This window comes from Rosa chinensis, chromosome 7, assembly GCF_002994745.2.
Source record: "Rosa chinensis cultivar Old Blush chromosome 7, RchiOBHm-V2, whole genome shotgun sequence".
NCBI lineage: Eukaryota > Viridiplantae > Streptophyta > Magnoliopsida > Rosales > Rosaceae > Rosa > Rosa chinensis.
In genome coordinates this window covers 36,677,266-36,749,354 of record NC_037094.1, presented here as the reverse complement: position 1 = coordinate 36,749,354, position 72,089 = coordinate 36,677,266, and the positions used below count along the sequence as shown (strand labels likewise).

The window sequence follows — 72,089 nt, the reverse complement described above, 5'->3', positions numbered from 1 at the left end:
GACACTTTGAAGAGCTTGATTGTCAGGAGAAACGTTACCAAAGCTTGGTTTAATTAACTTGATAAGCATTAAGGGGTTTTACTGCCAATCATCAGTTATAAGGCCTGATTGATTGCTCATGAAAGAATCAATCATTGATAACGTCAAAAATATCACAAACGTAAATACTTTTCTATTTGTAATCAATGCGGTCTTAGCTGTAAAGGCTGAGATTGCTGCTTTTCCTTCATTCAGTAGTTTAGCTTCACTATAAAAAGGATCTTAGGATTCATTGTTAGAGGTCCTCGACCAAACGCTCTACGCGATTACTCAAATTTTATCTCAATACATTTAAGCTTTTCTACAACACTTATCAATCTTTACGTGTTTATCTTATCGCTCTCTTTACCGGTATTTATCTTTCCTGCACTTTAGATTGTCGTTCTTTACATTCATGTAATTTATCTTTTTGCTGTTTACTTTGTCTGCACTTTATTTCCCGCAGATTACATTCTTGTTCTTTATCTTCCTGCATTTTATTTGCTTCATTTTTACATTCTTGCGCTTTCGTTTATGGGGAGCTTCTATTCATACTTCCAAATTTGGCATTTGGACCTCCTTACTTAATAGACCTCCAACTTACTTTTACAAATAACCAATTTGTTATCTACACCTCTCTAATTTTCCTATAATGCCCATCATCCAATAAAATCAATAACATACCTTCTTTTAAAAAAAAAAAAAAAATCTATTCATACTTTCAAAATCAGTTTTTGAAGATTTGGAAGGCAATTTTTTTTTTTTGGAAGTTCATCCTCCATATACTAGTAACAGAGGTGCTAGCACTTTTTCAATGAATTGTCCACTTTTGGTTAGAGTAGGCAACAATACCATGTTTGCTCATCATCTCGTACAATTAAATATGTTTTTCAAGTATTATTTTCATTGCATTTAGGTGTCATTGTCCCAAACTAATTCTCTCCTACTTGTTTCTATAGCAACTTGAAATGAACATGCATGGTCCTTTTGTTTTAGATATGTATAGGATAGTGGAGGAAATTACAATAATCAACCATGGGACTAGTGCATTCTCCATAGATTTATATTAGAGGGTCAAATTTTTCATCATATCTATAGAATAGTTCCACATAAAATTGCTCTGCACTGATGATGTGCGGGAAGATCTTGTGGCTAACTACCCATTTCTGCGTTTGTCATAGAAACGTGTTGGAGTACTATTGCTTTTTGTCGCCGCTCGTTCACATGTTTGATTACATTCAAAATGAGTAGGGCTTCATCAACTGAGGTGTCATTGTATTTCCCATTTTCTCTCCTTTTATTTTATATTTTTTTTTATAGCGCAGTGATAGATCTTGTAAATTGTCAATTGTGTGAGCAAGGAAGTCTATCACTTTACGAGGACAAAGTCAAATTCAGAAAATTTTGACTTCAACGTTAAATATCGTTTGGCGATATATATTTTAGGGTTTACATTTGTTCGCTCAAAAATCGTCTCGGCCGTGTGTCACTGGGCCAAGAGCTTCTTTGGCTTACACGTGTCCTTCTGGAGTGGTGACGTGTGCGCGAGCGTGCCAACTCGCGGCCAGGAGGCAAAGCGAGGTTTTGTTCTAGATTGTATATCTTGCGCCGATCTGACTTCTGATCAGTTGATTGTGGGCCGAGAAAGGATCAATCTCGGCCGCGGGGTTCTCTTTGCCTTGAATGCAAGGACTTTAGCACGGATCGGCCTAACCTAGCCGAAATGTTCGTGCTATGCAACTCCGTGAGTGAAAGTGAAAGTGCGAGTGACAACTGATAAATCTATGGGATGCAGATACTCACAAGTCACGGTAAAAACAAAATCAAAGTATAAAGTGTTACCCTGATGCCTTGATTCAATGCGGGCTTGTGGTTAAGTCTCAATTTGAATTTGATCCTCGTTATTAGCAGTCGTGCGTTGAGTCGCATGCATGATCTGTAAATCTTCTGCGGGAATCCATACTTGGGAGTTGTGGAGACAGGTATGTGTCCCAAGTCAGTCCTTCAGTATTGAGATTGTAGGTTTGCCCTTGCGCAGAAGTGAAGGATAGCCTTCCTCCCTCCAAACTATTTATAACAAAAAATAAAAAGTCATTTAGGGTCGAGATTGTAGGTCTGCCCTAACGCGGAGGTGTAGGATATATTCTTCCTCTCTCCAAACACTTTATAACAAAAAATAAAAAGTCAGTCATACATGATCAAGATTGTAGGCGCAGAGGTGTAGGATATAGTCTTCCTCTCTCCAAACTTTTAATAACAAAAAATAAATAAATAACCAAAAAAAATAAAAATAAAAATAAAAATGTAGAAGTGGAGATGCGGGGTATCGATCCCCGTACCTCTCGCATGCTAAGCGAGCGCTCTACCATCTGAGCTACATCCCCACACACTACTCTCTTCTCTCTTCTGGATTTGAAAACTGAATGCTCTTAAATAAGGAAGGAATAAAATTGGATAGGGTTGGAAATTTATACGACACGAATAGTTTGATCATGAAAATTAAAGGGAAAATTCTCAAGTACGTTATCCTAAAACAAATGTTTAGGACATGTCCAAGGACAAACATGCTTGTTCAACCCCACTTGTGATTGATTCTTAACAAAAGAACTCCAGTTGTGATTAGTGAATCGACATGCACTTGATAGTTTTATGATGGAAACCGTTCATATTTAATTAATTCCTTTGCAGGCAACATACATGAGCACTGATCCTGACTACCTCAGTTGCAAGAAGAAGGAATGCAAAATTTATCAGAATGGTACTAGTCAATGTGCTATCTCCACCTGCAGTGGTTCGTTAACATTTCATGTTATTAACATCAGAACCGACATTGAATTAGTCTTGTTTTCTGGTGAATTTGAGGTCCCTTGCATTTTGAAGAAAGCAAACCCTCTTAAATTTGCCAATCCAAACAAGCCACTGTATGGACATCTCTCGAGCATAGAACATCGGTAAATAAATAGACATTTACCAATTCGATCAATCGTGTTTAGAGTATTGTCATATTCAAGTTGTGTCAAGCAATGGTCGAAACCCAAGTTGACATAGTGACACTGTTGTAAGTTTGTAACTATGAACTTGGGATAGCATTTAGCTAGTTCTAAAAGAATGAAACATGAGTTATGGTGCAGATGAAATTAACATGGGTCAGTGGAGATGAGAAACCTCAGCAAGTACAATATGGAGATGGAAAATCACAGAGTTCAGTAGTTACCACATTTTCACAAGATGACATGTAGAGTGAGTCTCATCATTGTAAATATATATATATATATATATATATATATATATTGTAAGTATATTGGACTATTACCATTCAATGCATGATTTCCCATTATCACAAGGAAACCGGAGCATCAAGGAATCAAAGAGGAAGATACGATCAAGCAAACGTGTCTCACTGATCTTGAGTTTAATATATATTCATTCTAAATCATGTTGTATAATTTAAGTTGATTTACATTGATTTGGTGCATTTTGCATTAAAGACTTTTTGCATGCATAACAAATAAACAAGAAACATTAATGATTTCAGTTTTTGATATCTTTCCATATTGAACTTATTTGTTGATTAAAGAAAAGATTTGTTTGAGGGGGAGTTTTCCTCCTGTATAAAAGGTTTCGAAACTAATACAAAGTTTAGGGTTTTTATTATCGTTTTTGATAAACATTGTTCACTCTTGAACCAATAGTTTTTGTTAAAACCTTTTTCTGAAAACTCTCATTATTTGGTCTGTGTTTCTCATGTATTGTCTATTGCTTTCATAATTCATTCTCAAAGATCTGTGAGACGTCGAGATCAAGGAAGATCAGTTGATTTATTAGAGTTGATAGATTGATAATCAAGTAAATGTTAGATCAGTTGTAAATCAAGTTAGCATTTGTTGCTAAGTGAATGTGTTTGTTATGAACAACACAACTTGTATACTGTAAACTCATTTGATTCATATTGGATTGATCTTTCGTGTTGGCTATGTTAAAAGCCACGCAGTGAAGTTTCCTCAGTGGAAAGGTTTACATTGCGTTAGCAATTTCTGTGTCCTTCTTGATATAGTGATTTCATAGTTAAGTTGTTCTATTGATTATAGCACAATATCATTCAAGTCAATAGGCCACTAGCTCGGCCAATAGGCCACTAGTTGGCACGCCCGCACTATTTCAGAAGGACGATTCAACCGCAAGTCCCTCGGCCCTCATTTCGGCTGAGACGATTTTGAGGCAAACATCTTTTGGCACGCCCAGTGGGACCGAAACGGGGCTAGAAGCGAAGAAACAAAAGCACAATTGGCTGTAATGAAAGCACAAGTGGCCGAATTCTCAACCAAGCTTGAAACTGCTTTTGGTGCTTCTGTGGACAAACTTCAAAGCTCTGTGATATGTTGGCTGGCGAAGAACAAAGAACCACAAAGAAAGTGTATACTAGTACCACATTACAGCTCAGGTATGCCACCGGCCATCAACGAGTTGCTAGAAAACTCATTGGTGGACACATCTTGCTTGACCGGCGGAGCTAGCTGGTCTAGTTGGAACACAAATTCCAAACAGCCAGGGAGTTGGCCGAAATTGACACCCGAGTAGAAGAAATGGGTGCCACGGATGGAGCACTTTTTCGACCACTCATGGAAAGAGTTTGGTATTTATGATAGCATTAAAATGTCCGAGCAAGAAATCTACATGGACCGGCCTCTTCTTGTAGCTGCCTTGTGTTTTTGGTCATCTGCTACTAACACCATGAACCTGCCACTTGGGCCAATGAGTCCAACCTTTCTAGATATGGCCGCAATATTTAGTTTTCGGCCGAATGGAGAGGAGATATGTGCCTTAGCTAACCTTCCTTTCTCTCTTCATGCTAGCCTGAAACCCAAAGTGAACAAGGATGACAAGAAAGCAAAACACAAATCTGATGTCAAAACAATGAAGCTGCTTAACTATAGCACTTTCTACGCCGAACATGCAATTGACGAGGATGTGTCCACGGTTGAGAGGCACAACCCAAAACAGCATGTTCGGCATAGAGTTATAGTTAAGCAACTTCCTTGCTTTGACATCGGCTTTGTGTTTTGCTTTCTTGTCATCCTTGTTCACTTTGGGTTTCAGACTAGCATGAAAAGAGGAAGGAATGTCAGCTAAGGTACATATCTCCTCTCCATTGGGCTGAAAACCAAATATTGCGACCATATCTAGCAAGGTTTGACTCATTGGCCCAAGTGGCAGGTTCATGATGTTAGTAGCAGATGACCAAAAACACAAGGCAGCCACTAGAAGAGGCCGGTTCATGTAGATTTCTTGCTCGGACATTTTAATGCTATCATAAATACCAAACTCTTTCCATGAGTGGCCAAAAAAGTGCTACATCCGTGGCACCCATTTCTTCCACTCGGGTGTCAATTTCGGCCAACTCTCTGGCTGTTTGGAATTTGTGTTCCAACTAGACCAGCTAGCTCCGCCGGTCAAGCAAGATGTGTCCACCAATGAGTTTTCCAGCACCTCGTTGATAGCCGGCGGCATACTCGAGCTGTAATGTGGTCCTATTATACACTTTCTTTGCGGCTATTTGTTCTTCGCCAGTCGACATATCACAAAGCTTTGAAGTTTGTCCATAGAAGCACCAAAAGTAGTTTCAAGCTTGGTTGAGAATTCGGCCAATTATGCTTTCATTATAGCCAATTGTGCTTTTGTTGCTTTGCTGTCCTCTAGTCCCGTTTCGGTTTATGACATATCATCGCCCATAGAGTACGTTTTAGCAAACGAAACTTTTCTCCAAAAAAACCTGCCAATAAATCACAGAATTAGTGCATGACAGATTTCGATCTATGTTCGACACAGAAACCAAAAATCTGCAAGTTTGTTCAAATTTCAAATTTTGAAATTTGGAGTTCACTCCTTCAGGCCCAGGACCATTGGCCAGTCAATTCAAATTAAGACTCAAGGATCTATGCTTCTGTCCTATCATCAGAATGCACTAATATGATGGGTGTAGATTTTTATTGTCAACAAAAAAGCAGAAGCAATGCAAAAATGCAAGAGGTAATTGGTAAGTTCAATTAAGGGCTACGCCTTCAGTGATATATCAACACAACAATCAACTTTTTAAATAACAATGTTCAAAGCTTAGAAGTCACCTGCAAGTGCTCACCATAATTAAAAGAATGTTGACTTTTCAAACTCTTGATTAATAAAGGATGGGCCATAATCTGGGAGTTAAATGCTAGGTTCAGGGGTGAATTACTCATCAAATGCAAGCAGTTATGTCAATCTCCAAGATTTCATCAAGGCAAAGTAAGCAAGAGTTGTGGTTCACCCAGAATTGTGGGGGAAACATGAAGCAAGGAAGCAATAGATACATTTTAAATCACTAGAGGCTGCAAATGTGCCAGTACGTACTCAGCAATTAGTCACACACAATTAAGAGTGGAAAAAGATCGATAAAGGCAACTTACTTCCCTAAAGAGTTCTAGTTCACCACAGCTTTTCCTTGCTCAATCAACCCGGTTAGTCGCTCTTGAGATCGCTGGAGAAGTCAAACTCAAGCCACAACCACCTTACAGCTCGCCAGCATCGAAACCGGACTACGGCGACCCGCCTTGCAGCTCACCGCCGTGGTATCCAGGCCGCCGCAACCCATTATGCAGCTCGCTAACCCCAAATTCGGACCAGTGACCCACCTCGAAGCTCGCCGGTGTCAGATCGGTCATCTGCAATCCCAGTTTGAGCCCTCCACGGTTTGCCGGCGTCAAACACAAATTTCGGGTTAGGTACCCAGATCGGAAGGAGTCATGAATCTCCACAAAGGTTTCAAAGAGTCTAGACTGCGAAAGTATGGATGAGAGAATTTTTTGGTTTCGGGTCTGGGCGTTCCATTTTTCGAGAAAGGCTTTGCATAGGAGCACGACCACACAGTTCAGTTTATTCATTTGCACATATACTATTATTATTATAATATAATTATATTATTATAGTATAATTATACATAGTCCACGTGATCATGCTCATGATTACACATAAATAATTATATAATTGTTTTTGCACGGCCAAGCTCATGGTTTCGACTAACTGTGACCAGGATTTTAATATTTGGCTGACCTTGGCCGAGTTATCACTTTTTACAATTAGACATCCCAGCCCATTATGAATGTCACGGCCAAAGTTTCGGTGTTGGTCTTCACGATCAAGCTCACAAGTTGTGGACGACCTGACCAAGTTTTCGCTGATAAAAATGTTTGACTGAGTTTCACATTATTAGGTTCGTGACATCTCAGCCGAATTTTGGAATATCATGGGTGTTGGAATTTGTGGGACTTCCCACATGGAAGAAAGGTTAAAGGGTGAGAGCCTTAATAAGGCCATATCCTTGCAATGAATTAAATGGATGACAAGTCTTGATATGGGCTTTGGTGGGCTTTTCCTATTGGGTTTCCCATAGGAATAGCATATATATAAAAGTCAAAGATATGGGCCTTGGGCCTTGGGGCTCTCTTGACTAAATCTGATTTGTAAAAGTAAAATGGGAATTGGAATTAGTCTACTCATTTCATTTCATAGTCCCTTTATATAGGGATAGAATTACAACGAAAATATTAATTACATTAAATACATTGAATACTGATTGATCTATAATTGTGTTGATTGATGGTAATCACTGATTCCTTGATTCCCTCTCCGTCAGTTGCTTTGACGAAGGCACACAATATGTTTTTCCTTTAACACTTCCCCTTGTGCCAAGTCAACGACGAAATGGTGCATGAGTTGTTGCCTCACTAAAAACCTTGCCAAGTAACAATAAAAACCCTGTGGGACAAAAATACACCTTGGTCGAAGGAAAAGAGCACAACACACCTTCTACATTTGAGGCTGACATGTGTGTGTTAGACTCCCCCTGACGTCTACATCTCCCCCTGATACTTACATTAATCAAGGGAGTTTGGAAAGACTTCGCATTCCTATGTTTTTCACATGTTTCTCAAATGTGGCTTTGGGCAATAATTTGGTGAACAAATCTGCCACATTCTCCTCAAACCTTACTTGATTCACTTGAATCTTGAGGAGAGCCTGTTGTTGCTGATTGTAGAACAACTTTGGCGATATGTGTTTTTGTGTTATCACCCTTAATATAACCTAGCTTCATCTGTTCGATGCAAGCTGCATTGTGTTCATAAATGCAAGTAGGCTCTTCAGTGGTAGAACTCAAACCACTAATCCCTCGAATATATGCAATGATAGTTCTTAACCATACACACTCACGAACCGCCTCATGTATAGCAATGATCTCTGAGTGGTTCGAGGAGGTAGTCACAAGGGTTTGCTTGGTTGATCTCCAAGATATCGCCGTGTTCCCATTGGTAAATACATAACTAGTTTGGGAACGATCGTTATGTGGGTCAAAGACGTACCCAGTATCAGCAAAACCGACCAAAACGTCATTTGGCATTTTAGTGTAGGGAGTGGCGCTTTCGCCATCAACATTTCCTTTAGGGATTGCAGTTCCATATGCAGTCCCTCTTGTCTCTCTGTAGGGAAAGAACAGTCCCAAGTCAATGGTTCCTTTTAGGTATCGAAGTTCTTGATACCATTCTAGTGACGCTGCGTTGGCGCTGAGCTAAATCTAGCTAACAAGTTCACTGAGAATGCAATGTCTGGTCGAGTAAATTGGGCTACGTACAATAATGCGTCTATTGCACTTAGATAGGGAATTTCAGCTCCCAACACCTTTTCGTCATCTTCCTTTGGACGAAATGGATCTTTCCTTGCATCCAAACTTCGACCGATCATGGGAGTGCTAGCAGGATGTGCTTTGTCCATGTTATATCGCTTGACTTTTGGACATATGCAGACTGGTAGATTAATATTCCACAAACTCGGTGTTCTAGTTCAAGGCCTAGACAGAATCGAGTTTTCCCAAGGTCCTTCATCTCAAATTCAGATTTCAAGTACCTCGCGGTTTCTCTTATTTCATCAAGAGTACCTGTTATGTTCATATGATCGACATATACTGCTACAATTGCAAATCCGGAACTTGTTTTCTTTATGAATACGCAGGGGCATAATTCATCATTCTTATATCCCTTCCCAATCAAGTAGTCACTTAGACGGGTATACCACGTCCTCCTGGATTGTTTTAATCCGTAAAGTGAGCGTTTCAACCTAGCTGCAAACGCACTCCGTGGTTTAGAGTCACTTGACTTGGGTAATGTAAGGCCATCAGGCACTTTCATATATATCTCTGAATCTAGGTCCCCATAGAGATATCTAGTAACCACATCCATGAGCTGCATTTCCAGTCCTTCGGAAATTACCAAGCTAACTAAGTAGCGGAACGTTATAACGTCCATTACGGGAGAGTATGTCTCCTCGAAGTCAATTCCAAGGCGTTGTGAGAAACCTTGCGCCACAAGGCGAGCCTTGTACCTCAGGACTTCATTCTTCTCATTACGCTTTTTGACAAAGACTCATTTATGTCCTACAGGCTTTACACTTGGTGGGGTTAGCACTACCAGACCAAATACCTGTCTCTTTGTCAGAGAATCTAATTCTGCCTGGATTGTTTTATTCCATTTAGGCCAATCTGCTCTTTGTTGACATTTTTTAACAGAGCATGGTTCGATATCATCGTGCTCTATGATTCCTTGAGCAACAGTATATATCATCAATGTGTATGGAAGATCTTTCTATCAACTCATACACACTCTCATAATCTTCTGAGATTTCTTTGTTCTCTGGAATCATTTTTAACATCGGAGCGTCCTCCAGTATTGATTCATGGACATAACTATAATCACAGACAATCTCATGAGAGGGATTCTATACATTGATGATTGGTTTGTGCCTTACTCACCCTCTTCTTCCTTGGGTGAGTGTCAATCGAACCAAGTGGCCTCCCCCTCTTCCTTGGGGAGCCACGGCCTCAACCACACCTCCACTAAGTGCAGTTGCAGTGCCTCTATCTACAGCACCGTGCCCCTTGTTGAGGACTTCTAACCTTGCAGGCACATTTGCAGCTGGTATATGTGATCTCGTCACTTTTGCGATATTAGTAAACGCATCAGGCATCAAATCTGCTACGTTTTGAAGATCGATTATTCTTTTCACTTCACTTTCACTTTGTGAAGTGCGGGGATCAAAATGAGACAGAGTGGGGACAAACCACGACAATTCATGTCGTTCCCTTGGAAAATCTTTTTTCCTATCTCCCCCTAACGACGGGAAGACTGTCTCATCTAAGTGACGGGAAGACTGTCTCATCTAAGTGACAGTCCGCAAATTTTGCAGTAAAGAGATCGCCTGTCAAGGTTTCCAAATAGCGGATAATTGTTGGGGATTCGTATCCAACATAAATACTTAATCGTTTCTGAGGACCCATTTTGGTGCGCTGTGGAGGCGCAATAGGCACATATACTGCTCAACCAAATATGCGTAAGTGTGAAATGTCAGGCTCATATCCAGTTACCAACTGGTACGCAGGAAATGGTTGGCTAGCAATGGGTCTGAAACGAATAAGTAAAGTTACGTGCAATATTGCATAACCCCTGGCAGATATAGGTAGGTTGGTGCGCATAACCAATGCCCTAGCCACCATCTGTAGCCTTTCGATGGTGGCTTCTGCGAGACCATTTTGTGTATGCACATGGGGTATCGGATGCTCCACATCGATCCAATAGACATGCAATAATCATCAAATGCTATGTAAACTCTCCAGCGTTATCAAGTCTTATAGACTTGATAGGGTGATCAGGGTGGTGAGCCCTTAAATGTATAATCTGTGCTAGGAGTATTGCAGCATTTCTTGTGGACAATAAAATGACATGTGACCAGATTGTCGAAGTATCCACCAGAACCATAAAGTACTTGAATGGTCTGCATTCTGGATGGATAGGTCCATAGACATTTCTTTGTATCCTTTGTAAGAATGGAATATTTTGTTTTGTATCTTTAGCATAGGAAGGTCTCGATCCTATTTTTGCTAAAGAGCAGGCTTTGCAAAACGAGTGATGTGCCTTTGAAATAGTCAATGAGGCATAATGGGAGGGAGGTAGTGCTTCTGGTACTTCAGAAGGCAATGACTGCATTTGAGCAATACTAGATCCGACACCTTGCAGTGTGGCGGATTTTTCTCCCATTTTTCACTCAAAAGAAGGGATGTCCGTGTGAGTCCTTTAAAAATACGGATCATCATGTCACGACCTTGGTGCCATAGGCGGTCATGAAAAAGCCTGTATGAGTCAATGTCCCACAATTCATTGTTGGTGACAGTATAGGATTCAATGATCCGAATCGTAGTGAGGTACAGTCCACTAGATTGACTCATAAGTTTTTCTAAGATGCGTTTCCTTCCACAGTTATTAGATGTAATATCAAGGTATTCAGTTTCATTCTCACGGTGTGTTTTTACATGATAACCGTTGGCACAAATAGCTTTGAAACTTTAACAAGGTTCGATTAGCTCTTTGGTGTATATAGAGCGTCTGTGACTTTAAATATATCTCAGATTCTTTAGAGTATTTCTATTATAGTAGAATGATAATCTTTCCATTCTAATAATAATTTTTCTCTAGATGTATTGCTCTACATCTTTATATTTCAATTTCGAACCATGTAAATATGTGTAGTAAATAAATTTGAATAAATTCAGTGCTTGAGAATAAAATTCAAAATTTATTAATGAGCCAACGATAATCAAATCAAGGTCTTGTTCTAATTCATCAAACCATTATTGAAATAAACTTTAAGACCAAGTAATAGTCTAATTAAAAATGAGGCATTATGCCTTCACAACTATTTTTGGAAAATAAAGTAAATAAAGCAGATCAGTCAAAATCTGGTGCATCGGTTGATTGAGCAAATTCCTTGTTGCCATTAAAGTCTGCAATTGTGAGGTTGACGTCTGGGTCATGGCCTCCTTCTTCCATATAGTGAGCCTCTTGTTCTTTTGCTCCCTATACCTCTTGTAATTGGCTGCTACTCTGGTGCTTGCTTGACAGTTCTTGTACCAATGCCCAAAGACTCCACACCTATAGCATGGTTCATTGCCAACTCTATCTTGTTTGACTGAAGGGTTCTTAGGTGGGCCAGCACCACCATCTCTGCACCATACATTGGGAGGGCCTCCACGGCCCATATCTCAACCCCCATGTCCCTTGCCACGTGGTGCATTGTTGCCACGTGGGTAGGGATCAGCACGTCCAACCCCCTTTGCATTGGGGTTCTTTCCACCTTTCACTTTGCCATAATTAGCCTCAGGAATTTTCTTTGTCCCAACAAGCCTGACATTGTTGTTCAAAAGAACCTCATTATGCCTCTCAGCCACTTGCAGTAGCTTGATCAGCTTGTTGAAGGTTGTGATTCTTTTGTTATCATACTGTAGCCTATACTGGTTCGCTAGTATAATTGCTGAAGTAGGAAAAGTGGAAAGAGTCTTCTGGATCATATCATTTTCTGTGAATTCCTATCCACAGAAATTTAGACGTGCTTTTAGGCGCAACATATCCTTGTTGAAGTCATTGACTCTTTTATAGTCAAGCAAGTGGATTTCATTCCACTGAACGGTTAGTTCTGGGAGCAAGGTGTCATGAATGTTCCCAAAATGTCCCTTAAGGGCATCCCACAGTTCTTTGGGTGTCTTCAACTGAAGGTACTCCCAGCGTAGGCTAGGATCAATATGTCGCCTCAGAAACATTAAGGCATTTGCTTTCACCTTGTCAGACGGTCCATTGTCTTTGGGGTCGGTAATGGTGGCAGTGTAATCTCTTGCCACAAAGGCAGTTTCTACATCTGAAACCCAACGGTGGTACTCAAGTCCGTCTGAGTCCAAAATGTCAAATTCAGGTCGAGTTAGATTAGCCATCTACATAAACAAGAGGGAAGATATAAATTATGCAGTCATAAAGACATCCACGTGAATTATTTTCTAAAAATATGAATTAGATTTCAAGACCAAGATTCGTAATGGTCACATTTTTTTCGATGCTATGTGAAAATATTTTATCACAGTAAGTGTGTGTATAATGCGCATGAATTTTCATTATCATGGCAAAGCGGATTGTATATGTTGCATTCTAAAAATAAGCATAGCACAAAACATATATAAGAAATAAAGTACATGGCATGCTCAAATTTCATAAATATACAACAAATTATATACTACACATAATCATAGCAAATTATATAATAATAGCAAGAATATATCATGCATACAATAAAATGTAAACAATAGTATAATACGAAGCATGCGTAGACATAATTTATATAAGCGTAAAAAGAAAAACATGTTCAAAATTTCATAATAAACCATAAACAATAAAATATAAAGCATGTTTAAACATAATAATAAGACATGCTTAAAATGATCAAAATTATCTTAACTAAACATGCTTAATAACCAAATATAATAAAGCATGAATAATGAAGTATAAAGCATGCTTAAAAATAGAAAACATAAATAAAATTCACATGCTTGATTAAAAGCATAAAAACAAAATAAAGAAAACATACTTGATGTCTAGAAAATAAAACGATCCTAGCGCACGCGCGTGTTAGTGCAGGCGTGTGTAGCGATGTTTTTGGACTTGAGAAAACTAGACTGCTTCGTCTTTCTTTTCAGCAATGAGCTTTGTTCTTTTTTTTCTTTTCTGTTTTTCTGTTTTTTTTTTGTTTTGGGCCTTTTTTTCACTTTTTTTCTGTGGGCCTCAGGGCCTCTTTTTTTTTTTTCCGTTGCCTTTTTTTTTCTTGGGCCACAGGCCTGCTTCTTTGTTTTTTGTGTTGTTTTGGGCCGGCTCTTTTCTTTGGGCCGGGTCACACTCTCTTTTTTTCTTTTTTCTTCTTTCTCTTTTTTTTCTTTCTCTCTTCTTCTCCCGTCTTCTTTCCTCTGGTGTTCTGTATATTTTTTTTTCAGAGCTGTTCGAGTGGAGCAGCAAGATGCAGATGCGAGATGGGGCAAGCGAGTGGGTGGGCGCCGCTGTAGGTGGAAGCTGGCTGGGCTCTCAGGGTGTGGGACTGAGGATCTATGCGTGAGAGCTGGTCGAGGCCGGTCTGGCCGGCTGTGGAACTGGCACTGGAGGCCGGTAGGGAGCAGGCTGCTCAGGCGGGTTGTGGGTCTGGTGCTGGGTTGCAGGGATCGGCCCTGCTGTGCGGGGATGGGGCCGGTCTTGGCCGGTGGGGTGATCTGTGTGCACAGAGGCTGGATCGAAGGCTAGATCGTGCTGCTGGCGCGGGGGCGCTGCAGGTGGGTGGAGGCGAGCGACTGGGCTGGTGATGCAGGGATCTGTGAAGGGGAGTAGGTGAGGCTCCAAAGTGCTTGATGGGGCAGTGGGCTAGAGGCTAGAGGCTGCTAGGTGCTCGGTGAGGCCCGCGTGGGCTGGCTGGGCAACGCTGCAGGTCTACTAGGCGTGAGGCGGGCTGGGCAGCGAGGTCTGGCCGGCTGCTGCAAGGCGCGCCGGATCAAGATCCGTGGGCAGGGGTTTTTTTTTTCCGGCAGAAAAGTTCTCCGTTTTGGTTTCTTTTTTTCGACGGAAAGAAGAAAGAAACTGGAAAATTAGGGTTTTTTTCTTGGTTATTTGCTCTGAGTGTGCTGATAACGTGTAAAAGTAAAATGGGAATTGGAATTAGTCTACTTATTTCATTTCATAGTCCCTTTATATAGGGATAGAATTACAACGAAAATATTAATTACATTAAATACATTGAATGCTGATTGATCTATAATTGTGCTGATTGATGGTAATCACTGATTCCTTGATTCCCTCTCCGTCAGTTGCTTTGACGAAGGCACATAATATGTTTTTCCTTTAACATGATTTTATTTTTTGAATTTTTATTTAATTATTCAGATAAAATCGAACAGTTGCAATCGGATGAAATCAAACAACGATGAAACTACCGACGCAACTGTGCACTTTGGCTTCTATATATGGACGACCCAAGGTCGTCATTCATCATCGAAAATTCCTCTTCTTCTTCTTCCTCCTAAATCATTTATGAGAGAAGCATAAAGTAAAATTCGTCAGGGTCAAGTTCTTGTGCAAGAACTTGACCAGATAGTTGTATCCTCTAGATTGACGTCTGAAAACTACAGCACAAGTAAGGGCGAATTTATGTCTTAGGTCACTGCATTGCAAACCTCTATCTGATCAAGTTAGTAAATTTAATTTCTGTTCGAAACTAGTTGATTTCAATTTGTTTATTTGTTGTTATATAATTGTTGATATTCGTATTATATACTGTTTGTACATGCATATACTGATTGGCTTTAATAATCTAAGACAGAAAATTACAAGATGGATCAATCAGGATCTGCTGTGAAAAATCATGTGGAGAAACCTGAGAAATTCAAGGGTTCAGATTTCAAACGTTGGCAACAGAAGATGTTGTTCTATTTGACAACTCTCCATGTGGCAGATGTTCTCACAACCGAGGCTCCAAAGGCTCTTCCCGAAGGAGATGGAGAGAATGTTCCAATTGATGCTCAAAAGGCCAAAAATCAAAGGGTCATTGTTGCCTGGGCAAGTAATGAGTTTCTGTGCAGGAATTACATTATCAATGCCTTAGATGATTCCATGTATGACATCTATTCATCATTCAAAACAGCAAGGGAATTATGGGAGTTGTTGGACAACAAGTACAAGACTGAAGTTGCTTGTTCAAAGTAGTTTGTCATTGGCAAGTTTCTGAATTACAAGATGGTCGATGCCAAGTCTGTTGTCAAGCAAGTCGAGGAACTCCAAGTCATTGTTCATGAGTTAGATGAAGAAGGTATGGGACTGAACTCGAATTTTCTTGTTGGTTCTATTACTGAAAAGTTACCTCCTTCATGGAAAGATTTCAAAGTTTATCTGAAACATATAACTGAGGACATGAATTTTGAGCAATTGGTACTGAAACTTTGTGTTGAAGAGGACCACCGGAAAAATGAAAGGACTGATGCTACCTCTATGGAGCTAACTGCTAACATGGTTGGAGGGAGTCCATCAAAGGCCAAGTTTCAGAAAAACAAGGGCAAGAATGCTACTACCAAACCAACTCTTGCTGCTGCAAAAAAAACCACTTGCCCCACAAAAGAACAAGGCCTTCAAAAAACCACAAACTGGAGGTTGTTGGGTGTGTGGCAAACCAGGGCATAGAGCAAAAGAGTGTCGCTTCAAGAAAGATCAAGGAGGTGGAGGTTCTGGAAATTCCAACAACCAAGCAAACCTTGCTGAAGATCAATTCTGAGGTAAATCTGGTGACTAATTCAACCGATTGGTGGATCGATACCTGTACTACAAGGCACGTATGCTCTACAAGGGAGATGTTCACTTCATACCAGCTAATCAAGGAAGGAGAACCTCTGTTCATGGGGAATGCCACAACTGCCAAAGTTGAAGGAAAAGGGAAGGTGATTTTGAAATTCACTTCGGGAAAAGATCTTGTACTCACTAATGTACTTCATGTGCCTGAAATCTGTAAGAATCTAGTGTCTGGTCCTGTTCTAAGCAACAAGGGATTCAAACTAGTGTTCGAATTTGACAAATTTGTACTCACCAAAGGTGGGGTGTATGTAGGGAAGGGTTACCTTAGTGAAGGGCTCTTTAAACTAAATGTTGTACCTACTATGGATGCTATTAGTAATAATAATAATGCAGGCACTAGCACTGCTTCTATGTACATGATTGAGTCCTCTTCTTTATGGCATTCTAGGTTACCCCATGTTAATTTTCGCTCTTTACAAAGAATGGTAAATTTAGGCATGCTGCCAAAATGTTCAATAAAAAATATGACTAAGTGTGAAATCTGTATTGAATCAAAATATACAGGTCATTCTCATAGTTTGTAACCCTTCAATGGATGAAACCCGCTGCAAACAATTTCAAATTGAACATTGATGGTTCGAGATCTTAAGCAGGTGTGATTGGAACTGGTGGTCTCATTAGGAACAGTTCTGGTGTTTGGATTAAAGGGTTCACTCATAGTATGGGAGTTGGTGAGATTGTCAAAGCTTAAGCTTGGGCCTTTACATTGGCTTAAAGCTTGCCTTTGATCTCCACATTAAAATATTGGAAGTTGAAAGTGATTCGGCCATTGCGGTTAACCTCATAAATTTTGGAAATATTGATAGTCACCCTTTTGGGACTCTTATTGCCAATTGCAGAGATATAATACAAGAGTTTGATCAATGTTCTATCCACCACATCCATAGGGAATGGAACTTTGCAGCGGATATTTTGGCAAAGGATGGTATCAACTTCTCTAGAGGAACAATTTTCTAGGATCAACCTCCCCCTCATACAATTCAGATCCTCCTTGATGATGTTAGTGGCAGTGGCCATACTAGAGTTGTAGGCTCTAACTTCTTATTATCTAGTTAGTTTCTTTCTTTCTTAGGCCCTTTCGGGCTTCCTTGTAACCAAAAAAAAAAAAAAAGGGAGTGAACACCAAGAGTAAACGGAAAAATTATACAAAAGTAACATGAGAGTGTGTTATACTCTTAAAAGAATAAGTGAATAATATAATGGTTGAAAATTAATGAAAATTGTTACAATTTCAATTTTTAATTCTACACATGTGATTGAAGAAATGGGTCGCCTGACTGGTCAAACACACCTCCTATTGGATCGCCTTGATTGGATCGCACCACTGCGCTGCCTGCGGGGACGTAGCCACCTTATGGGCTGATTCTTCCAATAATTTACATAGTATAAGTATGCTTCCCTAACAATGGATCTAACCTTGGTCCAGTTGGCAAAGTGGTAAGAATTTTAACTCTTTCTAAAATGCAGACTGGGTTCGAGTCTCAGAGATGTTCACTTTGCTAATAACTAATATATTTCTGTAAAAGTAAAATGGGAATTGGAATTGGTCTACTCATTTCATTTCATAGCCACTTTATATAGGGAGAGAATTACAACGGAAATTTTTGGTGTAGGGGTTAATCCTGCAGGTCCGGAAAATCGTGGCTGAAGCTGAGGTAGCTACAGGCAGCTGAACGGGTAGGAAGCAAATTTTGTTGGCTTTGCCATTGTTATGACTTCCGCTATGTAGTAAGCTCTGAGGAGCAATTACGCTTTATTTTGTGATGGCAACTTAATTCATAAATTTGTGTAATATATGACTCTATAGAGCGAGTGCATATTAACTCGGATGGTTTCAGGGCATCATTATGTACTTGTTATAAAGGAAAGATGTTCCAAGTATTGTATTGATGACTGAACATTCACGCATGTATAATTATGGGATTATATATATCGATTTTCATATGTGTAAAATCAGGGGCGTGACAGATTGGTATCAGAGCGTAAGGTACATATTTGGTGACAATCAATACTCCTCGAGTGATGGCCCGTCTGCAGCGGATCCCCATCATATGCTCTTCGGTATTGATATAGTCATTGGGTATGTAATGAGCGATAGGATGCGAGTCGTCAGGGTAGTGTCGGCTCAGGGGATGAAGTGTAGGAGCTAGATGTAGCTTCTATGAGTTAAAGACTTATAAGGAATGATGACCTTTAGTTTTAACTCAAGATTTACGTAGGGGATGGAATTGTATCCTCTGACGTAGTATTGTGGTTGATCGAGTCATAGCGTTGACTTATACTTGTGTTTGAGAGTTATACATGTATTAACCACATGCTGTTATGCTCCTTAGGTGATGGATTCTCAAGGAGGCAGAGCTAGGGGTCGAGGTAGACCCAGAGGCAGGGGTAGGGGCCGGATTCCTCCTCCTGTTGAGGAGATGTTTGAGAATGATGTGGAGGCATCAAATGTTGAGTTGCCTGTTCCACCTGTTGTGGAGGCTGCAAATGTTGTAGATCCCACTCGTTTGTCGAAGTTGACAAAGGAGATTTCGAGATTGGGAGGAGTCCCATTTCAGGGAGGTACGGATCACATGTTGGCAGATCAGTGGATCGAGAACATGAAGACCTACTTTGAGATGGTCGTTTGCGACGACATTGAGAAGAGGAAGATTGCCACATTTATGCTCCAAGGTGATGCACGGGTCTGGTGGAATGGCACACAGAGAGTGATGGATGTGTCCGCCATGACCTGGGACGGTTTTGTGGAACTGTTTAGGAAGAAGTACTTTCTGCCTTCAGTGAGGGACCAATTGGAAAGGGAGTTTATCTCGTTAGTCCAAGGGACTAAAAGTGTGAGAGAGTACGAGGCTGAGTTCTCAAGGTTGTATCGCTTTGTGAGGCAGATGGATGCTGAGAGCTTAGCTATGAAGTTTCAGTGGGGACTGAATGCTTCGATTCGGCGCGATGTCGCTGTTCTGGAACTGAAGACGGTGGAGCTCATTTTCCTTAAGGCTATGGCCATTGAGCAGGAGAACTTGACTTTCCAGGAACATGAATTAGCTGAGAGGGATTTCCAAAGAAAGGGAAAGGCAACTGCGGGGAGCAGTAAAACTTTTGGGAATCGAGGTGGATTCTGGAAGAGACAGAGGACAAATCAGCGGGCACCAGCTAGGGCTGCAGTTGCACCTGCTAGGGTTGCACCTAATAGGCCGGTGGCGAACCCGAAGTGTTTCAATTGCAATGAGATGGGCCATGTTGCTCGAGCTTGCACGAAACCGAAGAACTTGGCATGCTTCACCTGTGGCCAGACGGGGCACTTCTCAAGGGATTGTACCCAGCAGGGTAGGGGACAAGGGAACCAGCAGAGGTAACAGCCTCAGGGGCAGGCTAGGGTGTTTGCTATTGGTCAGCAGAATACCGGAGTGGAAGGTACCTTATCCTTATTTGATTTCTTTGCTAGAGTGTTATTTGATACTGGAGCGTCTCACTCTTTCATATCTAGCTCTGTGGTTGATATGTTAGGATTGACTCCTAGACCTCTTGCTAGACCCTTGTGTGTTATTTCCCCACTTGGTGTTTCCCTTGAGCTTGATATGTTTTGTGATGCATGTCCGATTGTGATCGGTGGTAGGGAGTTTTCTGCAACTTTGATTGTGTTAGCAGATCATACGTATGATGTTATTTTGGGGATTGATTGACTGAGGCCAAATCATGCTATGATTGATTGCTTTGAAATGGTAGTGTCATTTCATATACCTGGACAGCCAGTGTTTCGTTATCGGTGTCTTAGGTCAGATACTGCTTTGAGGGCAGGATTCTTAGCTCATGTGGAGACGGTGAGTTGTACTGCGGTTATGGCAGAGATTGCCGTGGTTTCCGAGTACAGTGATGTATTTCAGGAAATACCAGGGTTACCTCCAAGGAGGGTAGTGGACTTTGCTATCGATGTGATACCAGGTACTGCACCTGTATCCATGGCACCTTTTCGGATGGCACCAACTGAACTTAAAAAGTTGAAGGAGCAGATTGATGGTTTACTTGAACAAGGGTTCATTAGACCTAGTACTTCTCCTTGGGGTGCACCTGTGGTGTTTGCGAAGAAGAAGGATGGTTCACTAAGGTTGTGTGTGGATTATCGGTAGTTGAACAAGGTGACGATCAAGAATAGGTACCCTTTACCTAGGATTGATGACTTGTTCGACCAGCTTAAGGAAGCTACTGTATTCTCGAAGATTGATTTGAGATCTGGATATCACCAGTTGAGGGTGAAAGATGATGATGTTCCTAAAACTGCTTTTAGGACTAGGTATGGACACTTTGAGTTTGTTGTCATGCCTTTTGGTCTAACCAATGCACCTGCTGCCTTTATGGACTTGATGAACTGTATGTTCAGTCTGTACTTGGATAAGTTCGTGGTGGTGTTCGTGAATGATATCTTGATTTATTCCAAGACGCTGGAGGATCATGATAAGCATCGGCAGATTGTGCTACAGATTTTGAGAGAAAAGAAGTTGTTTGCGAAATTCGAGAAGTGCAAATTTTGGCAAAGGGAGGTCAAGTTCCTTGGTCATGTAGTTTCGAAGGATGGAGTCTCCGTGGATCCTTCTAAAGTTGAGGCAGTGATGAACTGGGGCTAACCCACTACTGTTACTGAGGTACGTAGTTTTCTGGGTTTGGCAGGTTATTACCGGAGATTCATTGAGGGATTTTCTAGCATTGCTTCGGCTTTGACCAAGTTGACCAGGAAGGATGTCCAGTTTGTGTGGACTGAGGAATGTGAGCGAGCATTCAATGAGTTGAAGGCTAGATTGACCACGGCCCCAGTGCTGACTATTCCCACAAGCGGTGGTGGTTTAGTCATCTATAGTGATGCGTCTCATCAGGGTTTGGGGTGTGTGTTGATGCAGCATGGTGGTGTTGTCGCTTATGGTTCTAGACAGTTGAAGGTGCATGAGCGTAATTACCCCACTCATGATTTGGAGTTGGCTACAGTTGTGTTTGCCTTGAAGATTTGGAGGCATTACTTGTATGGGGAGAAGTTCGAACTCTTTTCGGATCATAAGAGTTTGAAGTATCTGTTCTCTCAGAAGGAGTTGAACATGAGATAGAGAAGGTGGATGGAGCTCATAAAGGACTATGATTTCACCTTGGAGTATCATCCAGGAAAGGCCAATGTTGTGGCGGATGCTTTGAATAGGAAGCCCAGAGGTATTGTTGCTTCTATTATGGTTCAGGAATGGCTTATGTTGGAGACTGCATCTGAGTTTGACCTTGTGCAAGCAAGAGTTGAGAATGGAAGTTTCCTTGGAAGTATCACGGTACAGCCTACCTTGATTTCCAGGATCATTCAAGGTCAGACAGAGGATGAGTTCTCATGTGCAAAGTTGGCAGAGTTGGCTGCGGATTCGTCAATTGGCGTTCCATCGGAGTGGTCGGTGGGAACAGATGGTGGTTTGTGGATGAATCATAGGTTGTATGTTCCGGATCGCGTTGACCTTAAGGGAGAAATTCTTCGTGAGGGACATCGATCGCGGTATACTGTGCACCCTGGAAGCACTAAGATGTATCGGGATTTGCGAAGGCAATTCTGGTGGAATAGAATGAAAAGGGATGTGGCAGAGTATGTTTCCAAGTGTCTTACTTGCCAACGTGTGAAGGCTGAGCATCAGAGACCTGCAGGTATGTTAAAGCCGTTACCTATTCCTGTATGGAAGTGGGAGCAGATCTCAATGGATTTTATCACTGGACTGCCTAGGTCCAAACGAAGTCACGATGCAGTGTGGGTGATCGTGGATCGTTTGACGAAATCGGCGCACTTTCTTCCGGTGTTAATGACCTATTCGGTTGACACGTTGTGCGAGCTTTACATCGAGGTAATCGTGAGACTTCATGGTGTGCCTGTGTCAATTGTTTCTGATCGTGATGCTCGGTTCACTTCTAAATTTTGGAGCGGTTTCCAAAAGGCCATGGGGACTGATTTAGATATGAGTACGGCATTTCACCCTCAGACTGATGGGCAGACTGAGCGAGTGAATCAGGTGTTGGAGGATATGTTGAGAGCCTGTGTGTTGGACTTCAAGGGAAGTTGGGAGGATCATATGCTGTTGATTGAATTCTCCTACAACAACAGTTATCACTCCAGTATTGGCATGGCACCATACGAGGCCCTGTATGGTAGGCCATGTAGATCTCTGATCTGCTGGGCAGAGGCGGGAGATAAGGTGTTATTGGGTCCTGAGATTGTGCAGGAGACCACTGACAAGATTTCAATTATCAGGGACAGGATTCGAACAGCACAGAGTAGACAGAAGAGTTATGCAGATTTGAAAAGGAGGCAGGTTGAGTTTAATGAGGGTGATCATGTGTTCTTGAAGGTCTCACCCATGAAGGGTGTGGTGAGATTTGGCAAGAAAGGGAAGTTATCACCAAGGTTTGTCGGACCTTTTGAAATTCTGGAAAGGGTAGGAGATTTGGCTTATAGGCTTGCCTTACCTCCTACTATGTCTGGTGTGCATAATGTTTTCCATGTGTCTATGTTGAGGAAGTATGTTCAGGATGAGTCACATGTGATTGATTTTGGTACGATTGAGGTGCATGCGGATACGACCTTTGTTGTTGAACCTGTTCGTATTCTGGATAGGTCAACAAAGCAACTTCGAAGGAAGGAAGTTGACTTGGTCAAGGTATTATGGAGTCACCATGACGAGGGTGATGCTTCTTGGGAATTGGAGTCGGATATGAGAGCGAAGTACCCACAATTGTTTGTTGATGAGCAAGCGTGAATTTCAGGGCGAAATTCCATTAAGGAGGGTAGATTGTGATGACCTGGTTTTCTGTTATTTAAATTTGGTATTTAATAATGGACCAGTTGTACGAATAATTGTTAGTATGCTTTATTCGTAGGTTGTATGTGGAGTGGAATGGTTTTCGTACGTATAAATATTTGAATTTCACTTTTTAGGGGGTCATGTGAAGTTTGACTTTTTATATGTTAGGATTCTTGAAAAACTTCCTTCACGAAAGTTGTAGAGCACATCGATACGAGTTTGTGGACATGCGGAACGCGTCAATCGGAGTTCGTATGAGAAAGTTATGGCTAACAGAAGAAGTTTCCGTTTTAGTATAAATAGGGGAAATCATAAATTATTTTCATTTTTCCTCATTTCCTTTTCCGGAAACCTTCCTCTCTCTCGGTCGATACCTTCAGTATCGAAGATTTCTGTCTGACCCGACCCGAAACCGGTCGACCCGACTCGACTTTTCCGGCGAACTGCGGCGGTCTCCGGCCGTGAAACTTGGTCAGCTGGTTCGCCGCCTCCTCCTCCCGTTCGTCCCTGTGGTGTTCTCTAGCGACAAGATCCACCATGTGCGGCACTGCAAGGCCGTGCAGTTAGTGTTTTCGGACCCGGCCGGAAAACACAACTCCGGCGACTTCACGGCTTCATGCTTCCTTGGTTGAGTTCAGAATAGGCTTCCTGATCGATCTATGGTGTTTGTTTTGATCGATTTACGTGGAAATCGGTTCAACTTAGTTTGAGCAATAATCCAAAGCTTGTGAGGTAGTTTTCGATCCCTTAAGCTTGTTTTCTGACTTCAATCCAGTTATGAAAGTTCACAAGCATGCTTAGATGAAGCTTTTTGATGTTGGAAGTTTTGTGAAATATTGAGTTTTGGCCGGCGGCGGTGCGCCACCGCCTGTGGCGGCGTTCCGGCCATGTATGGGACTGTTTGTGGTATTATATATGTTCTAGTCGTTGATACGAGCGTTTCGATATATAATATGCAAATTTTGGAGTTCGTATGAAATTGTTATGATTTTCACAGTTTCATACCGATCGATTTATTCGATCCGTGAGGATTCAAGCGTCCGATCGACTTGTGGTTTGGTCACATCGATCGTGGACGTATTCCAAAGACTTTGGGAGGTCTCGGATGTGGTTTTTCCTCGATTGGCGCCACTTTGGGGGTTTTAGTTCAAAACAGGGGGTTTCGAACTTAAATCAAATGTGAATCGTCACTAAATTGGAAACGTATGTGCATAGGTACTTGACGATGCAGCAGGAGTTCGAGGTGAGTAATCTCACAAGGTTCTTTAAGAACAGAATTACCATTATTGTTTCGGCGTTAATCATTTAACTGCAAACTATAGTTGGTATTAGTAGGCATTCCTGAGCGAATGTCTACGTATATATATATTTACGTGAAATATATATATCATTGCGGATGATTGTGATGAATAATAATATGCATGATGATGTTCATATTATTGTTGAATGTGGCTTTTCAGGAAACAATATTGTGGAAAAAGATGTTTTCTATTGTTTGAAAAGTATTGAACTTGATGTTACATTTTTGGGTCAAGCATGACTCATTTTAAATGTATTGGTCCTTGTACCAAGGGTCACAGATGGTGAGCAGGAGTTAGGAAAGCCGAAGCTAGATGTTATAACGTTTTTAGGTCGGTTGCGACTTATTTAACGTTTAGCTTTAAGACCAGATAGGGTCAAAGAAGATTACATATCACAGATGGTGACAGGTTGCAGACGGTGACCTTGACGTTGATTTCATGACCAGACGGGGTCTGAAGATCATGTGTCACAGATGGTGACAGAGCACAGATGGTGATAGAGCACAGATGGTGACCTAAATGGTGATTTTGAGACCAGAAGGGGTCTGAAACCACATGTCACAGATGGTGACAGGTCGCAGATGGTGACCAAGGCAGGAAATAGGTAATCACGTCTGTAGTCAGACGAGTGATTACGATTTCAATAGAGTTCTAGTTTATCTGCCATGATAGCTTATGAGAGTAACGGTCGAGGTTGCTTGAGACTCATAGGTACGTAGTTTAAAGGAGAGTTCCGATGGTATTCTTCTTTAATTGTCTAGATGAGACTTGAATTGCTACTTGATGGTTAAGTTAGCAAATAGAGCATGGTCATAGCGGTGACTCATGTTGTCCTTTCTTTGGAAAGGATATGGAATGTTAGAAGGAATCATGGCTGCATGTTTCCTTAAGTAGATTAATGTGAGTTGTTGATTGATGTTCATGAGTTACTCATACGAGCTTTCATAAGCTTACCGGGTTTTGTTGTGTGGAAACCCGGTGCACCATTCTTTTGGTGTAGGGGTTAATCCTGCAGGTCAGGAAAATCGTGGCTGAAGTTGAGGTAGCTACAGGCAGCTGAACGGGTAGGAAGCAAATTTTGTTGGCTTTGCCATTGTTATGACTTCCACTATGTAGTAAGCTCTGAGGAGCATTTACGCTTTATTTTGTGATGGCAACTTAATTCGTAAATTTGTGTAATATATGACTCTATAGAGCGAGTGCATATTAACTCGGATGGTTTCAGGGCATCATTATGTACTTGTTATAAAGGAAAGATGTTCCAGGTATTGTATTGATGACTGAACATTCACGCATGTATAATTATGGGATTATATATATCGATTTTCACGTGTGTAAAATCAGGGGCGTGACAGGTAGAACTGAAATCACTATTCCCTCGAATATGTGTAATGATAGTTCTTAACCATAATCACTGACAAACCGCCTCATGTAGAGCAATGATCTCTGAGTGGTTCGAGGAGGTAGCCATAAGGGTTTTCTTGGTTGATCTCTAAGATATCGTCGTGTTCCCATTGGTAAATACATAACTAGTTTAGGAATGATCTTTATGTGGGTCAATGACGTATCCAGCATCAGCAAAACCGACCAAAACGTCATTTGGCGATTTAGTGTAGTGAGTGGCGTTTTTGCCATCAACATTTCCTTTAGGGATTGCAGTTCCATCTGCGGTCCCTCTTGTCTCTCTGTAGGGAAAGAATAGTCCCAAGTCAATGGTTCCTTTTAGGTATCAGAAATTATTCTTGATACCATTCCAGTGACGCTGCGTTGGCGCTGAGCTAAATCTAGCTAACAAGTTCACTAAGAATGCATTGTCTGGTCGAGTACATTAGGCTAAGTACAATAACACGCCTATTGTACTTAGATAAGGAATTTCAGCTCCCAAGACCACTTCGTCATCTTCCTTTGGACGAAATGGATCTTTCTTTGCATCCAAGCTTCGACCGATCATGGGAGTGCTAGCAGGATGCGCTTTGTCCATGTTAAATTTCCTGACTTTTGGACATACGCAGACTGGTGGATTAGTATTCCACAAACTCGGTGTTCTAGTTCAAGGCCTAGATAGAATCGAGTTTTCCCAAGATCCTTCATCTCAAATTCAGATTTCAAATAGGTCGCGGTTTCTCTTATTTCATCAAAAGTACCTATTATGTTCATATCATCAACATATACTGCTACAATTGCAAATCCGGAACTTGTTTTCTTTATGAATACGCATGTGCTTAATTCATCGTTCTTATATCCCTTCCCAATCAAGTAGTCACTTAGACGGGTATACCACATCCGCCCGGATTGTTTCAATCTGTAAAGTGAGCATTTCAACCTAATTGCAAACTCACTCCATGGTTTAGAGTCACTTGACTTGGGTAATGTAAGGCCATCAGACACTTTCATATATATCTCTGAATCTAGATCCCCATAGAGATATGTAGTAACCACATCCATAAGCTGCATTTCCAGTCCTTCGGAAACTACTCAGCTAACTAAGTAGCGGAACGTTATAACGTCCATTACGGGAGAGTATGTCTCCTCGTAGTCAATTCCAGGGCGTTGTGAGAAACCTTGTGCCACAAGGCGAGCTTTGTACCTCAGGACTTCATTCTTCTCATTACGCTTTTTGACAAAGACTCATTTATGTCCTACAGGCTTTACACTTGGTGGGGTTAGCACTACCTGACCAAATACCTGTCTCTTTGTCAGAGAATCTAATTCTGCCTGGATTGATTCTTTCCATTTAGGCCAATCTGCTCTTTGTTGACATTTTGCAACAGAGCGTAGTTCGATATCATCGTGCTCTATGATTCCTTGAGCAACAGTATATATCATCAATGTATATGGAAAATCATTCTATTAACTCATACGCACTCTCATAATCCTTTGAGATTTCTTTGTTCTTTGAAATCATTTCAAACATCAGAGCGTCCTCCAGTATTGATTCATGGACATAACTGTAATCAGAGACAATCTCATGAGAGGGATTCTCTACATTGATGATTAATGGATCGGTTTGTTCCTTACTCACCCTCTTCTTCCTTGGGTGAGTGTTAATTGAACCAAGTGGCCTCCCCCTCTTCCTTTTGGGAGCCACGGCCTCAACCACACCTCCACTAAGTGTGGTTGCAGTGCCTCTATCTGCGACACCGTGCCCCTTGTTGGGGACTTCTAACCTTGCAGGCACATTTGAAGCTAGTATATGTGATCTCATCACTTTTGCGATATCAATAAACATATCAGGCATCAAATCTGCTATGTTCTGAAGATCGATTATTCTTTTCACTTCACTTTCACTTTGTTAAGTGCGGGGATCAAAATGAGACAGAGTGGGGACAAACCACGACAATTCCTATTGTTCCCTTGGAAAATCATTTTTCCTATCTCCCCCTAATGATGGGAAGACTGTCTCATCAAAGTGACAATCCACAAATCTAGAGGTAAAGAGATCGCCTGTCAAGGGTTCCAAGTAGCTGATAATTGTTAGGGATTCGTATCCAACATAAATACTTAATCGTCTCTGAGGACCCATTTTGGTGCGCTGTGGAGGCGCAATAGGCACATATACTGCGCAACCAAATATGCGTAAGTGTGAAATGTCAGGCTCATATCCAGTTACCAACTGGTATGTAGAAAATGGTTGGCTAGCAGTGGGTCTGAAACGAATAAGTAAAGTTGCGTGCAATATTGCATAACCCCAGGCAGATATAGGCAGGTTGGTGTGCATAACCAATGCCCTAGCCACCATCTGTAGCCTTTCGATGGTGGCTTCTGCGAGACCATTTTGTGTATGCACGTGGGATACAGGATGCTCCACATCGATCCAACAGACATGCAATAATCATCAAAGGCTTTTGATGTAAACTCTCCAACGTTATCAAGTCTTATAGACTTGATAGGGTGATCAGGGTGGTGAGCCCTTAAACGTATAATCTGTGCTAGGAGTTTTGCAACAATTCTTATGGACAATAAAACGACATGTGACCAGATTTTCGAAGCATCCACCAGAACCATAAAGTACTTGAATGGTCCGTATCCTGGATGGATAGGTCCACAAATCTCTCTTTGTATCCTTTGTAAGAATGGAATGTTTTGTTTTGTATCTTTAGCATAGGAAGGTCTCAATCCTGTTTTTGCTAAAGAGCAGGCTTTGCAAAACGAGCGTTGTGCATTTGAAATAGTTAATGAGGCATAATGGGAGGTAGTGCTTCTGGTACTTCAGAAAGCAATGACTGCATTTGAGCAGTATTATGACTGACACCTTGCAGTGCGACGGATTTTTCTCCCACTTTATTTTTCACTTGAAATAAGGGATGTCCATATGAGTTCTTTAAAATACGGATCAGCATGTCACGATCTCGGTGCCCTAGGCGGTTATGCCAAAGCCTGTACGAGTCAGTGTCCCACATTTCATTGTTGGTGACAGTCAATTATCCAAATCGTAGTGAGGTACAATCCACTAGATTGACTCATAAGTTTCTCTAAAATGTGTTTCCTTCCACATTCATGAGAGTTAATATCAAGGTATTCAGTTCCATTCTCATAGTGTGTTTCTACTGGATAACCGTTGGCACAAATATCTTTGAAAACTTTAACATGGTTCGATTAGCTCTTGGTGCATATAGAGCGTCTTTGACTTTAAATATATCTCATCTTCGTTAGAGTATTTTTATTGTAGTAGAATGATAATCTTGTCATTCTAATAATTTTTTCTCTAGATGTATTGCTTTACATCTTTGTAGTGCTATTTCGAACCATGTAAATATGTGTAGTAAATAAATTTGAATAAATTCAGTGCTTCAGAATAAAATTCAAAATTTATTAATAAGCCAACGATAATCAAATCAAGGTCTTTGTTCTGAAATCTAATTCATCAAACCATTCTTTAAGACCAAAAATAATAGTCTAATTAAAAATGAGGCATTATGCCTTCACAACTGTCTGTGGAAAATAAAATGAATAAAGCAGATCAGTCAAGATTGGGAGCATCCATTGACTTAGCAAGTTTCTCTTTGCCATTGAAGTCTGCAATTGTAAGGTTGACGTCTAGGTCATGACCTCCTTTTTCCATATAGTGAGCCTCTTGTTCTTTAGACTCTCTATACCTCTTGTAATTGTCTGCTACTCTGTTGTTTGCTTGGCAGTTCTTGTACCAATGCCCAATGAATCCACACCTATAGCATGGTTCATTGTCAACTCTTTCCTTTTGCATCTTTTTTCCACGATCCCCATGTCCCTTTCCATGTGGTGCATTGTTGCCACGTGAGTAGGGATCAACACGTCTAAACCCCCTTGCATTGGAGTTCTTTCCACCTTTCATTTCCATAATTAGCCTCGGGAATTTTCTTTGTCCCAGTGGGCCTGACATTATTGTTCAAGAGAACCTCATTATATCTCTCAGCCACTTGCAGTAGGCTTATTAACTTGTTGAAGGTCGTGATTCTTTTGTTGTCATACTCCAACTTATAATGGTTCGCTAGTATAAATGCTGAAGTAGGAAAGGTGGTAAGAGTCTTGTAGATCATATCATCTTCTGTGATTTCCCTTCCACAAAAATTGAGACGTGCCTTAAGGCGCAACATGTCCTTGTTGAAGTCATTGACCTTTTTGTAGTCAAGCAAGCAGATTCCATTCCACTAAACGGCCAGTTCTGGGAGCAAAATGTCATGCATGTTCCCAAAAAGTCCCTTAAGGGCATCCTACAGTTCTTTGGGTGTCTTCAACTGAAGGTACTCCCAGCGTAGGTTAGGATCAATATGTCACCTCAGAAACATTAAGGCATTTGCTTTCACCTTATTAGATAGTTCATCATCTTTGGGGTCAATGGTGGCAATGTAGTCTTTTGCCACAAAAGCAGTTTCTACATCGGAAACCCAATGATGGTACTCAAGTCCTTCTGAGTCCAAGATGTCAAATTCAGGTCGAGTTGGATCAGCCATCTACATAAACAAGAGGGAAGATATAAATTACGTAGTCATAAAGACATCCACGTGAATTATTTTCCAAAAATATGAATTAGATTTCAAGACCAAGATTCGTAATGGTCACATTTTTTTCGATGCTATGTGAAAATACTTTATCACAGTAAGTGTGTGTATAATGAGCGTGAATTTTCATTATCATGGCAAAACGCAATTTTTGTATATTGCATTCTAAAAATAGTCATAGCATATTTAATAATAAATCATAGCAAATAAAGGCATGCATAGGAAGATTATATAAGCAAAAATAACAAAATATATATGACATGCTAAAAAAAAAAAACAGTAATATAATGAAAATGCATGCGTACGCATAATTATAAAGCGTAAATGAAATTTACACAACATGCTTGAAATTCTACTAAATAGTAAAAATTTATAAATCATGCTTAAAGATAATCATATAAATCAAAAATAACAAGGCATGCTTAAAATGATCAAAATTATCTAATTAAACATGCTTAAAAGTTCTAATTATAAAAATATATCAGAGTATGAAATTAAATAAATAAAGGAGAACATACTTGTTGTTGAGAAAATAAAACAATCCTAGCACACGCGCGTGTTGATGCAGACGTGCGTAGCAATGTTTTTGGACTTGAGAAAAGCTTGGCTGCTTCCTCTTGCAGTGGGCTTTGATCTTTTTTTTTTTTGGGCCTTCTCTTTTTCTTTTTCTTTGTTTGTTTTTTTTCGTTTTTGGGCCTGTAGGGCCTACTTTTTTTTTTTTTTAACAATTGTTGGGCCGGGTCCTTTTCTCTGGGCTGGGTCACTTTTTTTTTTTTTTTTTTCGTCGCATTTCTTCCCTCTCTCCTTCTTCCTCCGTTCTGGGTTTCTGTCTTCCTTGGTTTTCTGGTTTACAGATGGTGCAGGTGGTTGGGCAGCGTAGGAATCTAAATCCTTCTAATTTAACCCTATTACCACTAGAGCAAGTAACCTAGAGTTTGGGCCAAACACAAACTAGGGTTTTACTTGAACACTCCCCTTGTGTTGCCCAAACGCGGTGCTTTTCTCGTTGTCTCTTTAAAAACCTTGCCGAGTAACAAAAACCTAGTGGGACAAAAATAACCTCGGTCGAAGGGGAGAAAGAGCACAACACACCCTTCACGTTTCGAGATGAACATGTAGACATCTCCCCCTGATGTTTGCGTCTCCCCCTGATTACTACGATCATGGGAGTTCAGATAATTTCTGCAAGCCAATTCTTGCCACATGTTTCTCGAACGTGGATTTGGGCAATGACTTAGTAAACAAGTCTGTCACATTATCCTCATATCGAACTATCAAATGGCGTTGCGTTAGCGCAGAGCTATACCTTAGCTAACAAGTTCACTGCAAATGAGATGTCCGGTCTTGTGCATTGAGCTAAGTACAATAATGCGCCTATTGTACTCAAGTACGGCACTTCTGCCTCTAGCACATCTTTGTCATCATCCTTCAGACGAAGAGGTCATTTTCAGGATTAAGACTACGGACAATCATGGGGGTGCTTGAAGGTTTGACCTTGTCAAAATGCCTAAGCATCTATCGACACGATGCTCAAGTTCCAAACTGAGACATAATCGTGTTCTCCCATAATCCTTCATCTCAAAATTGGATTTCAAGTGTTCAGCGGTTTCCCTTAACTCTTTAAGGGCTTCTAATGAAGATCATGTCCAACATGAACCGCGATGGAATCCGAAACTTGTTATGGAAACGCGTGGGCATATCCCTTCCCAATAAAGTAGTCATTTTTAACGAGCGTTTCAACCTTTTTGTAAACGCGCTCCGTGGTCTAGAGCCACTTGACTTCGGTAAATGAAGTTCACCATGAACCTTCATGTATATTCCATATCTAGATCCCTATAGAGATATGTAGTGACCACATTTGTAAGCTTCATGTTCAGTTATTCGGAAACTACCAAACTAACAGGGTAGTGGAGGGCAATGACATCCAATACGAGAGAATGTGTCTCATCGTAGTCGATTTCAGGGCGTTTTATGAGAAGCCTTGCGCCATAAGGCGAGATTACATCTCTTTTTCTCACCACGCTTTCTAACGAAGACCCATAAGTCAACAGGTTTTATGTTAGGAGGTGTTGGCATCTCTAGCTCGAAAACCTTCCTCTTCGTTAGAGAATCCATCTTAACCTGGATCGCATATTTCCATTTAGGCCAAATCTCTCTACGTTGGCATTCATTCATCAACGGAGCGTGGTTCGATATCATCTGACTCAACAAACTCATGTGCAACGAAATACGTAACTACATCGTCAATTATGATGGAGTTTCTATCCCACGTCTCAAGTACACTAGTGTAATTTTTATAGAGCTCTATATTCTCAGGAATAGGTTCTGACGTTGAGGAGTCCCCCAACGATAACCCTAACCTGGAAGATTCTCATGAGACGGATTTTGAGTCTTGATGATCAAAGGATTGGAATGTGCCAAAGTGTCCTTCGAACCTACGGGCCTCCCACGCATTTTAGCTGAGGCCATGGCCTGTAACGCCAGAGTGCCACTCTCTTTGGCGTTGGTGCCATGCCCACCTCCATGTGGGGTGGCGCTACTTCCTCTCGTAGGGACGTCCTTCCTTGTAGGTTTGTTTGCAGCATATTTGTGTGATCTTGTCACTTTAACAGGGATCGAGATGAGACATAGTGGGGACAGGCCACGACAATCCCTGTCGTTCCTGCTGAACATTCGTGTTCTTCTCTCCCCCTAACGACTGGAAGATTGTCTCATCAAAGTGACAACACGCAAATCTAGCGGTAATGAGATCGCCTTGCAAGGGCATTAAGTGGCGGACGATTGTTGGAGTCTCAAATCCAACGTAGTTGCCCATTCGTCTGTAAGGACCCATCATAGAGCGCTGTGGCTGCGCAATTGGCACATAAATGGCTCACTCAAATATGCGTAAGTACGATACTTGTACCCAGTCACTAGCTGTAACGCAAAGATACATTGAGTGGCGGTGGGTCGTAGACTAATTAGCATAGCTGCATGCGATATGGCATCACCCCAAGCGGATATAAGGAGATTGGCCCGCATTACCAATGTCCGGACTATCATCGTAGTAGTTTCCGCAAGACCATTTGGGTGTGTACATGGGAATGTGATGTCCAACATCAATCCCATTGCAATATCCATCGAAAGTCTTTCGATGTAAACTCTTTAGCATAGTCAAATCCAATTGACTGAATAGGATGATCTGGGGAGTAAGCCCGTTGTCATATGATATGTGCTAGGAGTGTAGCATAAGCAGCATTTATAGGTGGACAATGGCACAACACGTGACCAGCGTGTTTGCGTGTCAACCAACGTCATGAAATATTTAAGCGTCCGCAAGTTGGTTGAATCAATCCACAGAATCCCCATGGATTCTATGTAAGAACATAATGAATATGTTCATTTCCTTTGCATAGGACGGTCTTAGTCCTAATTTTCCTAAGGAACGGGCTTTGTAAAACGAGCGAGAGGCTTTAGAAGTAACCAATGAGAATTTTGGTTAGGCCTGAGCGTCCAAGCAAGTTAGTGATTACAGCATCACCATGATGGACGCTATCCATGGTGTCATGGATAAGGACTGTGCCATCCCCAGGCTGGTGGTGGACGGAGGCGGTGCCCTAGGCAACAGCGTCGGTCACACTTAGTCCAGAAATCAACTTTTGATTCATGCTTCGTTTCGCTTGAAAGGAATGATGTCCATGTGAAGTCTTTAGTAGACGGATCATCATATCATGACTAGGATGATCTATCCTGTCGTGACAAAGCCAATATGTGTGTAAATCGAGATCTTCTCCCATAACTTTATTGGATTAATAGCTCGAATAGTGACATAGAATCCACTAGAGAGACACATAAACTTCTCTAAGATGCACCTTTGTTTGCAATCATTAGAGGTATTGCAAAGGAACTCATTTCCATTCTCTACATGCGCTTTCGCATGGAATCCGTTGGCTATTCATAGGTGTGATTCGCCCTAGAGGCGTAGAGAGTTTCTGTGACAGTGATTAAGGTGCCATTTAGCAAGTGGAACTGGAGCTATTCCATGTCCTTGAATTAATACTAATGGCCCAGCCATCGTAGTCACAAAAGTCATATGCTCATAATGAAAATGGAGTCATAAAAAACTCGAAATTTTATTCATAAGCCAACGGAGTTACATCTTTGTCTCTTTGACTAGACAAAATCTAATCCAAAATGATAGCTAATGCAAAACAATGGTAGTCGTCTAACTTCTTTTGGTAATTCAAAAATAAATGTGACCAGGTGAGTAGAGAGATGTCGGTGGAGCAAGGCTCGCTTAAGTACCACTAATCTCAGAACCTTCCTAGACATCACACTTACTTTGAGTGAGCCTACTTTGAAGAAAAGCTAAACCATTGGCATTTACTACAAAAATATATGGCAATTGCCTATTACATCTCTTGGAAAAACAAAGACATAAACAGAATTGGCGATATATTGATCCCAGCCAGATTTGTAGTCTTTAACCTTCACTCTAGATCATCTTCTTGATCTTCTTGTTCCATATAGTGAGATTCTCTTGCTTCACAATATGCTTTGTAGGCAATGACAATTTCTTCACGAGCTCTACAAATGTGTGCTCAATAATCAGACACTCCACATCGAGAACATACATCTCTTTGCTCAAATTCCATTAATTGAGGTGCTTTGAAAGCGTCATTTAGATGGCTCTTAGTGTTGGTGGCACCACCAACATGGCCAGAGGCGTTGCCTCCCTTTCTCTTTCCACGTTTACCTCTTCGGTTCCGTGTTCGCCTATTTTGGCGATTACCTTCCCAAGTAGAGCGATTATATGGACCAGAACGTCCAAATGTATTTCTAATATTAGGGTTTCGCTCTTGGCGCCCTCTCTTTGGGGCGCGACTATAATTGGATTCCGGAATATGCTCTGTTCCCACGGATCTCGAATTATAGTTCTTCACAAGGATGTTGTCATGCTTTTCAGCGACATTCATAGCTCCAATGAGCTCATGAAACCTTGTGATTCGTCTTGCAGTAACATTGATTCGATAGTTCTTAGTAACCATCAATGTAGAGACGGGGAAAGTAGAGAGAGTCTTCTCAATCAACATCGCATTTGTGATCTCTTTACCACAGAATTCCATTAAGGATTTAATGCAAAGTGCTTCCGAGTTGTAGTCAAGAATTGACTTGAAATCACATAAGCGGAGGCTATGCCATCTCACTTCTAGGTCAGGAAGTAGGGAGTCACGGACGTTGCCAAATCTATCTTCGAGTGAGACCCACAGCCTTTTGGGGTCTTCTTCATTCATACACTCGTACTAGAGCAAATCATCCATATGACGAGTCATTAGGATGATGGCTTTTGCCTTATTTATCTCTAAGGCTGCTCTATTTGCTTCCAAAGCTTGAGCTTGCTCAACAGTTAGCATGTCCTAGCTAGGCTCGAAAATCGTATCCAAGATTCCATCGGCCTTGAGATGCTGGCGGATATCACGAACCAACCTGTGATATTCAGAGCCAGTTGTTCCAAATGGAGCAAAGTCCAATTTGTTCAGGTTACTTATCCTGAAAGAGAACAAGAAATTAGGGTTAGTTTCGGAGCGAAAAAGGCTACCATGAAAACAAATAAAATTTCTTAGCGTCATCGCTTCCAAGAAATTATGAATTTCCGAGCGTAGTCGCTTCCAAGAAATTCGATTCCAAGAGGGGTTGGATTAGATCGAAACAATATATGATGTTTGCGGTCGATCGTTTTATCTCAACAAACTCTAAATTTGGAGAACTCTTCAAGCTCCAAGCTTAGAGTGAGCACGAACCCCCACAGTTCGGCTTAATTTGGTCTCCCCTATGATAAAGAAAGGGGGGTAGAAGAAGGGAGGTTGCAAGTCCCCGAAAAGAAAAGAATTTGAATTTAAAAACTCTAAAAAAAGGGGAACGTTTAGTAAAAAATACCTCGAAATAGGTCGTCGGAAAATTTGACCGAAAAAAGTGGTCGGAAAAAGTCGCCGGATCTGACGTGGCTGCTAAGGTGGCAGGCTGGGGCTTCTGGGCTTGAGCTGCGGCTTGGGCTCTCCCTTTTTTCTTTTCATGCTTCGACCCAGGCCTACTGGGCTGCACCCTTCTCTTTTTTTTTTTTTCTTCTTCTGCTGACTGGACCACGGGGCGCTTCTCCCTTTTGTTTTTTCCTTCTTCTTTCTGCCCAGCACGTGGGCTACTTTTTTTTTTTTTTTTTGTTCTGGGCCCACTTCCTCCTTTCTTTTCTTCCTTTGGCCGAGACTCTCTCCTTTCTCTCTTTTTTCTCCTTCTTTTCTTCTTTCTTCTGGGCTCGTCTGGAAACAGAGGAATTAAAATTGACAAAGCAGGCAGCGATTCAAGGTGAAGCAGCCGCTTCAGGATGGCGGTTCTGGTATTTTTAGACCGGTTCCAGAATTAATTTTTCAGTTCCGGTAATCTGGGATCAGGTTGCAGCTTTTGGTGGAGTATGGTAGCAGGAGGCGGAGAGGAAGGCTTCGAACCGGGCAGAGAGTCTTTCGGTATTTTCGGGGGCCGGTTCGGGTATTTGTTTCGGATTCAAGGTTTGGCTATTTGTTTCCAGGGCCGGCCTTGCCCAAGGGCGGGCTTGGCGACGGCCTAGGGCCCAAGTGAGAGGGGGGCACAAATTTTTTTTTTAAATAAGGTTATATATATATATATATAAATTATATATAGTATATGTCGACGGTAAACAAAAAAAAAATTGCTTTGTTCCCAAACGCAGTGTCTTCTCTTCTCTCCTCACTTCGAAATGGTTTTCTCTTCTCCTCACTTTGAGAATTGTACACACAATTATAGCAGACGAATTTCAAGAGTCTCTTAACTCTCTCTAAAACTTTAAAAACAAACAAATTTCTCTTGAAATATTGGGGTTTCAATGGTTATTCAATCAAGCAATTTATTTTCATCATCTGTCACTTCCTCTCAATCTTTCTCTCCTATATTTTTCTCTTCTTCTACGGTGATCAGACACAATTTTTGGCATTCCATCGATTCAGGCTGCAATAGAGATCGATCAAAATAGGTATAGTTAAATTGGGTGTTCTTTAAATTTTTTTTATTTTTTATGGTGGGTGTTCTTCAATTTTTAAATTCGTTGAAATTTTGGACATTATAAGTTCTATTACTGGCATTTTGTGGTATTTGTTGATTATTGATTATTCTAACAACTATTATAAATTTTTATGCCTGTAATATCAAAATCTCGACTATACTGTCATCGCTGATGTTCAATTTGCAGCTTTCAACATCCTTAATCAGTTAATTACAGGTTCAATCTATACTAAACACTAGAAGATCGACTTTTTTTTTCCCCTACAATGGAATTTTTTTTTTTTTTTTGCTCTCTTTCTCTACAAACATAGCATTAATTGGAAGTCAGAAGTTGCAGGTTGATATGTTGATGCATACGTCTTTACAATTGTTACATCGCAATCCTAGTTTTATTGTTCTGTGCTCGAATGTTTATCGTTTAAAGTTGTACTGTTTTACATATGAATATATATATATATATATATATATGGGTAGTTAGGCACCAAATTTTTTTTTGCCCGGGGCATCAAAAACCTCAAGACCGGCCCTGTTTGTTTCAGGGTTAGGACTTCGTGCTGATAACGTGTTATAGAGAAACTGAATTTGAGAGGAATTTGCTGTGTATTCTCATTGATAATAGGGGCCTCTTTATATGAGGATTACAATGCATAGAATCTCAATCATACAAGGAAAGTAATCTTACATTGAATAGGAATCTAAATCCTTCTAATTTAACCCTATTACCACTAGAGCAAGTAACCTAGAGTTTGGGCCAAACACAAACTAGGGTTTTACTTGAACAGATATTAACTACTGATTGGTCTGTAATCCATGCTGATTGATTGCTAATTACTTGATTCCCTCTCCGTCAATCACTTTGACGAAGGCACATAATGTGTTTTTCCTTTAACAATTTCCCTTTTTTTGCATCATTTTCTTCTCTTTAGTTGCTGTTTTTTTTTTTGGGTCTCTTTCCCCATTTTCTCCCCCCCCCCCCCAGGTTCTTTTGTTATTTTTTTTTTTTAATTTCTTCGCTTAAAGGCAAACCTTGTCTGTTTTTTCTTTGCTCTTTTCACATTTTGTTCTTGTTTTTTTCTTTACTTACAACATTCTCCATTAATTTTTCTTTTAAAATTTAGTGTCAAAATCTATCGAATTATTATCGACAAAGGAAACAAAAAATCTTGTAAGCAAACCTTAAATTAGCCCACCCCAAATGTAGATCTTGGCTACATCCGTGGCTGCCTGCCACCACCTGTATCGCCAAACGCCCTAGCTTCGACCACCCTTTTTGTCCATGCCTAAAAGCCTCTTTTAAGAGCCACCAAGCTCCCCTGAAAAACACCCCGCCCGGCTGTACTAACTGTACTCCAACGAGGCCAGAGGCCTAGCTTAGCGGGGGAGCCACCAGACGAGAATGAAGATAAAGGTAGCGAAACCCTAAGTTGGAGCCACCAGTAGGAATACCAATTTAATGTAGACCAGTTCCCTTTTTTTTGGTTGATCTCAATTGAAATCAATCATTAAGTGTAAATGTCAATCAGATTGAATTTGATTGATATTGAGCATTAGATAAAATCATCATTGATTGATGTATTCCTTAAACAAATATAATTAAATCAGTGTATCAAAATAGAATGATTTGCTTACACAATTAAGGAATATTTTGATTAATATCATGCATTAAGTATGATTTTATTTGGTAGACATATTTCGTCCGTGAGTTGTGACTTGTTGGTAAGTTATAATTCCAACATTGTAAAGGTTATAGGTTCGATTTTCACTGACATATGTAAGGGTGGGGTGGGCTAATGGTTTTGTTTTGTTTTTTTTTTTAAGATGTACATATTCCTTAAATAAAATTAATTAAATCAATCAATTAAAACTGATTGATTTAATTACATAATTAAGGAAAGAAATTAATGTCGCATCATTATTGCATTCTAAATTGAGAAAGACGCTGACACTATAAATACCTCTTTTCAAATCAAGAGAAGACAAAGCAGATAGACAAAAAAAAAATCTCTCCAAAGCTCAAAGACCTACAAGCTCAGAAGTTGCCAAACTTGTGGAATCAACAAGCACCAAACACATGTCGATTCATCTGCCATCAAAGCCGAACAGTACTCACCACGTGACACCACTCGTGGAATCCGATTAAGATTAATCCTCTGCAACCCTTGATCAACCATCATCTTCAAGTTGCCAACAAAGAAAATCCTCTTTGCAAGGTTCTTCATCAAGCTCGTGGACAGTCAATGCAACAAGCAAACATACATGCAGATTCGTCTACTACTAAAGCTAAAGAACGCTCACTATGTGACACCATTGTGGCTAAATCAGATCAAGGTCAAGCCTCTATGGCTCTTGATCAACTGCCATCTTTAAATCTCCAACATGACAAAAAGTTCAAAATACAACCATTCGATTCAAGATCAAGTGCTCGCCACCTTTGGATCAAATCAATGTGGGAGATCGAATCAGAGAAAATTCTTGTAAAAGAATACTCACAGAGATTGTAACCCTCAAGTTCATAAATAAAAGGGCAAATTTTATTTTACCTCCCTGATCTTTACACCCTAATTCATTTGTGCTCGTGCACTTTTAATTTCATCACGGGTGCCCTTGTACTTACCAATTTTAATCAATCTTGTCTAACCTTTGGCTTTCTTCCCAACTATTGTATGATGTATTTTGAAATTGTAGTCACATACGATATAATTGTGCATGTCACATTAGTGAATCATCATTATACATGGGATCCTATTAGATCCACATTTTCAATTTATAAAATACTTGACAAAAAACTAAGGGCAAAATACTGTTTAGTCCCTGAAGTATGCCTTCGTCCTCATTTCAGTCCCTGCTTTTCTAATTTAATATGAAAAGTCCCTGAGGTCACAATTTTGTGTCTAATAGGTCCTCGCCGTCTAAATGATTCGTTAACTGGCTGACGTGGCAAATCGGTAGATGCCAACTCAGCGCCACATAAGCATGGTGGATGTTAAAATGTCGAAAATAACTAGCCTCCCCTTTTAATTTTTTTAATTCTTTTCTTTTTAGTTCTTGCTGCAATCTCTTCTTCCTCTTGTTCCTTTACCCAAACACGGGCCTCATCATCCTAGCTCTTCTTCTTCCTTTCATCAAATCCAACCTCCCAATCTCTTCTTCCTCTTCTAACATTAATCTTTATCGCATAGTATAAAAAATATAGAGAAGAACGTGTGCGAAGAGAGAGAGAGAGGAAAACAGTTCAGTTTGTCCGATCTCTCTCGGCCAAACGTCGTCGGCGCTCCTACCGCTAAGTTCTGGCTTGGGAGAGGATGTTGTTCTGGGGTTGTAGTCTGGTTTCTCGACAGAAGCGCAGTTCATGGCTGGAGAATGATGGGTCGTCCTCAGCGTGGGCAGATCGAAATCGATCTGTCCTTCCCTGATCGTGATGGCCAGGCGAGGTGCAGATCTGGAGCGCAGCTTGCCGGCGATGAAACCTGGAGTCACTGCTGCGATGGAGATCGGAGCGGTGGTTGAGAACTCGATCTCATGTCAGGGGTGAGGCCGGCGAGGGCCTTGGCCTCCGATTCACCAACACTGTTGAGCTTCTCAAAGAATCGAGCTCCGGTTCAGATCTCATTATCAGAGTTTGGCCATGGAGGCAGAGCTTTAATGACCACGACTTCGTCCGGTTCCATCCAAATGGAAGATGAACCAGACTACAGAATCCGACGGTGATGGCGGGTACGAGGCCGTTGGTGATGGCGGCGATGCTGCATGTGGTTTCGATTTTACTAAAGTAGGCTGAGGATTGGGATAGGTAACCCAATCTCAGTGCTTCGGATTGATTGTTTTCTGGTAATTTTGGGTTTCAAAGAAAGAATTGGGGTTAATTTGAGGTGGAATTTGGTTTTTGATGAACTTGGAAATACCCATATGTTGGATATGTTGGTTTGATTGATTATGCAGGTGTAGTTCTTGGAATTTGTTAATAAATCGCAATGGAATTGTTGGTTGAGCTCGGTGGCGGTTGTGGTAGTTTTGGTGGTGGTGAAGGTAGGGATCTGGGGGATTAGAAACGAGGAGTTGAGAGGCAGTGGCTTGGAGAAGTGGGTCTGGGAATGATTATGGTGGAGGGTAAGGGTGGTCGGATTGGGTGTAGTGACAAATGGAGTAGGAGGTGGTGCAGCAACAAGTAGTGGTGGTGAGAAGGTGGTTTTGGAGATGGTGACTGTGAAACTGCCCTCGGAGACTTTGTTCCTGTTCAAGTTTTGGTGGTGCAGCAACATAGGGAATTCGAGTTTGAGTTCTTTGAGTAAGAGAGGAGGGAGAGAGGTTTGTTGATTTAGTTTCAGACAAGGCGGCGAGGGGTTGAGGAAAGCGGCAAGGGGTTGGGCTCGGAGAGAGAGCTTGGTGGTGGTTATGGTGGTTTGGGCGTGAAGAAGAAGAAGGGTTATTTTGGACAATTTACAGGTTGCATGGCCTGCAAATGTTGAGGTGGTCTGGCTTGGAGTGCCACATCAGTAACATAACGGTCCAACTTGACGGAATCTTAACGGCGAGGACCTATTAGACACAAAATTGTGACCTCAGGGACTTTTCAGATTAAATTAGAAAAGCAGGGACTGAAACGAGGACGAAGGCATACTTCAGGGACTAAACAGTATTTTGCCCAAAAACTAATGATTGGTGATTGATTAAATTGGAGAGAACAAGGGTATATGTGATAAAATTAAAAGTGTAGGGCTACAATTGATTTAACATGTAAAGTTCAAGGAGGTAAAATGAAATTAGCTCTAATAAAAAATATTATTTTGTACACATGTTCTTTTATGCATTGCAAGATTTTCGTGTTTACACTTAGATCATCGATAGTCTAAGAAATAAAAATGCATTTATTTCCAACAAAATGTTGGAGATGACCAAATTCGAATACCGTACCCCTTTTTTTTCTTTTTTCTTTTTTTTTCCTTTTTTTCCAGAGGGAATCATCTTCCGCATAACGTGAGTTGAGTATTCCCAAGAATATAATCACTGAAGTTGTGAAAGGAACAAGTGACATAGTATCTGAAACTATAAAAACCTTGAACAACCTTCTATCTAGTTGGAAGGGAAGGCCGGCTTGTCTTGTCATTATTTCCACCAAGAACTACGAAAGCTGCAGCAAACATCATTATAACAATAACAGCACCTGCAACTGTACAAGAAGTTGCTATTTTTTTCATCAATTTTTCTGCATCCTCTATCAATTTCTTATGATTCTTGATAAATAGTTCATGTGCTTTTAAACTGTGTGAACTTTTTCGATATTCATGCAGTTTGAGAGGTACCCCTTCTCCTTTGATAAAATAAAATATAAAAAATAAAAAATCTCCAAGGTATAAAAGAAAAAGGTATTCCCTTAAAAAAAATAAAAAAAATTTGGAGTGTTAGGGTTTCTTTTAGTCCCCTATCTTTACACGCAGAAACCAATTAAGAACAACAAAGGTTTCTTTTAGTCTTTACCAGTTTTCTTCTCCCTCGTCTATTAGTCTCCGGGCAGGTATCATCTCTCTCTCTCTCTCTCTCTCTCTCTCTCTCTCTCTCCGGGCAGGTATCAATTCATGTATGATTTTGTTCTTTTGTTTATGGCCTCCATCGATGGTCGTCATGGCCCCTCCACTGCCAAATTCCCAGGGTTGATTACAATTAAAGCAATCTATGATATTTCATTCTTAAGTGAAATACATATGAATTCACTATTACTTAATTGATTGGAATTCATTCTCTTGTTGGAATTAAGGAATGGGCGACAAGAAGAAGAAGAAGGCTACTATGCTCATCCGACTTGTGTCATCTAGTAGGACTGGATATTTCTATGTCACCAAGAAGCCGTCCGGAATGACAGAAAAACTTGAGTTGCGAAAATATGATCCTCGGGTAAAACTTCATGTTCTATTTACTGAGGCCAAATTGAAAATTAAATAAGTATGCTCTTCTATATCATTATCATACACCAATTTGGATCCATGTTTTGTTATTGATGATTGGCGCTGAGATGCTAGCCTGTATCTAAGTAGACCCAAGTGCGCATAATAATATTTGGGTTTGTTTAATTGATTTATGTTGATAAGATTTCTTGGTTTGGTTTCAAATTTTACTAGTGCTACGTATATTGCAACTAGTAATCTCTTGCCTGTGAAGAAACAATTGTTACAAGCTTATTATTTTCAATACTTGCGTCTAACAAAAGTAAAATTTTATTCACTAGCGAAGTCAAAAGGAAAACAAACAAGTGCCCCAGACAGAAGTAGAAAGCTGAAGCTAAACCAGCTACAAACCCTAGATGCAGAAACAGTAGCCGTAACAGCTAATTAACCAATACACCAAAGCCGGCCGCACCAAAATGAACAAAAGCAAGACCAAATTAAACCTGTTTGGAAAACTAAATAAAAGACATATATGTGAGACCTTCTTGTCATCGTCTCATATTGATATGCATCACCTGATCGATAATACTCTTTAGGTGATATACGATGTCTGATGGACAATCTCTTCTAGACATCCCATTCTTGCTTTTGTGGCAAAAAAGATATTTCATTCTGGCGAGGAGATATACTGTACACCTACATGTTGTACAATAGCAATAATATGGCGTAATTTCTACCCGGTAATTTAGATGATGGCTCAGTTATAGTTTGTTTTTTCTGGATAATTCTCGTTTTACTTGAGATCTTTATCAATTTTTAATTGAACTTCATGCTTGGTAGTAAAAAAAGAAAAGAGAATTCAAATTGGAAAAGTATCTTTGAAATTTTAGTTTTATAACCTCTTTATTTTTATACTTTATTTATTTTTATCCACTCACTCTAACGATTTCTTTTAGTAAAAATGATAATTATTTTTCCACCTCGCCTCACCACTCTTTCACTATATTTAGGAGCCCAGAGTTTACTATTTGACGATTACGAGGGAATTTGTTTGCATCATGCACGTACAATCTATCATGAAACAAACACTAACGTACATGGGGATTTTAATTTATTGTTATGAATAGTAAATATCATGGATTTGATTATTGATTATTCCAGTAGATTCATATGAAGTCTTTTAGGTTACATAAGGATGATGAACTGCGTCTTTATTTCAACGAGCACTTCATTTAACTCCGATACATATATGAGATGCATATGTATCACTTCAACCACTTGACGGTGGAACTGTATAACCTGCGGTGGATAGCCAAACTTATGAGAGTCATTATCAAATATGTCAAATTAAGCAGCAGATCCCCTATGCATATTAACTATGAGAAAGAGATTAATTTGGAATCTTACTTCCACACTTCATTCCACGAGGAATATCGATACCACAGGATCTAACGACCTTAACCACCTTGTCCATGTCAACCAGCTGCTCGACCATCTTCGTCATGTGCTGGCACGCGCATGGAATGTCTAACGTTCTGATTGCCGTGCAGCATCCTTGAGACGGCGTTGGCGGCAATAGAGTACCCTTCCGAACATAAGCTGCACATTGCGTTATCAGACCTTGCATGTCACCTTGGCAAGCCTGCCCCAGAACCACATCGACTTCACTGGAGAGAAGAATTCCTATCACCGCAAAGGCAGCCAAAACCATGAAAGGAAGATTGAGCATTTCCATCTTGCTCGCTCTTTGTGTTTGTGCTTTTGTTGTTGGGGGCCGATGAGTTATTGTGTGGTTTATATAAGGATCTCGATACAGATTTTACGTTTGTAGCGTTACAGATTTTGTTACTTTTAAACTTGGGGTTGCATATTGCATGAGAAGTTATGGGGGCTTTTAATTACTGTGCATTGTAGAAAACATGGAACGAACTACTTTATTATCTTTTTGAGAAATTACTGGGGAAAAAGTATAGCTTTAACTGATGGAGCTGTCAATTAAGCATGAACAAAAAGATACGAGTCCGGCCTTCTGTAAGGTGTAACGTACTAACGTAAACAAGCCAACGGCCGGGTTTGTTCTATTTTCCTAAAAGGAACCCTCTTAGAATTAGAGAGGGGCATTTACAGAATATCTTTGATTGAATTATCTTGATTTGCGGAATTAAACCTCGTTAGAGATTAAGTCTTGATTTATTTGATCTATTTGGTTTTGATTCATTACTTTAAATTGATGATCTTGTAAACCACAAAAAAAAAAAAAGAGTAATTGAATTTTTTTTTTTTTTTTATCAAATGAGACATACCAATAGTATGCTCCATTCATAGAATAAAGAAATAGTACAAGACTACTCTCATAACACAATTAAGCTCTGAGTAGTCTATGCCCCATACAAACACCTCGCCTTGCAGGCAATCTATTCTACCTAGTTTCACACGCCGAGCACGCAATTGTGGTACGCTAAAACTAAATACTTCCACAAGACTCATAGAGGTATCTCTACTAGCATAGACAATAGTAACTAGGCTAAACCTATCAAACAACTATTGGCTCCTTACCCCTTGATGGGTCGGAACCATGAACTGCTTCCACCACGGTGAATTCTGGTAAACCATTCACCAATTTCTCCTCCTTCCTAGGAGTCTTGATCTTCTGTGCCCAGGCCCAGGCCCAAGCCAAGAGAGAACTAGCATAAGGACAATAGTGCACCGCCTGCCGACTCCTCATCGCCGCTGTCTCCGACGGCCAATATTTCCAACCCATCCCCGCTAGCTCAGTCTCTGCCCACCTGCCAAGGAAGCACCAAGACCGGTCTTCTCACTTCTGCAATTGAAATCAAGGGCCTGATCCCGGAGTCAAACAACCCAGAAGCAATGGATCACAACACCACCACCTCTTGGATTGGGATTCGATCTGACCACGATCTCAGTCAAGAAACCCTTCAGCCAACGCAGACGCTCCAAAAGCATTCACCACCATACACTCTCTCCCCAACCTGTTAAAACAAAAGCTAGATCCGCAAATCCTAGCTCGAGTACCAGCCGCTTCCTAGCAAGAGACCGGAACTGAGACCAGTGCCCTCTAGTCTCAGCTGACAAAGGCCTACCGCACACGCCGCCGCTGGGGAGAGAAAGCTCTCTGGAAGATTTAGTCCATATATATATGTTTAATTCAATCTTTAAAGGATATATTTAAGAGTAATTAAATATTGAATAGATGCCTTTTGTTATAATTAGAACTTATATCATGGAGTTATTTTTCTTTGATAAAGTAATTGAGATTTCATTTAATCCCAAAGCCATAACTTTAATTAATAGAGGTTTTGATTTGGTCTTGATTCATTACTTAATTTTTTTTTTTGAAGGAATGATAATTTCATTCAAGAAAACTCATGTCAAGAAAGTCATTACATACTCTCCCGCTGTCTAGTATCCTAACTTAGCGCTCACTTAAAAGCAAGTCTATAAGTTAAGAAAAAAAAAAGCAAATAGACAAGCACACGGCTCATTAAGTAATCTAATAATCGTAATGCCCTAAAAAAAATAGGGAATTATTAAGCTAAAACAACATTAAACTAAAATAGAGGCCACAGCCCAATAACCCAATCTGCCTTAGCCTAAGCCCAACAGCAAGCAGCCCAGCCAGCACTTGTCCCATTGTGCAAAGCTGTCAACAGCACACAGCAGCCCCACCGCTACTGCGAGGAACACCACCATCATCACGTAACGCCGCCATCCGGAGCCCTTAGTGAATTAACCTTCCATCTGAAAACCCTGCTGCCTACACCTCCATCAAAGCCACTATCTATGCCTTGCTCCTTGATCAGTATGTTGCCGTCAATTCCATAAGCATCACCGTAGTAATAGATAGGGATCCGCTGTCGATGTTGTCAAACTCAAAACCAAGAACAAAGGCAGCCGCCATCGTAGCTCAGAAACCATCCACCCGAATCTGCATCATCGGATCCCGCACACCAAGAAACCTCTTCGACCAAGCTAGAGCACAACCTTGCTGTTAGGAGCCACAATCCACCCCCACAAAACTCCTTGTCACGCAGCATAGAACGCACGCCAACAAGGCCAGCAGCCAAGCACGACGCGGGGCCACTAGATGAGAACTGAAGGAACCTTGAAGGAGCCCTAGCCGCCCTCTAGTTTCTGGTGAGAAGAGATCTTCAATAAGATGATTCATACTTTAAATTTATGATCTTGTTGAGAAAAAAAAAAACAAAAAAAGAGCAATTGGATATTGAATAAATGGCTTATGTTATCATTAGAATTTAGATCATGGAGTTTTTATAAAGTAATAGAGATTTCATTTAATCCCAAGGTCAGAACGACACATACAAATAATCTCCTTATGCTTGTAGCATAACTAAGTGGTCAAGCAGGTAAAAGAAAACGGGTACCATCCACTAGTACATTGTTGCTCACTAATTCAAGAGCCTACACAACTATGCAAATTCATCATTCACAAAAAAAAAAAAAAAAAAAAAAAAAAAAAAAAAAAAAAACCATCTTGAATCTCATTTCAGACCTAGAGTCTGCATCCCTTATCACCACCTTCCCTTTCTCCATCCTAGGCTTCCTACCATACTGCATATTTGTAAATAGAGAACGTGCCACAACATAGGGGAAATAAGATTGAAGCTTGAAAGTTGCACTCCTCAATTGAAACCCTCAGTAAAGTTTATCCTTGAAGTCCTAGCCCTATTTACTGTCCCCTTCGAAGTCAAAGCAACAACAGTGCACACACCATTTGCATCATAAACCAAAGCACAATTACGGCACCTACCGATCAAATTCTCAAAGAAAAAAGAGATTTCCTCCTTAATACCTTGAGCAAGTTTCAGTTTTTATTTTGGAAGAATTTTACAAACGGTCACTCGAAAATGACTTATTCGACACTTTGGTTACTCAGTTTTCAAATATATCTCTTTGATCACTCAACTATTACTCTGTCAATCACTTTAGTCACTTTGTCAAAATCTCAGTTAAATAGACGATATTTGTGTAAATATGCATTTTTTAGAGGGTAATATTATCAAAATCTTACTTTAGTCACTTCTCCCAATTATTCAAATTTAGACTTCTCAATTTTTCACGATTGGTTGGACAAAAATATCTTTGATATTGTGGCAAAAAAAAAGAAGAAATTAATGGAAAAATTAACGGAGTGACCGAGTGACTAAGTGAATAACAAAGTTAAAGTTGAGTAACCAAAGTGATATATTTCAAAAGTGAGTGAGTAAAATGTTGAACATGTCAGTAATAGTTGAGTGACCAGTTGTGATATTCTCTTTTTATTTTTTATTTTATTTTTTTATTTTATAGAGATTTCGTGTGAAACCCTAACCCTAATTTCCTTCTTGTAATTAAAAAGCTTCTCATCTATATCAAGATATTTCCCTGAAGCAATATTCACAACAATTTCTTTCACCTTAAGCAATGGTGGAATATCAGTAATACATACCCAATAGATGATTGACAACAAGTTCACCTTTCAATCAGGGTTAGGCCATCATACTCATACAAGATCAGTGTAACACGATTGAAATTCTATGCTCCTTCCTTTAAGACTATACTGTAATCCCCACAATCATCGAAAGAAAACAAAAATCAACCTTGGGCTTCCCCTGAATCTAAAACCCCTTCTCTAGAATCCACACTAGTTAAAAATGTCGGCGCACCTCCCTAACATCTACTATCTTGGTGGTCAAGAACCTCCCTTGCAGAAATGCATGAGAGGAGCGCTTCACAGGTCCTATTGTCAACTTGGTGATATCCACCACTTTATCACCTGCAAGCGCGACGGAGGAAGTAAAACTTGTCGTCATGTCTTAAATTGTTGCATGGAGAGAGATCGAAGGAGTCAGAAAGGGACGCTGAGTAGGGGACTGCGGCCGCACGAACATGATTGCGCTAGGGTTAGGGTTTTCTCACAGATAGAAAACATGATAACTTGGACGAAACTAATTGAGCATGGAGTTTAAAAATTTTTAAAAAGGAAAAATTCAAAAACTCTTAGCACTCATTGACTTACACTTCCTCCTAGTCAAAGTCTGACAGGACCCACCCAGAATTCCACCCTGGAATCCGAAGTGGCCCTGCGGGACCCACCTTTAAAGGAGATTTACCAAAAAAATTTCGGCATAACCTCCCTTAAAAATGGTTAACCCAAAAACCTGCGGAAAACCAAAATTCACTTCTAATTATCCAACCACGACTCCTGGAGCCACCCTGCTCCCAAAATTAAACAATCATCCCAAAGCTAATATCATCGTACATAATCTCCAAAGGGTATAAGTTACTACAATCACCAAAGTTAGGTCATAGGCCTCAAATATAATACATAAAAGTTGGGTCACATATCCCTTAGTAATCAGAGCATTCTAGGAATATAAAAAGACGAGGAATACAGTAGGTTAACCAGGTAACCTACAGAATGTGCTGGCGGAAGCAGGTGCGGTCACTATGGCTCACACTCGAACACCGAGCAACAACACTGCAATCTGGGCATTTGAAACCGAAGGGCCCAGGGAAAAGTATATAAAAACGTTAGCGTGAGTGGACAAAAATAAATAATTGAAAGAAAAAGGGTTTTATACTTTTCCACATTTATCGCAATAAAACTCCCGATGCATGCAATAATTAGAAAGAGACCGACTAGCCCCGCTAGTCAAGAACAACAACAAAAGAACATGGGGAAAATGGGTTCACCATACGGGAATGGAGCCCCTCAGGCTCAACCTACCCTCGACTGCCACTCACACATAGATTGTGCGAGGAGGAGAACTAATAACCTCAACTTCCATTCACACATAGATTGTGTGAGGAGGAGAATATCACCTCGACTACCACCCACGTGAGGAGGAGAAAGCTACCTCACTGCCACTCACAAACACAAAGTAAGTGAGGAGGAGACCTATTCACATGACCCGCGTATGGTGAGGAAGAAGATCGTCAAAAGCCAGTAAATCTGTATAATTTCCCCACTTATCTCGAAAAGTCGGAATCCAAAGAATAAAGACGTGACCCCGCACGCCAAGCTCATCTCAGGTTCAAATATAAATAGGGTATAAATAAGTATAGATTTCCAAATCCACACAAATCAAAATCCTCAAATCGAGCATAATGAAACTAAATTCAAAAGTTTCAAACCAATAAATCATTCAATAATCCAAACCAAAATAAAATGCTCGATAAATAAGTTGATAAATCAATAACTTAAAACTTGCGGAATTTAATTTGCATGCATCAATTAAAATCAAAGGTCCACTCACAATAAGCGGTCAATCCTGACGTCGCTCGTGATTCTCCTCGTATGGAGACTCCTCTCGTCCTGTACGAAAAACAATCATAAATATATATATAATCCACAGGACGGAAATTTTTATTTTACGATACTTATAATTGGAAATTCATAACATCCCCCTTCCAAAAATCCGACTCCTCAACTCTCAACAACATCCATCCTTAATACTCCATCCATATTCAATCATCGATAAATAAATTCTAGAGTGAATTCGAAAGAATTCCGGCGATCAAATTCACGTAAATCGTTAATTAATCAATTAAACACAATTCGTAATTCCTCCAATTTCCACCAAACTTCATACATTACATTCTACAATCGTTATAGAGTATATGGGGTTAAAACGACAATTAAAACACTGCTTTACGCGCCTCCACGCGCTACCTGCAGTGGCGGCGCTTGGGGACCACACGCCGGCGGCGACCTCCTCCGATGACCACCAAACTCCGGCACTAGCATCTACACAACAAGCCCAAACAACTTCCAAACTACAACATCATCCAATTTTACCTCGAAGTGGCCGAATCAAGCCGGTGAAGGAAAGCCCCGAAGCTTCAAGAACCCTAGAAATGAAAAATTGTCAATTCGACTTCTACAATACAAATTGGAATGAACCATCTTAGGGGAAATAATCTCCATCAAAAACCGAACCTTCAATGGGAATATGGTGGTCGGAGGTGGCCGGAATGGCCGGGAATCGGCAAAATCCCAAAACTGCAACCGGAGCACTTCTTGCTTCGATCCGGGCTTTCACGGCCAAAACTCCCCAATCCTAGGTCACTGGTATCACGAGCGGGTTGAGGCGCCCCTGTGGTGACCGGTTGCACGCCGGATGGTGGCCGGAAAGTGAGGAATCGGAGGGAGGAAGAAAACCCGAAGGAGAAAGGGGGAGAGTCGGGGGAGAGGAGAGAGAAAGAGGGGTGGGTTTCCGGTTTTGGAAACCTACCCGGGTAACTTTCCATATATATTCAAAATTTATCATGAACAGTAATTTTCATAATTCACTCATAACTTTTGCATACGAACTCCAATTTTTACGTACCACATATGCACGCGCTCGGTTTAACGCCCTCTACAACTTTCATGAAGGAAATTTTCTCAAATTATTAACTCAAAAAAAGTCAATTTTTAACCACCCCCTAAACGTTAAAATTATAACCGCGAACGGTAACCATAAGGAATTTCATGTAATTCAGTAAAAAGGGTATAACAGGTGTGGGGTGTAACAAAGTTTCTAACTGTCATCTCTCATTTGCAAGAAAAAGTGGTCACTTGAAGCAACAGCTAGCACAAGATGTAACGTCCCGAACCTAAATTTAACAGTTTACGAGTCTTTCGATGGGTGAACGACATTTACATTTACTTTTTGGCTGCGTTTCGATATTTTAGGGGACCCTAAAAGTTGGCTTTTGTTCGGGTCAAAATTTGAGAAAATTTCCTTCATGAAAGTTGTAAAGGACGTTAAACCGAGCGCGTGTATATGTGGTACGTAAAAATCAAAATTCGTTTGCAAAAGTTATAAGCGAAAAATGGAAGTTATTGTTCATGGTAATTTGTCTACAAATAGCCGAGTTACTGTGGTAAGTTTCCATTTTCGGAAACTTACCGAGCTCTCTCTTTTCTCTCTCCCCGATTCTCTCTTCTTCTCCGACCTCTTCACAATTTTCCGACCATAACTCCTTCATTTGGCAACGGATTTTGATGTTTAAGATGTCGTTGGAAAGCTCTCTTCCTTCTCTTCATTTTTGGGTCCGTTTGGTAGCTTAATTTGAACTGTGGAAGGTGCAGCAACTAGAAGAAGAGGACGGTCACTATAGCAGATTGAGGTCAACGCCGGTTTCTCCAGAATCCGGCCACAACAGACGACAAACCTTAGTCCTTGAGAGCGCCATGAGACGTAGATGATGCTTTCCAAGTATTTTGCAGCGATTTGAAGCGTGGAGGAAGAATCGACGGTTTGAAATTTGGGGTCACTATTCACAAATCGGGTTCAAACTTCTCCTTAATTGTTGAGGTACTTCTACTCATTTTCTGACTTTGTCACAGTTGAGAAAGTTGTTAGAAATGTTAAGACGATGATGCTGGTAAAATTTGGTAGCCAGATATGGTGGTTGACCGGCTGCGCGTGGGGCCCAGGCGGCTGGCACGTGAGGGCTCGTCTGACCGTTCCTGGTGAGTTGTTTTGGTCTATTGAGTAGTATATATTGTTACGAATTTATAGATAGGTATTTGGTGGAATTGGAGGAGGTTTGGATATTAATCGGAATTTCCGAAGTTGAATAGTTTGGCTATTGATTTATGAGAATTCCACTATCGGATTTCTCTCAGTTTTGCCCTAGAAACCTTCAATTAAAGAATTGGTGCAAATGTTAAAGTCTTGGTTTAATCAGATAAGAAACAGAAATGTTAATTTATGAGGATTTGATGTGGGAATTGTATTTAATTTCCGGATTGTTATTCACAAATTATAATTATATACAGGGCGACGTGCCGAACTACTGCTCCACATAGGAAACTGGTAGTGTGGTCGCCTAAATAGTACAGTGAGTGGACATTTATTTTAAATTAAATGTGCATGCAGTATATTATTATTTTCTAATTGAGGTTTAATTTATTATTTGAATTATTGAGTGTTATGATTTTTTGAGCTTGATTTCTTGAGATTTATTATGCTCTATGAGTTACGGGATTTTTAGTGGATTTCCTTCCCGAGGGCTTTCAATAGATTTTTAAGCTATTTATATATGAGTTATTGAGTTGGGAAATGATTTTCGGGAAGTGACTGATTAAGAAAATATTCTGAGAATTATTGATTTCGAATAGCGGTTTATAAGAGGATTTACGAGTATGAATGTTTCATCGGATATTTGAGTATGATTGAATTATTGAGATTTCTTGAGTTTTGAGCTCCGCACCTATCAGCTTTGAAGTTAGATTGAGATTTCTTTCCGGAAGCATTTATTGATTTACCGAGTATTTGATTTATGCTTTCGAGGATTTATTGAGATATTGAGGTTTGGGCTAGCGAGATAATCCTGAGCAATGCTTTCGGTGGATTATTAATGATTTATTGAAGTAATATCGAGTTCTTTCCGAAAGCAAGTAATTGGAGGAGGTTGTTCCCAGTTTATTAAGGAGGCTATCTTCGGCGCATGCGTACATTATCTAGTCGGCAGTCCCTTCCACTGAGTCACCTAGTCGGCAATCCCTCCTAGGTGACATGAGGTAGTTAGTCGGCAGTCCCTTCTAACTACCTGTGGTTAGTCGGCAGTCTCTTCTAACCACCGCCTCCTAAATCCGGTTAGCAGTCCCTTCCGATGAGACATCTGGGTGGCAGTCCCCTCCAGATGGCATGGCAGTCCCTTCTAACCACCGCCTCCTAAATCCGGTTGGCAGTCCCTTCCGATGCGTCATCTGGGCGGCAGTCCCCTCTAGATGGCATGAGATGACTAGACAGCAGTCCTTTCTAGTCATCAAACGAGGTTTTCTAAAAAGGATATTTCAAAAAATAAAAAGAGAAGGATTGAGTTGGAAACGTTGTGAAATCTCATTGCAGGTCAGTTTTGTTTACAAGATATTTGAAATATGATTATTTATATGAGGGATTGGAGATTTTAAGAGATTGCAAGATGTTCTATTTTACGTGATTAAGATTGCAATAAAGATGATGATTAAAAGTATTTCCAAGATTGTTACTGCATGCGAGTTTTTAGAGAATAACTTGGGAAAACATTAAGTTTTACTTATACATTCGAAATTACTTATTTTCGTCCACTCACTCTAACGGTTTTTAAATGTTTTCCCCTGGGCCCTTTGGTTTCCAATGCCCAGTTTGCAGATCAGTTTAGCTTGAGGTCGAGCGTACATGGGGTTGAGGCATAGCTGTCATAGCTTCCGCATTATAAAAGTATCGGTCCTTTATCTTGTATTCTATTCTCTTGTACACTTGTACATTAGATTGCTCTGATAACCTATGAGATTAATATTTTTAAGTTCAAAATTATTTTGTGATTTGGGAGATGTTATGTTTTAGGGAGCATGGTGGTTCCAGAAGATTAAGGGTGGATTATTTTAGAAGTGTAAATGTTTTTCTACAGGTTTTGGGTAGTCCACTTTTAGAGGGAGTTCCGCCAAATTTTTGGTAGAATTTTTTCTAAGGTGGACCCCACATGGCCACTTTGAATTTCAAGGTGAAATCCGAGGCGGGTCCTGTCACAAGAGGTGTTGACACTTCTTCATATGATGAATATTACATCTGTTTAAGTATTTGTAGTAACAATCCAGATAGTTTTACCAACAAGTACTGTTCTCTTACCAGATAGATAGTCTAACATTTTATATCTATATATATCAGACACTTTTAGTGGATCACATCAAACGTAGCAATTGTGTCAGACTATTTAACAAGTAATGCCTTTGAGGATTTGTCAAGATCCTCGTTTCTAGATGTGCTTTATATACCTAGATTCCTTTTGTCTTCCATTTGATTATTTCCATGTTAATCACATTTTCTGCTCTTATTATAATCAATGATAAGAACTGTTGCAATTACTGTCCCAAATTAACATGACTGAATGTTGTTAGAGGTGGACAAAAAGGAATTTGTGTTGTATCACTCAGTGGAGCAAAATGCATAAACTAGAGATAGGGTAGCCTAAACCAGAGATAGTAACAAGTATACTTAATCTTTAAGGTATGAACGGAATGCCTCTACATTAACCGTAAATAGTTTCAAGTAATATAACTCTTCAAAATGAAGATACAAAAGTATCACAGTCCATCTTACAGCAGAAGTAAGCAGCGAAGTACAAAAGTTCTTGTTTCAACCATGCACCTACTATTTTTCTTTCTTTGTTGCTACACCATGACCAATTATTTAAATTAGGTCGTGTAACAGGAGCTACAAGCCTACCAAATGGAGCAATAAAATAAATAAACCACTGCTTTATAGTTCTGGTGGAACTACTATAGTTCATTAATTCTCGATTATACTATGCTTTTATGTTTTTTCACTCAATTATTCTCTTAGACTAAATGAAATAGCAGAAACTAAACTTCAAAGCCATACCAAGGGATCAGAAACTATACTCAAATTCAAGTAACTAGTTTGAATGCTTTCGCGCTGTGCTTTCAACATGTTTGAATTGCTATATTCCCTTTGGCTTTCAATGGTCTTGTTTAAAATGCGTAAGATCTGCATGAAGTAAAGAATCATACCATACTACTGTTTGAACCTATATTTGGCAAGGCCCATGTGGCAGATAGATGGGCCTAACCCATAAGGCTTAATGAATGACCACGGCTAATTAGCCACGGTACATAAAAGATTTACAAAGTTAATTCTCAAATTTATGGCAGAAGATAATGTGTTCAGAGAACCATTACTAAATCTGAAGAGATCAAATGACCTATAAGGCGTAATAAATGACCGTGAACCCACAAGGCATAATTAGTCGCGACACATCAAAGAGCTAGATTATCAGTTTCATAACAAGAAAAACTTTACCAACGCTTGGATTAATTAGCTTGAATGAACATTAAGGGTTTTATTGCCAATCATCAGTTGCAAGACCTGAGTAATTGCTCATGAAAGCATCGATCATTGATAACGTCAAAAATATATATCAGAAACGTGAATATTGTTTTGTTTGTAATCAATGTCGTCTTAGCTGTAAAGGCTGAGATTGTGTCTTTTCCTTCATTCAGTAATTTTGCTTCATTGTAAAAAGGATCATAGGATTCATTCTTAGAGGTCCTCGACCAAACGCTCTACACAATTACTCAAATTTTATCTTAATACATTTCAACATTTATCAATCTTTATGTGTTTATCTTATTGCTTTCTTTATAGGTATTTATCTTTCCCGCACCTTACATTGTTGCTCTTTACATTCATGCAATTTATCTTTTCGTTGTTTACTTTGTCTGCACTTTATTTCTCGTGGTTTACATTCCTGTTGTTTATCTTTATTTGCTGCACTTTTACATTGTTGTTGGTTACTTTGCATTATTTACATTCCTGCACTCATTAAGAAAATCACCAAAAAGAGACATCACCAGAATGTTTGAATCTAGTAAACGAGTTTTCTAGCATTCATGCATTTCTTTGTTCGTACCCATATTGAATCAAGGTATCAAGGTTACACTTTATGCCTTGACTTTATTTGTCAATTGTCACTGCTCGCACTTTCACATTCACTCACTGAGTTGCATAGCACGAACATTCCAGCTAGGTAAGGTCGATCCGTACTAAAGTCCTTGTATTCAAGGCAGAGAGAACCCCACGGTCGAGATTGATCCTTTCTTAGCCCACAATCAATTGATCAGAAGTCAGATCAGCACAAGATCTACAAACAGTACAAAACCTCGCTTGGCCTCCAAGCCGCGAGTTGGCACTTAATTGGCACGCCTGCGCACACATCACTACTCCAGAAGGACACGTGTAAAGTAAAGAAGCCCTCGGCCTAGTGATATGTGGCCGAGACAATTTTTGAGTGAACATTTTTTGGCATGCCCAGTGGGACAACATTAGGTGAATGTTATCAGATTCCTACGCCAAGTCTTGAGGGAATTGTTGTTATAGGTGTAGGCAACAATGCCATACCTCTTCTTCTTGTCCAAACAGATCAGCTGCCTCAAGAGATCCCATTGTACCTATGTCAAGTCTCCCAATGGCATCAGTTCAACCAGCTTCAACGTCAAGTGGGATCTCTACAAGTGGAGTCATGGCACATCCTGCATTGTCAGTTGCCGCGACCGCCAAGTTAGTGTCAGCCTCCACTACAGCGAGTCATCCATCTTTCAGTCAGCAGCCGCAGTCACATATTGTCCAAACCTCAGGAATAACAAACAGAGCTGATTTTACAACTGCTGCTGGTACTCGACCATATGATGCTGTAGGTTATCCATAGGGCCTGCCACCAGGGTATACCCCTCCTTACGAGTCTGCTAGTGTGCCAGCAACTACAGCCACTAACAGATCATTCTCTTGGGATTTCTCTCCAGGCTATAATCCGTTGTATGAACCATTTAATGTATCTGCAACAATTAGTACAGGTCAGACTCCGTGGCCATCAAGATTTAATCCATTGTATGAACCAGCACCTACAATTGCACCTGCAACCACTGGAGCCGATGTATCTTGGTAGAGTCTTAACCATGATCTTGACAATGTTGATGATGGCATCGGCTGGTTAGGCCAAAATCTTGAAATTTTTTTCATTAATGTTTAGAAACCGAAGGCTCTAATTAATGTTAAAGAGAGAGAGAGAGAGAGAGAGAGAGAGAGAGAGAGTAAATGAGACACAAGAAGTATAGTGGTTTGTCTCCCACCTTAGCAGGAGACTACGTCTACTTGAAAGCTTAACTAGTGTGTTTGGGCCTTGTGGCCCAAGGGGATTACAAGAGATGTAATGGGATGAATTTTAAGTGGGAGGAAGGGTCCCTTTTATAGGTAAAGGAATCCCTCTCCTTTACATGTTTTCCAATGTGGGATGCAAAAGATAACTATTCTAGTGTACAAAGGCTTATTATGAAGGCAACTTGGCAAGGCCGGGAAGATGGCTTCCTAGCGAGGTATTGGCCGCTTCCGACTACCGTGGAGTAGCTTGAACATCGGGCTACGGGATGCATGTAGCGGTTGGGTCCCACCATGGCTTGTGGGTCCCCCAAAGAGGGTGTCACATATGCTTGATGACATAGCAAATACTTCATAATAGTGGAGGTATATACAGTTTCACTCGGCTCGACCGTAATCTTGAAAATAGTTTTGGGCAACTCAACCGCAGAATGGGAGTCCAATTTGATATGATGAAAGCGTGGCTACGTTGGTTTCAAATTGGAACAAGAACACATGTGCCATAGAGTAGTCAGAATGAAGGTAATAGAAATTGGTCTTTTGAGCAAGGTCAAAGCAGCCAAACACAACAAATACCACCTCCAACTGGACAATCTACACCAATGTCGATAAGACCAGCCACAATCGTTCATCCTCTCAGTCAACAACAGTCTTTTTTAGAGCCATGATAGTAGTTAGTTCAACAAGTGTCAACTCAACAAACTTTTCCAAGTGGACACTTAGGGAAAAATACAGGCAACCAGAATCATGTATACCAGATTCCACGGCCTCAAAACCACCTAGCTCACCAAGCTTTCAACCAAAATAATGTTGCGCGTCCTGTTCAACCTCTCAATCAACATGTATATACGGAACAACAGACTACTGGTCCACAGCTATGGCTATCCCCAGCAGCAAATCAAGAATATGGCCAACAAATTCTCCTGCACCACATCACGCGAAGCATGGAATACGATGGTAGCCTATCCAGAACCAGCAACAACCAATGCAGCAATGGCATGGCTATCATCATAGACCTATTCTCTTTAATGAAAGTTCAGAATCTGGTGAAAGGCATGGTGGGTGATTTCTCCTGTGGGTAAATAGACCAACTTATACAAAGTTGTATCCACCTCATATTGACCAAGTTCCCTTATCGCATTGATACCGCGTTCCCGTTTTCCATTTATTTTTTTGGGATGCTTATTAGTCCACCGTTGAACATATCGGGTGGTTTATTTCACAATGTGGTGAGGCGAATAGCGAAGAGAACCGCATGCAGTTGTTCGTCAATTCTCTAATTCATGGTTCGTGAACCTACCACCCAATTCTATCCAAAATTGGCAAGATATCGAGCGAGCATTCCACAAGGTAGAGCGGAACATATCAATAGCTGAGTTGGGTAAATCATTTCGGAAGGCCAATGAGACCGCTCAAGAGTATATAAGGAGATTTAAACTCCTAAAAGCCAGATGCAAAGCGCAGTTGCCAGAATCCGAGTTTGTAGAGATGGCATTAGCTGGACTTGGATTCGAGTTCAGGAAAAAGTTTGAAGGTCTGACTTCAGAGATCTTTACAAACTTGAATCCAGAGTCATAAGATACAATGCAATTTTGAAAGAAGAAGTGCAGAAAAGACTTGCTTCAAAAGGCATATACTACACTAGTCAGGCTGTAGCCGCGGCCCATATTGAGGAGTGAAGTAGCGATGAAGATATGGCTGAAATTAATTTGGCCGAGTTGATTGTGAAACGGCATTTTATATGCAAGGCTTTAGAGAAAACGAAATCAGTTGCACGTTCACTACGCGACACTTATAAACCTCCACCACGCACGTATTCGTTTGACATTCGTAAGGCTGATTTGATCTTTGATCAACTTTTAGCCGCGAAGTTAATTAAGTTATCTGTTGGACATGTTTTACCATATGTTAAACAAATGAAAGGAATAATGTTTTGTAAGTTTTATAATTCCTAGAAACATTCGACTAATTATTGTGTTATGTTTCGTGATGTTGTGCAAGACTTAATCGATCAAGAAAAGCTTAAGTTCCCTGATAAGCCAAGTTCTACAATGAAGGTGGATAGCGACCCTTTCCTGACTACAAAAGTGAATATGATCAGTGCCGGGGTTCCCATGGCAGCTGAAATGAGTGCAAAGCAGAAGGATCTCTCTATGGCTGAAAGAGTGATGGTGGGTTCAATCAAGCTTTCTCCTTCTAAGTTAACAACTGCTCAAGTCCCAGTGGCCACAGTGCTGTATGGAAGGTGCTAGAAGGAGGTTGGTCTCGATAAAATTCTGCAACCAAAGACTTATGACAATGATAGAGCCAGGGAGATGGGTAAGCTGCTTGATCAATGGGTTTCTCAAAGGTCTTAATCACAAGTGCAATGCGGTTAGAGAATTTCCTCTGCTACAGAACCAAGTTGTTATAGAAGAGCACTCTAAGAGAGAGAGACCAGCAACCGCAAAGATTGAGCCATAGCCCGTTTGTAGAAAGCTTTGTTATGATAACCCTCCTTATGAAACCAATAAGAGGGCAAGTTCTCCAATGAAGCATGGTCAGACTGATCGAGATAAGGGAAAGTCTCCAATGGAATATAACCGAACTGGCCGCAGTAGTTGGGTCAGCAGAAATTTCACTCAGAGCAATGGAGGCATCCAGGGATATGATGAAACAAGGCCACAGACATACAAGGGTTTAGGTGGTATGGCAGAGTGTCTAGAGATCACCGTATTGAGCCTTTATCCAAAACCCAGAAACGCCGACAGCAACGAGAGCTTGCCTTAGCTAGAAGGTTGGAGTTGGAAAGAAAAGATCAAGAGGCATAGAAGAAAATTGAATATAGAGGCAACACACAAAGGTTTTGTGGATGGCAGGGAAGAGAGAATAAACAAAAGGTGCATGGCAGTTGTCATCAAACAAGGAAATTTGATTCAGGATCCACTTCTATGTCAACAACAACCCCAGAGCCACTTGCAGAGGATGTGAAGAAAGGAACCAGTTATGTTTCTGCTACAAAGAAAGCTCCAACAACTGCATCTGACAAACTACTCCCCAGGAGTCGAGGGGAACTCTTAAGTTGAGAAGTTGAAAGTTGAAGTTGAAAGTTGAAAGTTGAAAGCTACCTCCTTTTTCCTCAAAGAATTGGACTACCATGAAGGAGTACCACAGGACACATTCGACTTTAGCTTTGTACGGGCCGATGTGGGAAGAACTTGATACTCTAAAGGCTTTAACAAAAAACCCAGGGCTTGAGCCTTTAATGGTGCAAAGTACATCAAGTGCGCGCAGGATTGAAAATTTTGTATCAAGCACAAATAGATAGTGTGGAGTTGGTGGCAGACTCTGTTGATTTACCAGTATCATAGCGAGATCTCAAGTATCTGAAAGACTACCATAAAATGTATTCGGTTATTAGTACATATGGAGTAACTCCACAAGAGAGGAAACTGTTGGTAAAGATGGAGGAACGCATTCACCAACGAGAACTTGAGTATGCTGCAAAACTAGGCAAAGAAGATTCTGATTTTAAGTTGGAAGAGGAACTAGCAAACATGGACATAGACTGCAATGAAAATCATCAACAAACAAGTTTTCTTATGTGCGATGGAAAAGTCAACCAAATGCCAGCGGATGAGCAGCCAATGATTGAGGTAGAAGAAGAACCAGAACTTGAGAAGCCAACTTGTGTTAACTGTGAAGAAGACTTCATTGGCAACGGCGATAGCCGCAGCTGTGGTGAAGACATCATCGACTGCTGTGAAGAAGGTCAGGTAGATGCAGGCATTGCAGAGTCATCACCATAGAATCAGGTGATAGCATTGTCAACTGACAAAGGAGAGGTCACAGTAAGTATGGTTTATGTTCTTCCAATGGACTTCTTAGCACAGCCTAACCAGCCACTTGCAATGGACGGGGATGTTGAGGATACAGTGTTACCGAAAGTTCTTATTAAAGAGTAGTCTCAAGCTCAGTTCTCCATACCAACTCTGGACATGGTGAAGCACATCAAACCATTGTATATCACTGCATGTTTTAAAGGATATCCAGTTTCTAAATTCCTAGTTGATGGTGGTGCTACGGTGAATGTTATTCCGATGATTGTAGTTTTAAAGTTGAAGAAAGCAAAGAAGGACATTCTACCTGCTGATCTGGCAGTATATGATTTCTCTGGTAGCAAAAAGAAGACTATGGGAGTGGTTCCACTGGAGATTAAGGTTGGGAGTAAAAGCATTGTTACTGGCTTCTATGTGATTAATGTTGATACCACCTACAATGCCATATTGGGCTGCGATTGGATCCACAAGCACATGTGCATCCCTTCCACCCTTCATCAAATGCTCATATTCTGGAATGAAGATGAGATTGAGATCGTGAGAGCTGATGATAAGTCATTCATGGCCACAGCTAATGTTGTAGAGGCTACATACCATGATGAACAGGTTGGCCCATCTGAGATCCAGAGGGAAGACCATACCAGCAAAATTACAGGTGTTACCATGCGCAAGATGATTTCACTTGGCACCAAGACTGTTTTGGAAGACTCGGAGTGTCCTGCCTTGGCTAAACTTTTTGATTTAGTTCTTAATGAGTGACACCAGAAAAGAAGATGAGAAGATGGCCGCAGTTGAGAATTACATATGCAATATGCTGGCCTATTGGCACAAGAGGGCCGCCCACTTGGGTGCGGCCATTAACTTGGTAGAGTTTTTATCTGAAGGCAGATATGAAGACGAGATCCAAATGGAACAGCTCGGCCTTGCTCAGGCCTAGTTAGAAGATACTCCAGCAGAGGTAGAAGATCCTAGAGAAGAAATCAATCTTGGTACTCCTGAAGATCTGAGGCCGCTCTTCATTAACAAGCTGCTTTCGAGTGAGTTTAAGGAAGAGCTAGCAGCTTTACTTAGGGAATATAAAGATTGTTTTGCTTCGGATTATCATGAAATGCCTGGTTTACCGGAGAGTTGTAGAACATAAACTATCTTTGTATAATGATTGTAAACCACATAAACAGCCACTGCGGTAATTTTCCACCAAGGTACAGCTAGAAATAAAAAATGAGATAGAACGATTACTTATGCTGGCTTCATTCGTACTGCTAGGTATGTGGAATGGATATCTAATGTTGTGCCAGTTAAAAAGAAAAATGGAAAAATTAGAGTGTGCATTGACTTTCGAGATCTGAATGCGGCTACTCCTAAGGATGAATATCCCATGCCTATGGCCGATCTTCTTGTAGATGGAGCAACACGCCATTAAATTTTATCTTTCATGGATGGCCACACTGGGTACAAACAAATCTTTATAGCTGAAGAAGATGTGCACAAGACAACTTTCAGATGGCCCGGTGCACTTGGAACATATGAACGAGTTGTTATGCCATTCGGCCTTAAAAATGCTGGGGCTACATATCAACGGGCCATGAACATGATCTCATTGGCCGGACAGTAGAAGTATACATAGATGACGTCATCGTCAAGTATGGCAAGAAAATGAATCACATTGTTGATTTACGACAAGCATTCGAGAGGATGCGAGCTCATAAACTCAAGATGAACCCACAAAAATGTCTTTTTGGGGTTTTAGTTGGAAATTTCTTGTGTTTTCTTATGCATAAATTGGGCATTGAGGTGGACAAGGATAAAGCAAAATTTATCATCAACGCACGACCTTTTTTGAAAGAAGAAGAAGAAGGAGTTACAATCTTTTTTTAGCAAAGTTAACTTTTTGAGAAGATTTATAGCAAATTCAGCAAGAAAGATCCAACCATTTTGGCCTCTGTTACAGTTAAAGAATGAGGAACAATTTGTTTGGAAGGAGGAGCACCAGCGCACAGTGCACGTCATTAAGTACTACCTTGCGAACCCACCAGTTCGAGGTTGGCCGCTCAAGCTATACTTAGCCGCAGCTGAGAATTCAATCGGTAGCTTCTTGGCCCAAGATAACGATCAAGGGAAGAAACGAGCTGTATACTACTTGAGTCGAATTCTGACGCCAGTATAGGAAAGGTACACCCCTGTTAAAAAGTTGTGTTTAACATTGTACTTTTCAGCAATAAGCTACAGCATTACATGTTGCCGTTAGTAGTCCATATTATATCAAAGACAGATTTGATTAAATACATGCTTACTTGACCAATCATCTGCGGTCGTATTGGCAAATGGACTATGCATCTTTCAGAGTTTACGTTTAAATAGTGGCGCAAAAATCAGTTAAGGGACAAGCATTGGCATACTTTTTAGCTCACCATTTTTCCACAGATTAAGAACTAACAGAAGAAGTTGAAATTGGAACCATTGACACCAAGCCTATGCAAAAAAACTTTTGGACTCTGCATTTTGATGGTTCCAGCATGGACACTTCAGCCGAAGCTGAAGTTATGATTGAATCTCCTGAAGGAAAAGTGTTCCAATTTGCGTTTCAACTAGATTTTTCTTGTACAAACAATCAAGCTAAATATGAGGCCCTGATCATTGGAATGGAGATGTTACAAGAGATAGGAGCTCGTCATGTTCTGATACTTAGGGACTCACAGTTGGTTATTAATCAGCTAGTTAAGGAGTTCAAATGTACAAGTTGGTCCTTGTTACCTTATTATGCATTAGCAGACTAGCTGGTCGAGGCTTTTGATAGGACTTCTTCCGTCCATATACTGTAGAAGGAAAACTCTGAGGCCAACGAAATGGCACAACTTGCTTCTGGTATGAAGATGGGAAAAAATGAGACAAGTCGGACTATTAAAGTTTTGAGGAGAACAATGCTTGCCTTGCAAGATCGTGGCGTACCCGTGGAAATTTCTGTAATTACTGTGGATCCATCCGATTAGAGATATCCCATATGGTTACATGACAATATTGAAGGTACACATGATCATAAGATCCAATATTTAGCCACGAACTTCCTACTCTACAAGGATCAGATATATCGTAAAAGTGGTCATGATGACTTGCTTCTATTGTGCGTTGGGGGACAAGATGCCCTTTAAAGTTATGCGTGAAGTACATCAGGATATTTGTGGAGCTCATCAAGCAGGGATAAAAATGCGTTGGTTAATCCGTAGACAAGGTTACTATTGGTCGACTATAATGAAGGATTGCATTGAATTTGCTCGTGGCTGCAAACAATGTCAAATCCATAGCTCACGTCACCAAGTACTGGTTGATTTGTTGCATCCTATTGTTAATCCATGGCCGTTCCGTAGTTGGGTCATGGATATTATTGGAAAAATTCAACCCCCATCATCCAAGCAACATGTGTCGATCCTTGTCGCGACGGATTTTTCACAAAAAGGGTTGAGGCCAAGCCGTATACTTCTATCTCAAGTGAAACAGTGATTACCTTCATTAAACAAGAGATTGTACATCAATTTGGCATCCCAGAAACAACTGTGGTAGACCGAGGATCCGTCTTTATCTCAGATGTTGCGTATAGTGCCGCCAAGGATTTAGGAATACAAATGATTCATTCTACCCCCTATTACCCCAAAGCAAAAGGTCAGGCAGAAGCTTCCAACAAGGTGGTGATTAACGTACTAAAGAAAATGATAATAGACAAACAGCGCGATTGACATAAGATTTTGTCTGAGACGTTATGGGCCCTTTGAACCTCAAAGTAGTCGGCAACTAGTACAACACCATTCTCCTTGACATGTGGCCATGATGCCATGCTTCTAGTTGAAACAAAAATCAAAGCCCTACGAGTAGCAGAACAAAACAGTCTAACTGTTGGTGACTACACTCAAGCCATGCTACAAGAATTGGAAGAACTAGACCAAGCTAGATTGGATTCTGTTGAAACCGGAAAAAAAAATCATGAGTCCAAAAATTACATGGTGATGGTCTTTCAAAATAAATCAGAACAGTGGGAGCCTATTACAACAAATGTCGGTGCACATATGCTTGTACAAGCTGTTGCGAGACCAAAAAAAAAAGAAGAAAAAAAACAGGGGAACACATTCATATATCTCTACTGATAAGCTTACAGTTTGTTAGCTTTGAATGAAGATAATTGCCATTCAAAGTTTGATTGGCTTTGACCAAATTCAAACAGCAAGCAGATGAGATATATTGCTATTCAAAGATTTGACTGGTTTCAAACGGCAAGCAAAGAGATGTTAAATTATCTATCCAACAAGGATAACAAAAACCACCAAAATTTCAAGGCTGAGAATATATATGAGTTAGTTGCTGCTTTGATCATATATTTAAATTTGAATTTGAATGAGAGATATTGTCATCTTCAGCTCACACGGTGATCCATTTTTGCCTATAAAAAGGCACACTCTCTACAACAAAAGTGACACATGAAATACATCAAGAAAGAGGCAAAGCCTTACTACAGAGGAGAAAGGAAGAGTTCAGCAATTTTGATCGAAGCAAGGAGCCAACAAGCAAACAACACAAAGGTTGGGGCCTCTTTGATCCACCCATGCTACTTTCTTTTACTGTGCAGCACCTCTTTTACCTATGTCACCATGGAGCTATGGAGGTCCTCAGAGCAGTCGCAATACTGTTTACGATACATGTGTATCAACGGGTGTATGACCAATCCGGTGGGATTTTTTTAAGCCTTGTTGAGTACCAACAAGTGCTTTGCAGCAGAAAATAGTGTCATCATACAAGGCCAATGCCCATTTGCTTCCACAAGTGTTGTTTTGTAGAAGCAACAACGGTCGCCACCAAAAGTCCTCTACCTCCTACCTTCCTTTCCACCGCAACACAACAAATGGCCTTGCACCACTTGCAAACAAGCCACACAAGGAATTGACCAAGCGAGACAAACCACAAATCATCAAAATTGGTGTCTGGAGAGGAAACCTCACCCTTGATGTTCTCTTGGAGTATTTCCAACAACCTGCAAGCAAGGAGGAAAGAAATCAGAAACCTGAGACCAAGTTGTGAAGCAGAAGCCTTTCACTTCTATGTGATAAATCTGGACTCACTTTGTCCATCAAATCCCAACGGTGAAATCACGCTGTCAAAGTTCCTACCTCCACTTGTACCTGCAGGCAATGACAAAAAACTTTAAATATGGGCTTGTTAAAACATGCTGCAAGTCATAGCCCTTCAAAATACATAATTGAATATATGTGCTGCAAGTCAAGCTCTTAAGCATATATAATAGATTATTAAGTCATGGTGTTGTAGGTTTCTTTCATATGCAAAAGACAAGGACTCTAGTATATTTGGCATAATTCAAAACATGAAAGGCATGCTGTACTTTTTGACAAAAATGATGGCAGGAGTCTTCAAATATATATTGCATGATTAACAATTGCAAACGGTGGTCAAATGGGTCTAATGAGCAAGAAGACAAAAGACCAAGCTTAATTTTTCAAGTATGTGAACATGTGTGCAAAAGCAAAATATAATTAACCAAATTGCTTTGCTTTCTGGAATCAATACAAAGGATGATGGCAAATATAATACTCAATCTGAGGCGGTGGTACATGGTCAACAAAGGAAGAAATGTATATTTGATAAATTGTGGCATTTACAGAAGGGTCGTACCAGAAGAAGAGTCGCACCAACTTTTCGTTCCTGCACACTGACTAATCGCTCAAGTGCTGTAATAGGGAATTGAACCTGCAGCAGCAAAGAAACAAATTTGGAATCTTAGTGGGTGTTTCGGTTGATCGAAATCCATTGAGAAGAAATAAGAAATATATCCATTGAGAAGAAATAAGAAATATGGAGGCTTTACCCAATTCGTAGTTGCAGCATCACGGACATGCAACCCTCTATTTATGCAGAGCCAGGCTTCAGGTTTCCCTCTCCAAGACGAACTGCAAGAGTTAGCTTCCAATACGATCTCCACTGGCTTGAGGCAACGACGAAAGATCCCACTTTTCTGATGTAAGGATAGAGTTCATCAGTTTAGTCTCATGGATGGAGTGGACCATTTCAATTGGGCCTAACGCATAATAAAGGTAAAGGCCTAGAAAATGGGTGTCCAAATCATTCGGGCCTGACCCAGCATGGAGCTAAAGGCCCAGAAATATATATTCCAATGAACTATAGTGGTTTGATCCCTTCACAGGGTATGTAGGTAGTCTAGCGACCCACTAGATGCAACTACAACTCCAAACAGAATCTCTGACTCCACCAGTCAAATTCAGCCAGTCCCAAATGAATCACTGACTCCAGGCAAATTCTCCCAACACCAGAAAAATCAAATTCATTCCCAAATCACACAAATAAAGTCCAAACCAAATTCAAGGGCTTTAAACACTTTCCCAAACACAAATTCAAAATAAATGGGTCATCTACCCATTTAAATCTCAAATGCCGGAACTACTTGTGGTTTGATCTCGCAAAGGGTATGTAGGCAATCTAGAACCAAATTTATCTAGATGCAAATGCGTCATAAACACAAAAATCGAATCTCTGGTCCACTCAAACCAAATTCATCCCAAACACTATTCTCATTCAAAAATCACAGCCCTCCAATGAGTCATCTACTCATTGGAACTCTTGAACTACGAGTGGCTTGATCCCTCTCCAAGGGTACATAGGCAACCCATTCAAATATCCGGGTGCAGCCACAAAAACAAACAAACACACATGCTATCAATTGGTTTCTTCATAAATGGAATCAAAGGGTGTTTCCCTGTAACAAGGAATTGTAATTAAGAGACACATTCTGTCTTGAATGGGTAGAACTCAAAATAATAAAAACTCTATTCACTAAATGAATACGAGCAAAATTATGTTGGGTGACATTTACGCTCACTGTGTGCAATTTTTACTCAACAAATTCCTACAACAGGATTGAAGCCCAAAAACGTGTAATGGCAAGGGCATATGACAAACGGGTTAGAAGCAAAACTTTCGCTCAAGATGATTTGGTTTGGAAGGTGGTCCTTCCTGAGACCGCAAAAGATTCAAAATACGGAAAATGGTCACCCAAATGGAAGGACCATTCGCAGTAGATCGAATACTTGGTAATGGAGCGTATCATCTTCGAGACCTTGATGGCGAGCTACATTACATGCCTATAAATGGCTAGCACTTGAAAAATTATTATCCATCTACATGGGATATTTGAGAACCTGTTAAGTGATTCGACTTTATGCCTAGGCAAACCATAGTCGACTCACTTGGGGGGTTTACATCTCATGAATTTAATAAATAGCTGTAGCCGGTGAAAGACCACCGCTGAATAAGTATCACGAGTACTGCGGCTACTGAAAAGCCGCAGTCAAATGATTGCGGTTGAATAATTGTTTAGTGGGTATGTGAACAGCTGTTCACTAGTTAGTATCACAAATACCGCAGCTGCTGAAGAGCCACAGTCGAATGATCGTGCTTGATAATGGACAGCGGTTGAATAATTATTTAGTAGGCTTTGTTGGGAACCAACGATTGAATAGTCGCGGCTACTAGTGGAAAATTATGACTAAGATGCATGAATCAAGAGTTTATTGAATGTTGCTCGAAGCACAGAAGTCTAAAGAGTTTATTGAATGTTTGCTCAAACACAGAAGTCTTAAAAAAAAAAAAGGAAAAGAAGGGGAAATCTCCTAGTATAGCTAAGAAAGCATCAAATGAAACTAAAGCAGCATTCGATCAAGGCAAGATTGTTTCTCACGCAGCCCAATTAGCGTCATACTTCTTCATTGCTTCATCAAGATCATGCTTGATTTCTATAAAAGCTTGTGTGTCCCTGCCATGTGTGGAAAACAACTTGAGCTCTTCATGATGTTCTTTATACTCTTGGTTTATAACGTTTGAAGCTGTGGTCATGCGCTCCCCGATCACATTCACTTGACTTTCTAGCTTGGTCAACTCTTGGGCATCTTTGTTGAACTCATCAAGCAGTTGGGTGGGTTTCGCGGCCCTTGAAGATTGACGCTCGACAGTCGGTCTATATTTTTGTTCAAGAGTGCGGCCAACATCCCACTTTTCCAAAGCATGTGTATAGGCAATTACATTGACATCTGTAACTTTGAGATGATCTTCAATTGTTGCATGCGATCGGGACTGAAATGATTGACCGAAATTAAGAATCTTATCTCTTGTTTGAAACGGTCATAAAGATTGTTGTTGACCACTGTCAAAAGGGGCTTGCGGCAATATGCAGTTACAAACTCGGCGGCCGTCTTCTCTCGATCATTGCCAATCTATTTTGGTGTTATCTTTGTTGGCACAACAAACTCGTCCAAGAAGACTAAGGCCTCTGCAGACAGCAAAGGTGTAGAAGAGGTTGCCTATGAGAGAAAAAAAAAGTGTTAGCATGACGAGCTCAACCATAGTGGACAGCGATATTACAAAAAAAAATTAAAAATTTTAAAAAAATTATCGCATGCAACTTACTTGGTTAAAAGTACTTTGTTGAATGGTTGTCATTTCTTGCTCGACACTTAATGGCTCTCTCATTTGTTGCACCTCCATGTATACCTATATAATTGAAGAGTCAACAGCCAAGACAACAAGTAGACACCGTGACTAAATAAGGACCGCGATGAAATGATAAAAGAGATAATATTTTCTCTACCAACAAATAAATGTGTACCTCATGATCATCAGGGGAAGAATGAACTGTTTCTTCAATTGAAGCATTGTCTTCACTATTGGCAAGAGTCTCGGCCTACTCATCATCAATAATCAATTCAATGGTATGGGCATTGTTGTTGTCCGAATTAGCAGGAGAATTTTCTTCAGAAGAGGATGAACTCTGTTTTCCTAAAGCTGGAGTTTCCTTATGACTATCAGTAGTAGTCCGCTTTCTTTTCCGCCCACCTTGGCTCTTCAAAACATCGATCACCAACTCCTTGGACAATCTGCTTTGTGAACAATTCCCTTAAATCTGGGTCAACTAATTTCTTTGAGTAATTCGACCACCAATTGACAAAAAGAGGTATAGCCATACAACTCATCTGGTAAGGTTCCATCTTGAAATGGCAGACACGTTCTTGGTAATGTCGTGAGACTGAATCACACATACCCTGTGTCTTGAGCTTTTGACTCCATGAGTAGAGATAATTCAATGAGTTGTTTGAAAGAACAGGACAACTCTGAAGAAATCCAAACTAACGAGCGAAATAATTGGGAAGATAGACTTCTATCCCTGGCTCACAATGACGGCTGAGTGTTAGGCCATAGTGCCCCAGGTTCCTTTCCATTCATCATCAGACAAGCATTATTCTAACTCCTCGTTGTCTGCAAGAAAGGCTATTTTCCATTTGGTGTAGCAAACATGAAAGTTTTTGAAGTTTTTGAGGGTGTAGAACATGGTAAAACACTTCTCCACTGATATATGAGATGATGTTGTAGCCATAAGATGCCACCCATATGACATCTTATAGTCAAATTCGGGTACGGCTTTTGACATTTGAGGGAAGTAGGCCCGCAACCAAACTTGGAACATCCAGAGTGGTCCACCAGGCTGGGATCCATGTCATTAGTCACAATTTTGTACAGACACCTGTACTAGTACACAAGGACAAATGGGCCGAGAGCTAATTAGATGCCCGAAGCTAATGCCTCGGCTAGTATTACAAAATCAAGAGGACATTGTCGTGCTTTGCAGTAGAACACATACTTGCATAGTCAATAATACAGAAATGTTGCATGCTCATTCTCCTTGACTGGTTCTTTGTTTGGCAAAACATACTGTTTGTACAAGGTGCTATAGTTGTGTGACATTTTGGATTTATTAGTGGCTTGAACCTGTGCATCTTTATCCTTGAATTTTGGAGCTTGCAGGTTATCTCTAAAAGCAGTTGAAAGATTGTGATTCGCGCTGATTTCAACCCCAATAGGCCGCAGACCAAAAATATCCATAATTGTAGGACTCATAAGACCCAGTGGCAAGTTCATGGTGTTCGTGGCCGATGACCAAAAACATAAAGCCACTGCTAGTATGGGCTTCTCAGTGACTATGTCTTCCTCCGTGAGCTTAATGGCGTCGTAAAAGCCAAGTTTCTGCCAAGTGTCAGCGTAGAAAAACTCCATTCTTGGCACCCATGCTTTCCGATCTTCTATAAGGGTTGGCCAACCTTCAGGCAGGGAATAAGCCCACTAAGACCAATTATGAGTAGTCTGATTGATATTTGTAAAGGACTGTTGTGATGATTGGAGGTGTACCATCAGGATTGGCTTCTTATAAGATATAAAAATAAATAA

General features: G+C 40.5%; 2 protein-coding genes, 1 long non-coding RNA gene and 1 other non-coding gene across 4 annotated transcripts; 1 reads left to right on the top strand and 3 right to left on the bottom strand.

Annotated features, from left to right (window-relative positions):
* Positions 1-2,329: 2,329 nt before the first annotated feature.
* Positions 2,330-2,402, bottom strand: TRNAA-AGC. The gene has a single exon. It is a non-coding gene; the product is annotated as a tRNA-Ala (tRNA).
* Positions 2,403-42,900: 40,498 nt separating this feature from the next.
* LOC112176433 (50S ribosomal protein L33) lies at positions 42,901-43,498 on the top strand. Its single transcript, XM_024314354.2, has 2 exons — positions 42,901-42,945; positions 43,186-43,498. Exon 2 carries the CDS (start codon positions 43,188-43,190, stop codon positions 43,368-43,370), a length of 183 nt encoding a protein of 60 aa, XP_024170122.1. The 5' UTR covers positions 42,901-42,945; positions 43,186-43,187; the 3' UTR covers positions 43,371-43,498.
* Positions 43,499-44,582: 1,084 nt separating this feature from the next.
* On the bottom strand, positions 44,583-45,047 carry LOC112177857 (protein LIM3). Its single transcript, XM_024316103.1, has 2 exons — positions 44,720-45,047; positions 44,583-44,611 (listed from the first exon to the last, which is right to left on the bottom strand). The coding sequence occupies exons 1-2, from the start codon at positions 45,045-45,047 to the stop codon at positions 44,583-44,585; spliced, it is 357 nt and encodes a 118-aa protein (XP_024171871.1).
* Positions 45,048-66,136: 21,089 nt separating this feature from the next.
* On the bottom strand, positions 66,137-67,825 carry LOC112180162. Its single transcript, XR_002928130.2, has 4 exons — positions 67,666-67,825; positions 67,473-67,547; positions 66,905-66,964; positions 66,137-66,816 (listed from the first exon to the last, which is right to left on the bottom strand). It is a non-coding gene; the product is annotated as an uncharacterized LOC112180162 (long non-coding RNA).
* Positions 67,826-72,089: the final 4,264 nt, after the last annotated feature.

What these genes read in the sequence shown, in the direction of transcription:
- LOC112176433 (XM_024314354.2), top strand. Translation starts at nt 43,188, where the DNA reads ATGGGCGACAAGAAGAAGAAGAAGGCTACTATGCTCATCCGACTTGTG.
- LOC112177857 (XM_024316103.1), bottom strand. Translation starts at nt 45,047, where the DNA reads ATGGAAATGCTCAATCTTCCTTTCATGGTTTTGGCTGCCTTTGCGGTG. An exon ending in TCGTGGAATGAAGTGTGGAA is followed by an intron (nt 44,612 to 44,719) that starts GTAAGATTCCAA and finishes TATCCACCGCAG; the next exon opens with GTTATACAGTTCCACCGTCA.